At 40.9% G+C, this 72089-nt stretch overlaps 4 protein-coding genes and 1 long non-coding RNA gene across 7 annotated transcripts in view; 3 read left to right on the top strand and 2 right to left on the bottom strand.

The window, feature by feature from the left end:
* LOC125227632 overlaps positions 1–3051 on the top strand; it is a 3287-nt gene extending 236 nt beyond the window's left edge. Inside the window, exons 2-3 of the mRNA XM_048131989.1 lie at positions 16–1345; positions 2008–3051. Of these exons, the coding sequence (XP_047987946.1) occupies positions 16–1345; positions 2008–2308 (1631 nt within the window). The 3' untranslated portion in view covers positions 2309–3051. The remainder of the gene's footprint in view (positions 1–15; positions 1346–2007) is intronic.
* Positions 3052–11606: 8555 nt separating this feature from the next.
* Positions 11607–29412, bottom strand: LOC125227367 (WD repeat and FYVE domain-containing protein 2). 2 transcript variants are annotated; one of them, XM_048131669.1, is made up of 10 exons: positions 29175–29412; positions 27811–27991; positions 26858–27024; positions 25519–25632; positions 19753–19878; positions 19183–19379; positions 18121–18155; positions 17524–17630; positions 13636–13729; positions 11607–12185 (listed from the first exon to the last, which is right to left on the bottom strand). In XM_048131669.1, exons 1-10 carry the CDS (start codon positions 29333–29335, stop codon positions 12111–12113), a joined length of 1257 nt encoding a protein of 418 aa, XP_047987626.1. In that variant the 5' UTR covers positions 29336–29412; the 3' UTR covers positions 11607–12110. The 2 variants fall into 2 exon arrangements, with proteins under 2 accessions (XP_047987626.1, XP_047987625.1); XM_048131668.1 differs by lacking the exon at positions 17524–17630 and having other exon boundaries at positions 18014–18155.
* Positions 29413–38641: 9229 nt separating this feature from the next.
* LOC125227044 lies at positions 38642–41593 on the top strand. Its single transcript, XM_048131236.1, has one exon. It carries the CDS (start codon positions 38642–38644, stop codon positions 41591–41593), a length of 2952 nt encoding a protein of 983 aa, XP_047987193.1.
* Positions 41594–42684: 1091 nt separating this feature from the next.
* Positions 42685–70690, top strand: LOC125227261 (aspartate aminotransferase, mitochondrial). 2 transcript variants are annotated; one of them, XM_048131522.1, is made up of 10 exons: positions 42685–42896; positions 43713–43869; positions 44558–44701; positions 45978–46181; positions 61572–61667; positions 63738–63888; positions 67016–67190; positions 67631–67679; positions 67849–67950; positions 70289–70690. In XM_048131522.1, exons 1-10 carry the CDS (start codon positions 42811–42813, stop codon positions 70409–70411), a joined length of 1287 nt encoding a protein of 428 aa, XP_047987479.1. In that variant the 5' UTR covers positions 42685–42810; the 3' UTR covers positions 70412–70690. The 2 variants fall into 2 exon arrangements, with proteins under 2 accessions (XP_047987479.1, XP_047987478.1); XM_048131521.1 differs by lacking the exon at positions 67849–67950 and having other exon boundaries at positions 42687–42896; positions 67631–67781; positions 70289–70689.
* Positions 52216–59910, bottom strand: LOC125227263. Its single transcript, XR_007177165.1, has 4 exons — positions 59691–59910; positions 59455–59596; positions 58810–58876; positions 52216–52472 (listed from the first exon to the last, which is right to left on the bottom strand). It is a non-coding gene; the product is annotated as an uncharacterized LOC125227263 (long non-coding RNA).
* Positions 70691–72089: the final 1399 nt, after the last annotated feature.

Raw genomic sequence — 72089 nt, 5'->3', positions numbered from 1 at the left:
ATGATTTTGTTTCAGTCGGTGGAGATATTTCTTGCAACAGGGATGGGCTTTACGCAGATTATGATACGGAATGTCGGGAGTACGTGAGGTGCTCCGGCGGCTCTGCGACCGGCCGGTATTCGTGTGGTCCCGGGCGTGCTTTTAGCGAAGTCGCCGGTGCTTGTGTGCCTCGACGGCAGCAGCCCTGTGTGCGCCGCGTCTGCGCTCCGGGAGATACCCTCGCGTACGCCACCCCCGACACTGCTTGCCGACACTACTACCGCTGCGAAAACGGAACAGCCGTAGAACACGCCTGCCCTTCGGGCGCTTGGTTTGACTTGGAGCGTCAGGCTTGCACTCGCGGTGCTGGAACATGCTATGAGCCGTTATGCGCTGGCTTACCCGACGGTGATTATCCGGACTCGTCGCATGATTGTCGACGCACGTTGCGCTGCCGCGGTGCTGAACTCCGTGCGGTCCATTCGTGCGGGGGTCCATGCGATCCTTCGGCTACTTGTCCACCTCCGCGCTCAGCCGCGATACCTCTGCCAGCTGGTGATGCAGATTTCTGCTCGGATGAGACGTGTTCCTCGCTCTGTCAGCACGCAGAGGACGGAGCTTATGCCGACCGATCGACCGGCTGCCGAGAATACTTCGTGTGCGAAGAAAGGCGCGTTATTCGACGCGGAGTGTGCGAACCGGGGCTGCTGTTCTCAGGTGGTCATGGTACTTCTGGGGGATGTTTACCGGCAGATCGCACCGAGTGTCCTCCTCCCGCTCGCAGCCCATGCTATAACCGCCCCGACGGTCGTCATCGAGACTGGCGCGACTGCTCATCCTGGTACGAGTGTCGACGGGAGCGTGTAGTTTCGCGCGGATCTTGCGGCGGTGGACTCGTCTTCGACGGTACGAACTGCGTGCCACCGGGCGCGTTCGCGTGCGAAGGTCCCACGCCGGCGGGCGAGTGCGAGCTACGACCAAGCGGGACTTACCAGGATTTAGAATCCAACTGCACTCGTTATTTTCACTGCGAGGGACAGCTCCGTACGATGATGTCGTGCGCGCCGGGTCTGGTGTTCGACGGCGCGCGCTGCCGCGGGGGCTCGGCGTGGCGTGACTGCCCGAGCCTGGCGACGGACGGGTGCTACGGGCGCGCGGACGGGCGCTACCGCGCGCGCGGCGCGGGCTGCCGCGGCTACTACGCGTGCGCGGGCGGCGAGAAGGCGGCGTACGCGTGTCCGGCGGGCAGCGCGTTCGACGGCGACACGTGCGTGCCGGCGCCGCGCGCGCGCTGCAGCGACGACGACTACTCCTGCAGCGGGCTGGCTGACGGATACCATGCCGACCTCGAAACTAATTGCAACAGGTATGTGCTAGTACCTACCTACCTAGTCCTAATAATCAAATTACGAATTTCACTCACTGGCGCTGCAAGGAGTTACCAAATCTCTTGAAATTGTGTGAGCGCGTTTGAATATTAGAAAAAAATTCATTTCTGTTTCGTTTTTTAGAAATTAGCTATTCAAAATATCGATTACCTATTCGCAAAAAATATTAAAGTAAGGAACCCCTTCAATGCGAGTACAACTCGCACTTGGCCGGTATTTTTTTTTTTTTTCATTTTATGTTTGTTGGTGTAAGATTGTCATCCAGGCTAAGCCCCTAGGTAACTAAATAGAGTAATCAGGTTTTCAAGTCAACTCACCTCATCACTCACACAATCACCCCAGTTTACGCCTCATTAGAATAAAATGCCTAATAGGTATGTTTCAAATTATAATTTAAACTAATGTACCAACTTAGGTACCTATTTTTACCATTTCTAGTACAGTTTTCTTTCGTTCTCTACAGGTATCTAATTCTTAGCTAGAATAACAGTTGTTTAAAATGTCAAGATTATTTGATAAAAATAATGAGTTAAAACAAAAATACACAACTCACCAGACATTCCCATGACCTTGACCAACTTTGAATAAAGTTAAAAAAAAGTAATTTAACAAAGCTAAACTATTAAAACTATTTTTCCAGCTACTTCTACTGCGAAGGCGGGGACCGCCTGGCAACACTTACCTGCCTCGGCGGCAAGATCTTCGACGGTCGCGCCTGCGTCGACCCCATTCACCACGACTGCGGCGCGCCTCGTCGAGGCACCCTCGAGAACGGAGGCAGCCGCTGCGAGAAAGATGGCTTCTTCGTACAACCGGGCACAGAGTGCAAGAGCTACTACTTCTGTGTGACGGGGGAACGGACGTATCTGACCTGTCCGACGCAGCAAGTGTTTAACGGGCAAGTGTGCGTGCCGAGCAGTCAGTACTCTTGCCCGGGATGAGCGGGCGGTTTCCGACCGGTGGTCCGAACAAGATCTAAAGACCACAATTGGGATGTTATTCTAAACTTATTGAGCCAGAATCATCTTAACGATATGACGGAAATGAAAGAGAGAACATACTCTATTGGTCAGATGATTTAGGCTTTATAAGAGACAACCTAATAATGTTCCAAGGCTGTAATGAGAATCAAATAACTAGGACCTACTGGGTTAGGAAGAGTTATAGCGCTACGAGTGAGGGAGACAAGTACCTGACTGATATTTATATTTTATATAGGAGGCTGTGAATATTTAGTACCATAGTCTTTCACTCATCTAGGTTAGTAAGCATCTACCTCTAGTTCACATGCTTTACTCTGCCTTCACCTTTCAAACGCTACGCAATGTACCAGTCAGCCAGTACTGACTGGCGGGCGATTATGCTTCCAATTTTATTACTTACCAACGTAGAGTAGATAAGACACCTGTCACTTTCACACTGACATACTTGCCAGGACGTGACGGATGCTTTATCCACGTAGATTAGTGATAAAATTGCAAGCATAATAGGCCGGTAGGTTGATTCACGAAAGCTGGCACGAATGAAATGAACGAAACTTTGTGTGAGTGACACATGCAGTCGTATCATAAAGCTAGGAACATACTACGCGGACGTCCGCCGTCGAGCTACTGCGACCGCGACCGATCAGTGTGCACGGTCTTCGGGACGTGGCTTCGGCTGAACAAAACATCCATCGAGCCAGATTTCGATCAGACGTCCATGCTGCGCTCAAGGCCACGTCCACGACCATCGACCGATAGTTTGCACGGTTAAGTGTATATTCATTGTCCAGATCCGCGTCCGCGGTCGCGCGACGACGGACGTCCGCGTAGTACCTATGTTCCTTGCTTAACACTTTCGCTACCAAGAACCCGACTGTCGCACACGAGCGTAGCCGATTACATGGGTTTCCCCGTATGTAGCGAAAATGTCGTAGCGCCGCGTAGAGCCCGGTTTCGAAAGTGTTAATTGTCACGCACATATAGTTTCATTCACTCATTCATTCCATTCGTGACAACTCTTGTGAATAGACCGTACATTTTTATTACGTCAGACAACTCAGACATGACAAATTCCAACAATGTTTTAGTTTTGTTTCCGTATTTAGTTTCCATATTTTAAGGGCAGTAAATCATTTCATAATATATTCAACTAGACATAACTTGTAAATTATAATAATTATATACAATACCTATATCCGTTCTTAACTTAATATCTTATTTGTTTTTTTTTTCGTGTTGCTTTTAAAGATTTAAACGTAGTCAGTACTGCTCTGTATAGACTTATTTAAAATAGGACTTCCTTCAATGAGTTCTCGAGATTTTAACTTGATGGTTTATGAAATTATGAATCATATGTAAAGGTTAATATATAGAAACATTTAGTTTATCTATATTTTTATTGGCATAAAAACTTTAAAGCGACCTAAGTATACATGTTAATTACACAGTGACTATCTTACAGCATGACTTTACAAACAAAATATAAGCTTTGCGAATAAAAAAATAAAATATATTAAAACGACTTAAAATAACGCACCTTTTTTACATGACATATATTTTTCGTGGCCTTGAAAACAAAAGGCAAATATAATATATTAATTTAGTAAACGCTTATAAGAAAAAGCGAAACTAGAATAAAATCAATAATTAATAGACAATAAAAATAGTCCGAGATTAAGAAATATGTATTTATAATACTTTAATCACAATAGTATGATATTGTTTTGCGAACGTCCATTTTACTTAGTTGATAATGTGGACATAAGAACTTTGGCAATAAGCATTATATCATATTAGTGTGATTCTCCTAGTGCTTAACTATTGTTAACATTTGGCAATACACATTAAAAGCATGACATTTCTATACATTTGTATTTTTAATTTACGTATATAACAAGCGACTTCCTTGTTCACAATTGTTTCCTAAAAAAATAAGTATTTATACATTTATATGAAAAACATAGAAAGATTCGCACAAAATTTTAGAATATTGATAATTTTGTACACAAAATTTTAAGTAAGTAATATAAATTATTTATCAATTGGTCCACACCGAAAACGAATGCTTCAGTGCATTATGATGTTCGTATGATCTACAAAAATGGGTTTTTGTAATAAGTAAAGTTTTTTTTACTTTTACAAATGAAACCATATATTATTAGAAATATATTTCTCCTAGACACCTAGTAAAGAATACTGCAAATAACCTCCCATTAAATAATGATTTAATTTTATTCTTTGATGGCGTTGCAATACTATCTAAGTACATAAATGATTATATTTACTATGATATTTCCCTTTAGAACTATTCCTGTCGGGTATTTCGATTCTTTCGGCTCAGAATTAAGAAAGAAACTAAAACAAGTTTTGAGATGCAACTATAGGTAAGAGTGAGTGGCAAATATCTGCACCTCTTTCTGGCTTATAATTCTGTCTCAAAACTTGTAGCATTAAATTGCTGGCCTAAACTCAGCTTAAGAGCAACTATTAGGGTAGACTCAACTTGTTGTCCCTTTGCGTGCACAACCATAAATATGATCTTTGAAAACGCTAAGTAGCCAAAACGAATAGTGCCATACTCTAAAAAAGAACGAAAGGAGGTTTATTTCCTGTATGGTAGCTAGTTATTCTGTGCTTATATAGAAAATGTAATTTAAAGTATCCTGAATAGGGCAAACAGCTTTCCCGAATGGCCAGGCTTCTGATTATTGTTGGCTGCGCAATATCGTGTGTGCCAAAAAAAGATGTAGACAAATAGGAACTGTCACGTAAAACACCCCAACGAGTGGTTGCGAATTTATATAAAGGTAGAGGAGCTATACTGATTCTACGTGTGGATTTATTGGCTACTTGCCTCCTAGTCAAATCAGCTTCTTTTTAATAACTGTCAAAACGAATTTGAACGACTTGCTAATACGGAATTTATATGAAATTGAATTGAGTGACGTCACGGTCAACTCAGTTACTTTATATATTTCTACCTGACTTATTAAATAGAATTGGATTTAAAAATAACTTCTGTCCATGTTTTTCTTATAATTATCAGATGCTTTGTTTCGTGCATGGTATAAAATATTTTATTTTAACTACAGTCAAGTTCCCTATTGTCCAACACATAGTCCCCCATTTACAAACATTTGACCAAGAAATGACAAATTTATAGGAAAATAGACTTGTGGGTATAAATCCATGCAGCCCCTTATCCAGTTGCCTCTATTAATAATTTTAAAATATTTCCCAAAATTAAGTCAACTATATATATTAACGTTAAAGTAAAACTCAAAACATATATTCTTTAGTATAATCAATTTTAATAATACTTAAGATTTAATAACATTTTATTCTTTAACAAGTTTAGTGACTTTTACGAATACGAATTTAGAAAAATTAAATAGACCTAATTCATTTTAAAATCTCACGCTATTTTAACACATAGATCTACTTATCTCAATAGCAATGAAAACGATACATTTTGATGATACTTATCAACATAAAGTAAAACATGTATTAAATTAACGCATTTAAATATTAAAACGGACATTGCCTTTAAGGCTTATATTAAACATACTTTCAATATAACCAATACTATAAAATAATGAATGATAAAATCTCGTTTTATACTATTATATGTTAAATGAGAGGTGTTTCTGTGTCTATAAGTATGATAAATAATATTAAACATATACATTTAGACGTAAACTTACATACAAGACTGCGCATACATTCCATGAACACAACTCTTGATCATGACTACATATGCGGTAGTCACCCATAGTGTAAACTTACTTGCTTTCTCCGACTCAGACTAAAATAATTTATGAAAATATATGTGTTTTTAATAATCGTCCTCCTCCGATGAAGTAATGACAATATTTTAAAACGCAATGGTTTTTTGTATGGAAAGACAACCAACATAAAAAGTTTCTGTTGTCAGCTTGCAGATTTCGATTTGGATGAAATTATAGATGTGTCAGGTCGTCCCGTCACCTTCGTTGTGGATTGCTTCAGTCCCGAAAAAACTAGTTAACATATTTTTAAGGAAGTTATGCTTACATTAGAGACACTGGATAGCCTAAAAAAATCTCTCGCATAAGGAAATACCAGTTTTTTCGCATCTCGAATCTCGGTCGATCAGTAGCTGCGGTCAAACGATGATGACCAAGCGATTTTAAAAGGTACCGGATATTTTGTCTTTAATAATAAGTAGTTAAGGTTCAAGTTAGATTTCATGTAATATGTCTTGTTGTAGTGTTTGTTACCAAAGAGGATCGAGTATTAAAGAGCGTTACTGTCAAAGCAAAATGTGTAATTGCATAGACTGCCATCTCTCCACACAGGCTTAAAACTTTTGAAATAATTTGGCCCATATTCTGAGCTTATATGTTTTAAAATGTCAAATTTTAATATTAGCGCCATTTACCCCAAAGGTGTAACGCCATCTATCACCACTGCTTTATCTTGTTGAGGTAGTTTTTGTTTAGACTTTATCCGTCTAGATGGAGTTATATAGGTCTTTGTTGTTACAAACGTGAATATCTACAAAGATAACGTGAATATCTATAAAGATAGTCAGCGGTTATACACAGAGTCGTTCGCCGCATGAAAACAATGTCGGTTGCCTGGCAACCTCATAATTTCCTTTAGGTGACCGCATTCGGTGAAGTTCGTTTGAGAGGCGGCCTCAAGGAGGAAAGCGAGGCCGCAAACGCTCCATACACACCTGGAGGCGGAGCGTAGAGAACGAGCTACGGGAGTTCGGACTGAGTTGGAACGAGGCCAATACGGTGGCTCAAGATAGAAAGGCGTGGAAGGATCTTGTGGAGGCCCTATGCACCTATGGGGTGCCCTAAGACAATCAACAACAACAACAACATTTAGTGAACGACGCAGTGTGATTGCCGCTTAAGAGTAAAGGCTCCAGTACACAATGGCCTGTGATGAGCCACGCTTTGCAATGCACAGTTGTAGGCCACGATCACTTGGTGTTCACACAGTGGCGCATGTCTCATTGCTGGCTGGCAAACCACTTGCGATGGACATAGAAGTAATTACGGCTGCGGCTATTTATTTATATACTGTTTACAAGTATTACAGGCTCAGATTGATATAAATCAATAAACTTTAAAAGTTTCTTCATTGCTCCACGGTACTGATATTCCGATCAAAAATTCTAGTTCTAGCAACAAAAAAGTGCACTATCCCGGTCAGGCGGTCGGTGACAAACTAAACAATGGCCGATTGTGTGAACACCACAGGCCACGCTACGCCACGATTCCTTTGAAGTGTGCCCATAAAACCGACAACTCCCCGATTGCGCACCACGATTGACAATTGTCCGCCATCATACACCATTACCCCCTGTACACAATGGCGATGGCCTGTAGTGGGCCAGCATGGGCCATTGTGTACTGGAGCCTTAAGACTTAGTAACAAAATTTAGCTTGTAAGTATGACATTAAGTATCAGTCCATTGACAAGACACAATTATTTTTTTATTTTTTATTTATTTATTACATACACATAAACTATCAATAACAGGGCATCCTAATACGATAGTATGGAAATTGTAATATTAAAACGTGCCAAACATTATCCTTGAACTACGGAATGTCTCCGTTAACTTTAACAATTTACACGCCAAGTGTCCGTTCAGCGCATTTGATATTTGTTTACATAAAGTTTGCATGTAAATTATCAAAACGTCGTATATCTTGAGTCATAGGAAATCGCTTAAAAATTGTAGGAGAGAGTGGTAATGATATACCCAGGAATCAAAACTTGTAAGCTAAGGCAATTTTTATAATAATCAAAGACATATTATAACTCCATCTAGACAGATAAAGTCTAAGAAAAAAAGTACCTCAGTACCATACAGGAAAAGGTACGGTGGCCTAGATGGCGTTACACCTTTGGGGGACGCTCGGCTAGATGGCGCTAATATTAATATTTGGCATTTTAATACATATCAAGCTAAGAATATGGGCCAAATTGTCAAAACGGGGGTTAAAAAGTTTTAAGCTTGTGTCAAGAGATGGCAGTCTATGCACTGTGATTACACATTTTACTTCGACAGTAACTCTCTATAATACTTGATCCTGTTTGTAATAAATTAATAATATTGGCGGTTGGGGGACACATTTACACAGATCGACCTAAACCCAACCTAAGCAAAGCTAAACTATCATTTTGCGTCCTCCGTGACTACAGAATATAGGTACGGCACAGCAGAAAAATCGGATATCAGGTAAAATAAAACTTTTTGTATCAGCTGAGAGAGAATCTGATGAATGAAGTAGGACATTAATTCATAATCGTATCGAGATATTTAAAAAAAGTTTCAGTAGAGATCCATCACTTCATCCTAGCCCTATTTAATAATAACTTATCCAAAACCTGCTTATTTATTTAAGTCAATTGAAAGTGAACATTACTAAAAGAAATAAGTTCCAATTTAGAAGAAAAAAAAAGTTGTAAAGGCAAAATTATCTTTGAAAGGGAAAGGATCAGTCTTAGTTTAGTAGGCTGGAGAAAACTCATTGAAACGTTCGTTGGACCATTAATAAGATATATTTTAAAACAATTATTCCAATAAACAATTCCATAAATATTTAATTTATAATATCTAGAAGGTAAATATTTAATATCCCTTCTAACGATATACTTGCCGCAATACCAAGTGGCGATTGATGTTATAGTACCTATCCCTCTCTACCTCACTGGGTTTCATTAGCATGAAAGAGCAATATGCCTTCAGTCGCCAGTTATTGCGACGAGTACAGTAGCGTTTATCGTTTCGTCTCTTTCTCACTTGACTGGTTGGAAAGAGAACGATAGACTGAGAACTAGCTTTGGGTTGATTAGTGATCACACCCGATATACATGCGCTATCTATGGGCCATATTTATTTAAAGTTTAACACTAATCTTTTTTTATCACTTGGATTTTTTTTCATTTCTTCCACAGATTAAATATAAGAAGATCATACGGGCTGGTACATTATACATTTAAATGCGACCGCCTAAGAACGCGTTTACACTACACCACTCATAGATGGCGCCACAAAAAAAATGTCTTGTAGCTTTCGATTATACTTGTAGAAGGCGTTAAGTGTCACTTTTGACATAGGTTAAAGTGACACTTAATCCCATTCTACAAATTATCGATGGCAAAAAGGCATTTTTTTGTGGCGCTATCTATGTGTGGTGTAGTGTATGCGCGTTCTTAGGCGGTCGCATTTTAATGTATGGGATGGTACGATCTTCTTATATTTAATCTATGTTTCTACTCAGAAACATGAGTTCTTTCGAATCTAGTAGAAGAAAAAGTAATTTTAAAAAGTTTCAATTTTCATAAACGTTTTATGACGGTAACAGAATGGAGGATCAAATATGAATATTTTAAGACAGTTTTTCTTCTATGAGACTCGAAAGAGTTCGTGACTATGTAAAAATAAGTTTAGTGTACAACTTTGAGATAATACTGGCCCTTATATTCATAAACTACACTAAATCGATTTTTACAATCGAAGTAACCACCTGCCTATGAACACTTAATATAAATTACACAGGCCAAATTCATGAAAGTTTGTATTAAAGTAATTACGCTATACAAGAAGAATTTAGTACGTTGACCCGCCATTTATTATATCTATCTCACGCGTATAACTATTGCTATTTCATTTTATAGCAATCGAGGCCAATGACCTACGCAAGTGAGATAGTAATATGATTGCTTATGTGTCCGATAGAGACAGGATACACCGGGTCAGTGCGAAATTATTACTCCCATACTCCCTTATTTATAAACGTTCACTAAAGTTATCAAGCCGATAAAGTTCCTTTGTCCCTTTCTATCACACAAATACGTCGGAAAGGGACAAACGAACTTTATCGGCGTGATAACTTTAGTGAACGTTTATGAATAAGGGGGTTAGTGTTTATCATCCTTACTTTAGGAGCCACAAACTTTCATGAAATTGGCCCCAATTCTTAAGCACTAGATGAAAATGTGGTGGGTAGTGTGAAAAATATACATATATTAAGTATTACGACAACTTCATATCTAGACACGACTCTATTGTCAGACGCATAAGAGTTATTTTAGATTAACAAGAAGGCTATACCGCCACCATTATTTTCATTGGCTGCTTATAGAGGGCCCTATTTTACAAAGTTACAATATTTACAAATAAACCTAAACATACTACTTGCAAAATTGTAACCTTGAGAGAGTGAAATAGGGCCCAATTGTTTTTACTTCTCTCATATTCGAATGTGAAATTCGAAATAAAGAATTTATTATTTTTATACTATTATAATAAGAGCGAGCGAGACGAAAGACAGACTATCTCGCTCACACAATTGTAACAACTTCTCAGCAACATGTTTTTACTATCCAGTTTAGCGAATTTAATCTTTAAACAATTCACAATAGGGTTCTTATTGAGTGAACAAGTGGTCAGTTCACACTTCGCTAGCTAGACTATGTGCAATGGAATTACGTTCTTACATTCTAGGTGTTAAAGTTCATAATTACAATGGACTGTTTCATCTATCAGTCGATTTACGTCAAGATGTAACGATTCAATATTTTTTATGAATGAAGGTTATTTCATCGCTCAGTTCGTATCCGTATCGATAAATTGATAGTCACGCCATCTATGTGGCGTTGAGGAAAACCTTCATCGATTATGTCACAAATCGATAATTATTGATAGAGGACGCTTTATGTTGCGATTGTTCGACCGATCCATAGTTATCAGTTGTTATTGATATTGTATTTATCCTGTATACGTACATACTTGGTGATACTGCGAAATTGTAAGTTACTTGCATACTATTAATAATATTTTATAGTGGCGCAAGCAGTCTTTAGAATGTTTTCACATTATCCGATCCGATATCGGATGTAGAAAGGATATCAAAAGCAAATGTTTTTTTTTTTTAATTATAAATGCGCTTACTCTTAGCCACAGACTTGGCCAAAGGCGAAGACGTGGCCTACGATGAAGTGAGTTCGCCCAAAAGATGCCTGTGCACCCTAGACTTGAAGGTTGCCGGGTTATAACTCGGAAATTTAGCCGACGGCTATATTTCTTACTAAACTCCTTGGCAATAAGAAAAGAAGCAAAGCGCTTCGTGTGAAGCAGAATATCTACCAAGTAAGGATGGAAACCGGCCGTGCGTCTAAGGGCCAGTTGCATCAACCACTTTTGACAGACACATCATCGTCACGCAGCAGACGTCTATGGAAATTATAAATTGAAATAGATATCATACACGAAAGAAAAAACGACAAGGCCCACTGGTGGCCGGGCCGAGAGGTGTGACTACTTGAAAAAGAACAAATCAAAAAATATTTAATAAAATAATTTGGTTTGTTTCCTAGTTGTCTATGGAAACTCCCATACAATAAAATTTATACAATAATTGGTTGACTGGTAGAGAATGCCTTGAGGCATTAAGTCCGCCATTTGTACCTTATTTTGTTGTGCAATAAAGATTAAATAAATAAAATTTAAGAAACGCTTTAACGATGACAGATGGTTGGATACAACCGGCCCTATGAGTCCGATGGTAGAATCATAGAATGGGTCAAAGATGGCGTCTTTTAAATCATAGGATATCGGATATCAAGTACAAACTATGGATCGGGTGCGTAATATATCACTTTACCAAGAAAATCAGTACAAAGTTTTCCCCAGACAAACGGTGTTCATCTTTCAGTGTATAGGTGTAGAGTAGAGAGTTGCGACTCACGGCTACTGGTCACTGGTGCCGGCGCGCGGCGCGGGCGCTAGCAACGCTGACACGTCCCACACTTTGATGACGCGGTCCTGTAATGTTTTAATGAATTAATATCTGGACGACCTGGGGCCCGTTTCTCGATAAAAAAAAGGTACAAGCCTTGTATTACAAGTGTGTATACATGACAACCCAGCTGATGCGCGACCATGTTTTGCGTTTACTAACGCGAAAGAAAAACGCACGAAAACTCGAAAATTCGCGTTTTCCGGGATCTAAGGCTAAGTTAGATCGATTTTTCACCCCCGAAAACCCTCACATAACAAATTTGTAGGGATCATCAGTGTAGTTATGATAGTATTTAATAGGTGGCGCTAAAAAATCGAGGTACGATTCTTAGTATGAAGTATGTAAATCCTATACAGTGTGTGGATTCCATACGGGCGAATAATGTATCCAGTTATAGTATCTAACCATACAAATCATATAATATAATCATTTTATTAAAAAGTGTTGTTAATTAAGAGTAATTATACTTTTTTAAATTCTGAGTTCTAAGCAGCAATGTACGCCGTCCATATTAACTTGAGATGACATAAACGTCATGTCGTAATTACGTTTAGGTAGGTACGCTAATTGATGTGGACGTAATACATTGCGGGCTGAATTATTATGTATGACAAAAAATATCTCATCTATTCAATAAAAAAAAAATGTAGTTAGGCTCCTTAGGTCTAATACTAATCGTTATCCAAATATTCGCCCGTATGGAATACACACACTGTATAGATAATCCTTGGTTCCTTGCTATTAGTTACCTTGAATGAAATGCGAATGTTGCGATGGATGTGTGGTGTGACAAGACTGGATAGAATTCGGAATGAGTATATAAGAGGAAGCCTGAGAGTAGCGCCAGTGACAGAGAAGTTGAGAGGAAGTAGATTAGCATGGTATGGGCATGTAATGCGGAGGGATGAAAGCGATGTTATAAAACGAGTAGTAAATATGAAGGTGGATGGATACAATGGTAGTGGAAGACCTAAGAAAAATGGATGGAATGTGTGAACAATGATATGAGAGTGAAAGGTATTAGTATGGAAATGACGGCTGATAGAGAGGAATGGAGGAAGATGATCTGCTGCGCCGACCCCAAATAATGGGAAAAGGGCAAGGGAATGATGATGATGAAAATTAGTTGCCTTAAGCGCCTAGAAGCGCTGGTAGCCTAGCGGTAAGTACGTGCGACTTTCGTTCCGGAGGTCGCGGGTTCGAACCCCGGCTCGCACCAATGAGTTTTTCGGAATTTATGTGCGAAATGTCATTTGATATTTGCTTTTCGGTGAAGGAAAACATCGTGAGGAAACCGGACTAATTCCAATAAGGGATGTTTACCCTTCGGGTTGGAAGGTCGGATGGCAGTCGCTCTCGTAAAAACTAGTGCCTACGCCAAATCTTGGGATTAGTTGTCAAAGTGGACCCCAGGCTCCCATGAGCCGAGGCAAATGCCGGGATAACGCAAGGAGGATGATGATGATTAGTTACCTTGCCCGCCGTCACCATTCGGCCTGTTGCTTCATCCACGAACAGCGATGCTACGGCGTGCTTCATATCGTGGAATGATGCTAGAGACTCGCGACTGAAACAGAAAATTAAAGTTACTTTTCTTTTACAAAAACTTAGGAGACTTAAGACAGATGTAGACAGGACGATCTCGTGTAGGGACAATGCTAATGTGTGCACATTGAACACAAGATTGAAGTGAATAATTTATTTTTCATCACACTTGCTGTTTAAAGGTCTCATTGCGTCTACGTGTACTGAAGCATAATGTACTATTTTATTCTCAAGGGAATAATGGATTTAGTTTTAAGGCGATATATTTCCGTAGACGCTGCACGCACTCGTTTTTTGAAGCCGTTAAAAACATAGGAAAACGCAATGGAAAAATCTGAAAACGATATATGTTAAATTTCAGGATCTGGTGAGTATGTTATGGAGTTGAACAACATGAATGTTACAACTTCGCTCGATAGAAAATGACTCCAAAGTTACCTCTTCTTTTAACAATAAATCGTTCCCATAGCTAGGATAAAAACTTTTTTGACTTGTTTTTTACTTCAATATATAGCTAATAAGATTATCTAGACGAATCTGATGAGTTTGTACCGGTAGCGTCATTAAAATAATATAATATTTACCAAATACTACCAAATCCGCAACGGAAAGATGGAACAACTATGAACCCAATTTTAAGACCTGTTACTAATCCTGTTTTTGCAAAAAAAAAAAAAAAATTGAAAAAAATTTTGAAATCGAAAACATTTTCGATGGCACTTATGGCCTCTTCAGTCGCGCGGCGGCGCTTTCAGAGGATGGACCTGTGTCAGTTTTTTCCGCGTGGTCACGTGTCATTGAAACAATGGGGAACAAAGCTTTGAGGAGGCAGAAAAAATAATTGCGTGCTAGAAAACAAATAAATAAAGAAAATTCTAATCAAAGACTGTGAAAAGGGAGGAAAATGATAATTTATATATACTCGTAAGTATTTCATTTTCATATGATGTTATCAATTGACATTTACGATATCTAAACATCATAGATTTTAGAAACCCCTAGACGACGCGTCTGTGACGTCATTACAGCACAACTTTTCCACTTGGAAAATATATGACTGATGTCCAGTTAGTGAAGAAACTTACGTATAATTTTCATAAAAATATTGAGTTGTTAGAAAGAAAAGGCGGCGGTAGGTACAGTACTGATTGAAGATCAGGTAGGTCTGTCTTTCAAAATTTGGTATAAGGTTAATTAGATCGTGCTACCCTCCGTCTATATTTTTTCTGTGTCTATGCCAAACATGTGGCCAGCCTGATAGAAATTTTGTTTGACAACTATCGCCATTTTTCCACAATAGTTAAAAGATTTCAGTATTTTAACTTCTCAATAAATTTTGATGAAAGTCCATAATCATACATTGATAAAGCTGGACATTTTTTATTTTATTTGGTGGGTATGATTACGGTACTTTATATTTACAGATATTTGACTAATTTGCAAGATTAATATGAATCCGTCAACAAGCTGTCTGACTCCTTTGACAACAGATGATACTTGATATGAATATACTTGAGAATTCAAGGTAGGCATAGAATGGTATTGATACTTTATCTTGTGCTAGGTTGTATTTTATTTGGAGGTACGGTAGTGGCGGTAGTGCCCCCGCCAACACGAGTCAAGCGAAGAGAAAAGCTGTTTTCTTGAAGCATTTTGTCGTTCTTCTGAATCCTCGAATTTTGGGTCTGGTTTAAACCAGATTAATATAATTGTCAGGATATGATATCAATAGCAACTTTATTAAATAGACAAAGTTTTAATTGCATAGTTTTCATACTTTTGATTTTATTCATATATTAAAATATAAATAGCATATATTTCATCAGTAACTGGATGTGATTTCATCATGTTTGAATGACGATCATCAAAATTTACAAGTAAGTAACCTGCTATTAGTAGGTTCATAAACAACAAGAATAAAATTCGAATCTTTGGCATGTATACAGCTTAAAAGCTTTCAATATGAAAATGAAAAAACGTTATTTATTCACGACTGACAAAAATGTGTATTTTTAAACAACAGTGACATGACATAATAAACTTTTTACATAAAGTCTATTGTCAAAGAAGCTGAATGACGGTTACTGTGTTCTGTTAACTATGCTGTTAACAATATGTTTATAAGAAAAAACTTCTACATGAAGTAGAAAACTCGCCGAGATGTTAATCTTTCCCCTCCTCCCTTCAGTTTTTCATATATTAATTTTCAGTTTTTTTTATATATTCAGGAAAACCGTAAAAGCTACAGTTATGATGTTTAGGAGATCTTTGCAGGTAAATAGTTGTAACTCGTAATTTTCAAATTGTGCTCCTATTTATTACGGGACTAATGCTGAAAACGCAAAAAAAATATCTTTTTTATACATTTCGACTGTCATTATACAGCTCATTTCTATGGAATATCCAATTTTTTTTTCGTGGTTTCAGCATTGCACCCTTAATAAAAGTTGTTCATAATGACCTCAAAAGTCACTATGAAAAGTTTGAATGGTCCTTTTTATTTCACCCTGTCGAACTGTAGCTAAGTGCGATTACTAAGAAGTTTCGACGATGGCAGTTGGAGAACCCGAAAAAATCGATAAAATTAATTGTAGTTTAGGAACGTCCTTAAAAGCTCCGACAACGCTGACCAAACACACTGTAACTATAAATCATTAGTATTACTTACACAAATGATGAAACCTAATAAAGAAAATAAAGGCGGTGATCGTTTACCATCAGGCGATACAGCTGCTCATTTGCCTCCTATTTCATGAAAAAACTAAGAAAGCCCAGTTAAAATACGGCGATCATTGTACTGCGATCCGTCTGTGTCATGCTGCCGCGCGAATTTGAGTTCCCGTGTGCGACAAGCGAACAGAGCCGCGCGGGCGGGGCTGCCCGGACGCCGCGCACCTCACCCCCTTGGATTGGTTAGTTTGACAGATCATCTCGCCTTAAAAATTAATACAATCCGTACAATACTTCAGGCAAAGGATGTTTCAATCAGCCAAGGATTTTTGTTGCACAACCAAAATTTGACTATTAAGCTACAAAAGATATTGTACGTACGGTATGAAAAATGCAATTTATTTATGTTTTAGAATTATTTCAGTGTGTTTTGCATTTATTTCGTAAATTTAACTCAGATAAATCGTTATAATTTACAATCTGACAATATGTTCTCGACTCGCGCTTAACCGCGTGCCAGCGCGAGGCGCCCACCGTTGCCTAGCAAAGGAGAGTACAACAGACCAAATTAATGAATGAAATAAATAAGTAAAAATTTAGTTCAATTATATGATTTATATGCTTTATATTCAGGATTTTCGTGTTTGTTTTCGTTCAAAAAGTGTTTGTTATCAAAAACAATGGAATTTAATGTGAATAATCTGATATAGATGAAGATACACTACTGGTCTTTGCGCCGTCGTTGCGTTGAAGGTTTTGCCTTATGACTTTTTTTTGTATTTTTCTCTCAAATGTGATGAAAAACATTGTGTGTAACTCAGGAGGTAAGGATATTAAATACTCGTGTCTATAGACTGCGGCTGTCGTGAATATATCAGGTCACTCGTATTTAATGACCCCCTTACCTCCCTTGTTTCACAATGTACTATTAATGTGACTAGAGATCACAGAGGAATAAGTAAGGGAAGACTAATTTTAACTTCATACATCAGTAAATGCGAGTTATTTGTATAGGCATAGTTAAGTGACATCTAGCGACAATCACGCGTCAACTAGCGTAAATTATGAATGAGCAAGTCGCGCATACTGCTGCGCCGCACCAACTACAATGCTATCTCTGTCCTGTAATATATCTGTCTCACTCACGGTTCGTGTCGCAGTGTCTCGTAGCAAGCAGTGCAGACGCGCTGTGGGAACTCGAAGCCCATAACTGGTAGGGGTAAGCGATGCGGGGAGCAAGTGGCGCAAACCGGCTGCGCCGCACCAACGACAATGCTATCTCTGTCCTGTAATATATCTGTCTCACTCACGGTTCGTGTCGCAGTGTCTCGTAGCAGGCAGTGCAGACGCGCTGTGGGAATTAGAAACCCATAACTGGTAGGGGTAAGCGGTGAGGGGAGCAAGTGGCGCAAACCGCTGCGCCGCACCAACTACAATGCTATCTCTGTCCTGTAATATATCTGTCTCACTCGCGGTTCGAGTCGCAGTGTCTCGTAGCAGGCAGTACAGACGCGCTGTGGGAACTCGAAGCCCATAACTGGTAGGGGTAAGCGGTGAGGGGAGCAAGTCGCACATACGGCTGCGCCGCACCAACTACAATGCTATCTCTGTCCTGTAATATATCTGTCTCACTCACGGTTCGTGTCGCAGTGTCTCGTAGCAAGCAGTGCAGACGCGCTGTGGGAACTCGAAGCCCATAACTGGTAGGGGTAAGCGATGCGGGGAGCAAGTGGCGCAAACTGCTGCGCCGCACCAACGACAATGATGTTGCCGAAGTCCTGTAAACAAACAGAACGATCAATAAACCCCAGTTTACTTCCAGCTTTTGCGGTGTCAGGGATCGGATATCCGTATTTATACCATAAAAACGGGATCCGGGATTTTACGGCACCACATACCTGTCCTAACTCTAAGACCGTTTTCACATTATCCGATCCGATGTCGGAAGGATTTCAATGGCAAAAATCCAAGATGGCGCCTGTAATGTATGGGATATCGGTCCGACATCCGATATCGGATCGGATAATGTGAAACCGCGCTAACTCTTAATACTACCTACGTAACAGTCTACACTAGCTACTGTATATTTACACAAAAGTAGGAAGTGTCTAATGACTATTGCCCTCATGTACTCAATAATATTGAGATATGGCATTATATTATGGGGTAAAATCTACTAACCTAACTGCTTCTTCTCCATCATAGCGTGCACATTCCGTATAAACGGCGCCCTACACAGTTGACATAGATCTCCCTCCCGCCACGCCGGGGTCTCACGGAGATGGACATCTCCCAGGGCATCAAAAACTCTGTCAACTACTATGCTCATGCACATACTAGATTGCTGTAAGGAAGTACATCATGGGGTACTGTCATGTCATCAAGCTGCTTCTCCATCATAGCACGGACGTTCTTAAATGTCTCGTGGCTACTATGCCCAAGTATGTAGGTAACATTGAGGTATGGGATCATATTGTGGGGTAATATTAACACCTAGTTGCTTGTTCTTCATCATAGCACGGACGTACTTAAATATCTCGTATGGTCAGATCCGTAGGTAACATTGAGATATGGGATCATATTGTGGGGTAAAATCAACTCACCTAGTTGCTTCTTTTCCATCATAGCACGGACATTCCATATGAACGGCGCCTACACAGTCAGCAAAGTCTGCCTCCCACCCATACCCATCCTCCACCGTCATTGAAATTTTACTATACTAAACCACTTTAAGTGCTACAATACAACATTTATGCAAGAGCAAGACGCTATAATTAAGTGTGCAACGGGGCATAGGTAACTAACCTAGTTGTTTCTTCTCCATCATAGCGCGGACATTCCATATGAACGGCGCCCTACACAGTTGGCATAAGTCTGCCTCCCGCCACGCCGGAGTCTCACGGCGCCGGACGCCCATCTCCCAGACGCCGAGGGCGCCGTCTTCGCCCCCGGAGACAAGGCGGGTGCAGCTACCGACGTACCAGAGGCCCGTTACTTTGTTGCTGTGAAGAAAAACATCGATTAAAGAATGTAGAGAGCGACATAATCTACCTACATTCTAGATCAATGCCTCCAGGTCTTTTGATATTGTTTTCTTTTGTTGCAGTACATTTTATAAATAAATAAAAAATAAATACTTTTTAAGTCTGAGCAAATGGAAACTTCATTGCGTTATTGAGTAAGTAACATAAAATGAGACCCTACAGTGTGTGTTTCAACATTGGTGCGGACTGTTAGGATTAGCAAGCAAGCTTAGCATTCTACTAAGACTGTCCTGGCTGAAATTCGGGGTCGTATGATTGTCTATGACTTAGTATGAAAAAAACAAGACATCCTTAAAAATGGGAGTGATTTCCATTATATTGGACAACTTACCTGTGCCCCTGTAATTCATAAGCCGTGCCCTTCTGTCCGCCGATATCCCACACTATGATGGTCTGGTCGAACGAACCGCTGAAGAGTAGTTGAGGCTGCGGCGCCCAATTCAAAACGCGCACAGACCTGTTGAACACCGACACGAAAAGTCAGTTTAAGTTTAGTATGTAACTGGAAAAGTATGTGTAATTATTTATTAATAGAAGTCTACCTAAGTTTACATATAAGATATCTATTTTATAGCCTAACCTCCTTAGACCTCATTTCTAAATAGAGTCAATCTAAGGTTACGTTAATAAGCTAACTAACTATATATCGCGATAACTAGGGTTTGAGATCCGGATATCCGGATATCCGAATTATCCGGATATCCGTTGAATTTGAGATCCGGATCCGAGGTCTCATAGGATCCGGATAAAACGGATAATACGGATCCGTTAAATATGGGTATCTATCCACGCCAGAATGAATTTTCGAATAAAATTTATGATGTATTTCCTGTATTTTGTCGCCTAAAATGTTAATTTACATTAAATGTAATGAAATAAATTTTATTTCATTCAAATACTCCAGAATATCAAGATAGGTTAGGTTTGAAGGTTTGGTACATTACGCCATGCGATGAATCCATAAAACTATATGTTAACAAAATAAATAAAATGAACAGTAAACCATTGTTTTTAAAACTGCTTTCGTTTCTAACTGGATGCGTCCCGCAGGAATAACGATAAATTATTGATTTTCTATAAAGCAGAAACGATTGCCATGGATATTTTTAAGCTTAATGATGAATTCTGAGATCATGGAAGTAATTAATATAATTATATACGTAATTATTTTATAAGCTGAATCCAGATCCATTTTCTTTGTATTTAATAAGATGGGAGGAAATCTAGCAGACAGGTCGCCTGATGGTAAGCGATCACTCCTGCCTATGGTCACCCAAAACACCAGAAGGATTGGAGGTGCGCTGCCAGCCTTCGAGCTTCACTGAAAAGCGACTGGCAAATATCAAATGACATTTTGCACATAAGTCCAGAAAAACAATTGAAAACGGTACATGATAACTAAATATGTGTAACATATTTTAGGGTCAAACAGATTTTAATCAAAATCAAAAAATCAAAATCAAAATAATTTATTCAGCAAATAGGCCACAGGGGCACTTTTACACGTCACATGTACATAGGTATTTAAAAAAATATTTAAAATTGAGTTGAAATTACAATTGATACTATTATATACTAATTCTAAGTTCTAACTAAAGTTAACTCTATACAATTAATTAGAGATGTAGAAGGTCTCTAAATGTCGAATTACAACCAAGAACTACACTAAATTTTAATATAAAAAGTACAAATACAAAAAAAAAAAGTCTAAAATTACTTTAGAGGTGCAAATGACTCTAAATGTCACAACTAAAAATAAAATGTATATCTACTTAATCTAATTCTCCTTAGAGATGTATATGGTCTCCATGAGTCAAAATCATATATTTAAAATATTCACTAAAAGAAAGGAAACAAACGACAACCGAACAAAGTGTCCTAATTTAATAAAAATTAGAATTAAAGTTACTAAGTTATAACAGCCCCAGTAAGCTTAAACAGACCGGTCTTCACAGACGGCACCCGTTCACGAGTATGACGCGTATCTCAGCCATCGCCTCCCTCAACCTTTATTCGGGAAGGTGGCGACCCGATCAACGACGCCACCGCAGCAAAGACTTTTAAGTGTGCATGACATGTTCAAGCTGCCAGGCTAAATTAAATATTCAAATAATAAAACATAGCTGTAAGACACTATATTCTGTGCTCGTATGTTACAAAGGAAGGAAATATAGATTTATACAATAAAATTAAAGTAAGATAAACATTAAACACATAATCTTGGAGATGTATAAGGTCTCCAAGTGTCCACAACTAAACTTAAATAAAAACAATATAATCAGACGAGAATATGTTCTCATACGTCAATTGAACACTAGTATGCTTAATTACACAATGCAGAGAAAATGAAAAAATATATACGACTTCATTCATCTATTGACAAGCAACCACCTTAAAGGCATCCCTATCATCTATAAAATCTTTCACAGTGTAGCACGCCTTACATAACAACAAACGCTTAATGCGTGCCTTAAATTTGTCAAATGGCAAATCCACTATATCGGTTGGTACTTTGTTATAAAAACGTGTACAGTTCCCGACGAAAGACGTACCAACCTTACGGAGACGGTGGGCGGTCACAGCAAGTTTATGTTTGTTCCTTGTGTTATAGTTATGGATGTCACTGTTAAGCTTGAATTCGTGGATATTTTTCCGAACATACATAATATTTTCGTATATGTATTGAGAGGCAACGGTAAGAATGTTCACCTCTTTGAATTTTTCTCTTAAAGATGCTCGACCGCCCAATCCGTAGATTGAACGGACTGCTCGTTTTTGCAGCACAAAAATAGCCTGAATGTCTGCAGCTTTTCCCCATAACAGGATCCCATATGACATAACACTGTGGAAGTAGCTAAAGTATACCAGCCTGGCCGTCTCTACGTTTGTTAGTTGTCTGATTCGCCTTACTGCGTAAGCTGCAGAACTAAGTTTGCCAGCTAAAGTGGCTATATGTGCATGCCATTGCAGTTTTGAATCCAAAGTGACTCCAAGGAAAACCGTTCGATCTTCAAATTCCAGCGTTTCACCTTTCATTTGGATCTTACTGTTATTTACCTGCTTAACGTTCGGAAGCGCAAATCTGATGCACTTGGTTTTCTTGGCGTTTAGAAGTAAGTTATTCGCCGTAAACCAGTCTGTTATGCTAGACAGTGCATCGTTGATGTTATCGAAGCTGCTTTCCTTTCTGTCAACTTTGAATATAAGAGAAGTGTCGTCAGCAAATAACACTATATCATGTTTATCTTGCACTAGTTTCGGTAGATCATTAATGTATACTAAGAACAGGAAGGGACCGAGAATTGAACCTTGAGGCACTCCAAGTGCTACCGGTGAACCTGCTGATTGAGTCCCATTGATAACAACTCGCTGAGTTCTGTCGGAAAGGTACGATGAAACAAAGTCAAGGGCAGCAGCTTTAACCCCATAGTGGCTCAATTTTCTCTTTAAATTCTCGTGATCAACGCAATCAAAGGCCTTTGATAGATCACAGAAAATTCCAACAGCATCTTGAGCTCTTTCCCAGGCGTCAAAGATGTGTTTTAGAAGTACCACACCGGCATCAGTAGTTGAACGACCTCTGGTAAAACCAAATTGATTATTGTCAAGCAATTTATTTCTGTTAAAGTGAGACAACAGTTGATTAAGAATAAGCTTCTCAAAGACCTTACTTAGCGCTGGTAATATTGAAATAGGTCTAAAGTTGGTCGGGTCTGATTTCGTTCCTGATTTAAACAGCGGGATAATTTTGCTGTGTTTCATAATATCAGGAAAAATGCCAGTTTCAATACATCTGTTGAAAATCTCAGCTAAATAGGGTGCGATTGATTCTACTATTGAGTGTAATACTTTAACTGACAAGCCCCATAGATCTTCAGTTTTCTTTAAATTTAAAGATCTGAACGTTTTAATAACTATGGTCGGAGTAACATAAGAAAATGTGAATATTTCTGAACATTCTTCTACATTAGCTTGCAGCATTTCTTCAGCGACAATTGGCGATGAGTTAAGAGACTTTGTTGTCTCTGCCGGTATATTCGAGAAAAATCGCTCGAAGTGATCTGCCACTTCACGGTCGGAACTTACTAAAGTATCAGCAACTCGTAGGTTGTAGTGCCGTTCTTTTATTTTACGCTTTCCTGTTTCACTGCTGATCACTTGCCATGTAGTTTTAACTTTATCGCTGGAATTTAAGATCTTTTTGGATAAATAATCAGCTTTAGCGGCGACACACATCCTTTTAAAAGATTTCGAGAAATTCTTTACGTACTCTATAAATTCCGGCCTTTTATCAGTTGTTCGCAGATCATACAAATCATAGAGCCGGCGTCTCTTATCGTGAATATCCGGCGTAGCCCAGTCGCTAAATTTAACCTTGACCTTGCCCTGCATCTTCTTGGGGATGAAGCAGGCATCAAATTCCTTTTTTATACAGTTAAACAACTCAGAACTCAGACAGTCAGGGTTCTCTCGGTTACATGAAAGAAAAGGTAAGTTGTTCCTAATATTACGATTGAATGACTGTAAGCGCCTTTCGGAAATCAGTCTGCACACAGTGTCTTGTGGAATATCCTCTATCTTCCCGCCAAAAGAGGCTTTTAGTCCACAGTGGTCAGAACTCAAGGTGTTTATTACAGATTTACTAATCGCAATATCGTTACTGAAGATGTTGTCTATACATGTTGCACTGGTTGCCGTGATTCTAGTTGGTTCACAAAATAAATTTACTAAATTAAAAGATTTAAAGGTATTTAGTAACCTTCCACACAAAGGCGAATTTTCTAGCAAATTAATATTAAAATCGCCACATACAACTATAGTTTTCTGACTTCTAAAAACACGACTAAGGACTTCATCTATAACCGATTCAAATACATTATAGTCCGCCGATGGGGGCCTATACACGCATACAACAATAAATCGTTCCAACTCGACACAAGAAAGTTCTATAACGCGTTCTACAGACAAGTCAACAATGTCTCTCTCTAATGTATGGGTAATTGGTTATATCTCTCCTGTGGACATTACAAAAGTTAAGAAAATCTAGTGCTAATTTTTAGACGACATTCTAATGACGGGAAACATTTTTTTAGTTCTTGACACTCAAATAGGAAAAACGGGATACGAATGTACCAGAGTCGTTAACTTTTATAATATTGTCCACAGAAGTTTTACTAAATATTTTTGACCCTTTACACGTCTAATACGTGTAACACAATGAAATTATATTATTTTATCTTTTTTCCTACGCCTGAAATTTTGCATGGATGTATTTATTGGCTTTGGTTATGGATAGACGCCTCAGTAAAACGGAGGTATTAGTGAACAACACTAAATTACCCTGCATTAGCTTATGTATGTTAAACAAACATATTGGCCTACTGTTTAATGTTATATGGTGTACTGTACAATGGGAGTGACATTAATTGTGTCTCTTAACTTCAAACTCGGATAAATCCATTCTGCTTTTTTTTGTATAATTATCCTTAAAACCCGAATCGATTTACGCGAGTTTGAAGTTAAACGACACAATTGTATGTTAAAAGTTCGTCTAAAAAGTTAATGAAGCAAAAATAGACCATATTTATGTCATTTTGTGAGTTAAAATTATTTTATTTCGGTAACAGCAGCTTTGATTTGACGAAACCCCTATAAAAAGTGACCTTTTCAACACGGATCCGTTTTATCCGAAATATCCGGATATCCGGATCCGGCAAATCTTAAGATCCGAAATATCCGGATCCGAAAAATCGGCGGATCTTGCAAACCCTAGCGATAACTCAAGACAATATTAATAAGCTAGCAGTGGCGGGGCGTGAAAATTTTCGTTGGTAAAGCCGGAGGGGTTTTGGCATCTGTTTTGAATGGACTTATACAGATACTAAAGAATTTTAGGGAACCCGTTGGGAATCGAGTTGTATCGACGCTCCGCCACTGTAAGCTAGTTAAAATGGTATGTTGTTTTTTTTATATTTTATTTTATTATATGGACCTATTGTTTATTTATTATTTTTTAGTTTCACTGTACCTTGTTTTTACTGTTATAATATGTAACTTCTTTGAATAATAAATAAATAGATGACGCCATGTATCTTACCCGGTGTGTCCTTTAAGCGTTGTGACGAGCGTAGCGCCATTGTTATCAAGCTTCAACATCGTTATCTGCCCGCTGTAGTCGCCCACGAAGGCGTACTTCGACTGGGAGTCGAACCTGCATACTGCTCAGGAATTTATTACTATATAGCTATTACTGTAACTATATACGTGTATTTTCGCAAATAAAAATTTTGAAGTTTGAAGTTGAAGTATTTGTAATGTAACGAAAATGATGTAATGAAATAATCTTCTGTGGTTTTTCCGATGCAGACAACATGACGAATCTATATGGTCTCGTGTTAGCCATTTTGGCTTTGGAACTAATTTCATAATGCCATGTGTCATATCACATGCTTCTTTTTAAAATGTCAAAAGAGCTTACAGATCTCGTTTACCTGCACGGATAGCATGGTTGCACTATTTGTGAGTGCGATAGGGACGGCCTGATGTTATATCATTTATCGCGCGACCATGTTTGCCTGCCTGGTGCAGCTCAAGAACCAATGTTAGAAAGTTTAGCATCATCATCTTTTTTGCGTTATCCGGTATGTGCCACAGCACATGGGATCCTGGGCTCCACTTTAACAACTAATCCCAAGATTTTCATGAAAACGACTGCCATCTGACCTTCCAACTCGATGGACAATATGGCCTTATTGGAATTAGTACAGTTTCCTTCCCCGAAAAGCGACTGGCTAATATCAAATGACATTTCGCACATAAGTTCCGAAAGACATTGGTACAAGCCGGGGTTTGAACCGGCAACCTCCAGATTGAAAGTCGCAAGCTCTTGCCACTAGGCCACCAGCACTTCGCATCATCATCATCCTCCTTGTGTTATCCCGGCATTTGCCACGGCTCATGGGAGCCTGGGGTCCGCTTTGACAACTAATCCCAAGATTTGGCGTAGGCACTAGTTTTACGAAAGCGACTGCCATCTGACCTTCCAACCCGAATGGTAACTAGACCTTATTGGAATTAGTCCGGTTTCCTCACGATGTTTTCCTTCACCGAAAAGCGACTGGCAAATATCAAATGTCGTTTCGCACATAAGTGAAAAACTCATTGGTGCGGGCCGGAGTTCGAACCAGCATCCTCCAGATTGAAAGTAACAAGCTCTTACCGCTAGGCCACCATCGCTTCGCGTCAACACTCATCATTTTCTGTAGTTAGAATTTCTTTTTTTTTTCCTATCATGGCTTTTACTCCTTGCTATTTTGAGCCAGGTGGATTCTGCTATGTCGTGGTGACTTTTGACTTTTTTTTTTTTAACGAGTGTTCGGTGATTTTGATTTAATTTTTGGGTGGGTAGTTAGAATTATTGTTAAAGTAAAGGATACTGTAACGCCGTGCACCACGCCTCGAACGAGTACCCGCCGATCCTGCGCCCCGTCTCGCTGCAGTGGTACGAGAACAGCTTGTCGCGGCTCACCGACAGCACCCACTCGCAGCTCAGAGAGAACTGCACGCCCGTCACGCGGGCCGTGTGCGCTAGGTATTCGCGAGTCTGCAAATCAAATTAAATTTGTTAGCTAGGTCCACAGAGCGAGCAGCATTGCGACAAAGTTTCCTCGTTCGGAAAACTGATGACGTAGACGTGCCGAGGAGCTTGCTCCGGCCGAGTAAACCGCGCGTCCTACATCGTTTGTTTTTTCGCGTGAGGAAAATGCCTCGCGACAGTCACGACGCTGCTAGCTCTGTGTGAATCAGCAGCGGCTGGTCCATACAAGCCGATTCCCAGCTTGCCTAAAATTTATTACTAGTAAAGTACATAATGTTATGGTAGGTTTTCTTTTTGCTCATTTTTGGTTCACTCAGGTTTTGACATTTAACTTTTGTTAGAAAAAGTTTATTCACTTTTATCAGAAGTTTCTAACCTGAAGGTTGATGCTATTATTAACACTAACCAATATATACACATACTATACATACATAACAACATGTTTGAACCTCACATTGCTTTAATCCATACTCATATTATAAATGGGAAAGTGTGTGTGTCTGTTTGTTTGTCCGTCTTTCACGGCAAAACGGAGCGACGAATTGGCGTGATGTTTTAAGTGGAGATAGTTGAAAGGATGGAGAGTGACATAGGCTACTTTTTGTCTCTTTCTAACGCGAGCGAAGCCGTGAGCAAAAGCTAGTTTTAAATTAAACATGTTTCTCAAATTTACGCATATAGGGTTTTTTATACTTCTTATAAGAATGTTTTTATCAGAATTTCAGCTGGACCTTGTAATGAAAAGGCACATCTTATCTACTTTAAAGGATTATCAAACTGAACTACACTTACAGGATTAATTCTATTACAATCTGTGGCTAGTGTGAACTCCGACACAGTGCCATTCTCCTGCCCAATGAAGAGCTGGCGGGTCTCTGGGGTGTAGAACATGGACGTACAGCCGGACGGCATGTACTGGCAGATACTCGGCCAGTACTGCCCTGAGTCTCTTTTTAGCCATACTCGGACTGTCCTGAAATTGGAAAAAAAGTTGGCCCTTGTTCTCATAAATCAGTGCATTAGACTAGTTTATTCATAACAGCAGGTGTAGATTTTAAATGAGAATTTTAACAGTTCAGTATGAAGCTTAACATCAGCTTTTATAACCTTGTGCTATACAAAATTTTTGCCAAGGAATTTTGTTCCAAGTTGTGTTCAAAATTAGATTAAATAGCGACAACAGAAATTCTATTTTATTCATTTCTAAGAAAGTTGAAAATCCATTGAAACAGTATGTACATTGAAATGTACATTGGGCAGCATAAGTATTACTTCACATATAGGTGACAAGTTATGTATAGGGTACAATCTGCAATTATTTTTTTCAGAAAATTGCACCTTACCCGTAACATACAAGGTGCTATCTGCTACAAAAAGAAATTGCAGATTTTGCCTTGTACGTTGTTGTCATCGAATATACCAGTTGTCCCAAAGTCAAACTATAAATTAATGTATAAACTCTATAGTTAACTAAAGCAATGTCTCATATACAACTTAAGTACCTATATGGTCTAAATACCTACCCGACTGGCTGTTAAACTGCCATGTTTACATTACACAAGTTATAAACATATCCTATTACAGCTAACAGCACCTAAGTTAACATTAGCATACTTGGTTCAAACACATCCAAGTCTTCTACAAAACTACAACTAAAGTGACACCACTCATAACATGAATAACAAGCCATATTAGGAGTCAATTAACATAATCATAAGAAATGTATCATATCTGAGCTATCAAGATTCCATGGATGAATGGGCTTTGTTCAGGGTCAAGGCATATGGCATCTGTTATCTCAAAGATTAAATGAATACCGATTACAAACAGCGATTAAATTGTGGCGTAGGCGAGAGGCTGGCAACCTATCACTGCAATGTCACAGTTTCGTTTTCTTTTCAGCCCCTTATTTGCCAAGAGTGGCACTGAAACTTGAGAAGTTTCATGTGCTCTGCTTACCCCTTCATGGGATACAGGCGTGATAGTATGTATGTATGTACAAACAGATGGTTTCGACATAAAACAAAATAGTTGACAACTTTGGGGGTACATCTAACATGATATTACAGCAACGTAGGCGAATAGTATCAATCCGAAAATCAGGGAGCCTTATCTAAGAGGGATGTAAGCTAATTAAAATAAGCCAAAACTCTCACTTATCGTCGCAAACGCTAATTACTCCATCCTCGCCAGGAATAACAACTGCTGCGTTGACATCGTCTGTACATCCTTCCAATTTACTCAGTAAAGCTGGTTTCTTCGTTGTCGAAAACCTGTCGTTAGGAGTCCTGGGTGCGGGCTTGATTTCAGCAGCCATTCTAAATTATATTAAAACAACAAATAAATACGAATTTCTATCCACCTCTTTACACAGAAAGAATAACGTCATTATATTTTGACATTCCGGTTTAGGGGTGTTATTCTGGGAGCGAATGATTATCGCTCTCTGCTGTGTGTAAATTACAAAATGGAGCTGCCTTTTACTAAGTTGTACCTGAATATAAAATAGTGTTGTTAATGAATAGAAGTATGATTGAATTACATTTTGTTCTCTTTTTTGTCAGCATTTTTAAAAATATGCTTTTATTCATTAGCAAGTGCGACAGTTTTAAGAATAACTCCCTTGACATAGTCGTTTCTTTATACGCATAATTTGGTTATTAAGTGTTTTTGAAATATTATTTTTTCCTAATGGGACCTTTACTGAAATACATTTTCTATTGCTGTCTTGTTAAAACAATTTAAATCCTTTGCTAATAATCGGTCACATAAAATAAATATTTACTATGGAACCTTGAAAAAATACTTGAAAATTGACCTCTCGATGACATTGACGCAGTGACGCATTTGCTAAAACCACAGAATTACAGTTAAACCAGAATGAGTAGTTAAGTCAAAAAGTGTGTCCACATGAGAGGTCATTGTTTGGGCTGGTGTCCCTCTCGCACTTACTGACAATGTCAACATTATTCAGTGACGTCATCACTGTCATACATTGGGGATACCAGTCAATTTTCAAAGTTACTACCAAATCTACTAATACCCATTTGAACATATTTGTCGCATATAGGTTAAGTTATGTCTCTATTTTATTCTTTGTCGTGTTTTATTTGCTTTTGTGTTGTATTTTTGTGCCTGTTGTATTGTCTTTTGTGTGTCTTAGCATGTACTAATAAAACTACCCTTGCATGCTACTAATTTTAATAATATAGAATAAGTTAATCATAAAAACTAACACTGTATCATGATTGGTTATTTGGATTAATAAATACATTCGCGATGTGTAGCGCGCGAAGTGAAAGGGGCGGAGCTACACGGCATGGAGGGGCGCGCTGTTACATAAGCACCCACGCCGCCTCCGCTCCCTCAGACAAAATTCACGATCGCGACGCCGAAGGGAACGCACGCGCTTGAGCTCCGCTCTCGAGATACGCACCCTGTCCGATCTGTGAATATACGCGAGTGCAGTCAGTGTTTGTGCAAAGTCAGTGTAGTGAGGTAGTATAGTGGCCCCCAGTGAAAGACCACCTTCCGTGGCCGTTTGTACGAGGGAAAACCTAACGGTGCCAACCGAACTCTGCAAGCGGGGCGCTATTGCCCAATCTCACTAATCGCCCACTGTATTTTTCTTCCTACCTTTTGTATCCACTGTCTACTCTGCATTTTATTCTCCCTGTGTGTACCCCTGTGTATATACTGCACTTTGTGTTTGTTTCCAGGTCCACAGACGAAACAGCAGACTCGACGACACCATGCCGCTCTTAAGAACGCCCACCAAGGCGGGAAGAGCGCGACCAGCACCAGCAGAGGAAGCCACAGCCACGGCCGGGACCTCAACGCAAGTGGATGACGCCCCGGACGGGGGGCTGCTCTTGCTTGCCGACTCCGCGGTCGCCTCGGATAGCAAGGGACCGAAACGCCTGCCACCGCGGGGGAGCTACACGGGGTCGACGGCGTCTGACTATTCCGATGAGGAAGAGCTAGACGTCGTCGGGTCCGTGGAGGGCCCCAGCGAGGGCTCAGGCGCGGAGGATCATCCCAGCGAATCCGAGGAGCCCACGGAGAACGGGGAGCCGGAGCAGTCACCCGACAAACGGGTCCCGACACGTTGTGACCTGTCGAGCGATGACGCATCGGCACCGCTCGATTTGTCACCGCGTGGCGGGAAGTCACCACGTGCCGCGAGCCCGCCGCGGCCAGCCGCCGACTACGTCACGCCCACCAACTCGCCGAAACACCGCAGCAAGTCGCCGGCCGGCCTACAGCTCGGTCTCGGAAGGACCGGGGTCGCGTGGCCTGCGATCTATGAGAAACTCGACAGAGCAGCTCAGGGATCGCAGGACAGTTGCGTCCTCGATCCGCTCGAGGCAGCAGCCCTCCTATCAACCCTGTTGTCGTACCACGCAGGGACACGACAACAGAAGAGACGGCGGGACGAGGATTCGCCCCCGGCACAGGAGGAGAAACGGGAGTGTAACCGCATCACTCCTGTGTCGAGGGCGGGCACTCAACCCACCGTCTACACACAGGTCTCCACGCAGCAGCCCATGGACACAGCGGACCCAGCCACACCCGCCGCCGGAGCCTCGCACCAGCCGCCTAAGCGTAAGGTGCTACCACCTGCCTTGGTGACTAGCGCCGACACTTACGCGGCTGTCACGAAATCTCCAGCTAAACTCTCACCTCTGTCCACAGATGCAGCAGATGCGACCAAGCAGAAGGAGAAGACGGCGCCGACGACGAAGAAGATACAGCCGCTACCGGCCGTAAAGGCCAAACCGCCCCAGATCCTGGTCGAGTCCCTCCCGGACGCGACCCGGCACCTGGCGGCGATCAACTCCGCACTCGGTTTTGAGGCCAAAACCGAGAACCTGGAACCAGCCGGCATCCGATTCTGTCCCAAAACTGGGATGGAATTCCGGGTCATATACGCCTACCTCGACGCGCAACAGGCAATGGATCCTAGGATCCTCTTTGTCAAGCACGCGGAGAAGTCCACCCTGCCGATGAAGGCCGCTATCCGCGGCCTGCCCTCGGCTATGACGGCCCAGGACATCAAAGACGCCTGCGAAGCTGAGGGATATACCATTTCTCACTCAAGGCTTATCTCCACAGGTCGAGGACGAGGTGGCACCCTACACTTCGTTCAACTCGTCGGGACGGAGCGCGACAACCCCGGATTCCTGGACCTGACCAGCATCGCCAACATCAACACCAGGGTTCGTGTCGAACCCTGGCGAGGTAAACCTGGGCCCCCGCAATGTTATAGGTGCCAGGGGTTCAGGCATTCTTCACAGGGATGCCACCGCCGGCAGGCTTGCGTGAAGTGCTCCCTGCCGCACGCCTCCAACAGATGCACGCGCCCAAGGGAAGAGCCAGCGACGTGCGCCAACTGCTTCAAGGACCACCCAGCGAGCGACAAGCAGTGTGAGGTGAGCACCGCGGTAGCTGCGGCAATGCAGCCGGCGATGGACCGAATCGTGGAGGCGATCTCCCAGTCCAGGTCTGGCTAGCAACCAAACCTAGACTTCTCTCTCAGCAATAACGTTTGTTATTCGCCTGCTACACGATATATTACGGCTTAAAAGAGAAAGAGTTAAGAGTAGTATATTGGAACGCGGAATCAGTTAAGGGTAAAACTAATGATATCCGCACTTTTCTCCACAGCCAGGACATCGACATCATGCTCATCTGCGAGACGAAGCTGACGGCCACGATGCAGCTCCAAATCAGCGGATACATGACGTACCGCCTCGACCAGAAGAACGAAGAAGGAAAGGCCTGGAGGGGGCTCGCAATCCTCATTAAGAGGACAATCATCCACCAACTGGTGGAAGACGCCGACCAGCCCGACACGCTATCCGCCCTGGGGGTAGACGTCAAACTACAAAGACATAATCTGCGTTTGTTTGCCATCTACAGGCCCGGCGGAGGCGCACTACGGCCAGAGCGACTACGCCGCGACATCAAGCGACTTCTGGTGGACTCCCCGTGCCGACCATCTTGGCCGGGGACTTCAACGCCGAGCACCCCGCTTGGAACTCCTCCGAACACTCGCCATCAGGGAACGCCCTCTACCGTATCATAGAGGAGCTCGATCTCGTAGTGGGTGGCCCATACGAGCCCACCCACTACCACAACGCCGAAATACACCGCAGGGGGACCACCATCGACTTTGCGATCTCTCGCGGAGTGGATGTCCCTATGCGAGCCATGGTAAACTCTCCCCGTACAGGTCCCATCTCGACCCTCATCACCCTAAGCCACGCATGCAACCGGCGCAAGCTCTTTGGAGAAAAAGCGCTGGTACAGGAAACAGTGGCAACGTACTAGGGCTCAGTCGGTCAAGACCGAGCTCAATAGCCTCGAGCGACTGTTAAGGACCAAACTCAGCGAGCACAGGGCTGCCAGCTGGGAAGAACACATAGACAGTATAACTGATCATGTTCCCTCCATCCACAGGTTATGCAAACAGCTCAGCACAACCCCCGAGCCGATCCGGCCCCTAGAGGACGACACCGACGGGGAACTGAAATACGCAGCCAAGGACAGAGCGGAAATACTCGCTCGCAGCCTTGAACGGCAGTTCAAGCCCTTCCCCGACACCGAGCCACAGCACACAGCGAGTATCGTACAACACGTTCGAGAATATCTCAACGTGCCCATAGAGTCACACGATGATCCAATTTACTTCTCTCCTTCACAGGTCCGAGCGACGATCAAGCGCCACTGCAACCCGAAGAAGGCACCGGGCTCCGACGACATCCCGAACATGGCGCTCCGACACCTGCCGCTAAACTCATTAGCGGCAGTGGCGCGTCTGTTCAACGGGATCATGCGCTCGGGGCACTACCCCACCATCTGGAAGACAGGACGAGTCATCGTCATCCCCAAGCCTGGGAAGGACAGAAGAAAGCCGGAAAACTACCGGCCCATCACCCTACTAAGTAACCTCTCAAAGGTGTTCGAGAGGTTGCTGCTCCGGCACCTCTCGCCTCACCTGGCACCCAGGCCGGAGCAATTTGGTTTCAGATCGCAGCACTCCACTACGTTGCAGCTCACCCGGGTCTTGCACCACATGGGCACGGCCCAAAACAAAGAGGAGTATACAGTTGCGGTTCTCTTAGACATGGAGAAAGCTTTTGACCGAGTTTGGCACGAAGGTCTAATATATAAACTTTCTCTGTCCACAGCCCCCCGCCGCATCGTGAAAGTCATCGCAGCCTTCCTCGCGGATCGACGCTTCCACGTACAAGTGGAAGGCACCACATCACAGGAACGCCCAATCCAGGCGGGCGTTCCCCAGGGAAGCTGCCTATCACCTGCCTGCTACGTACGCTACACCAACGACATCCCGCTCGTTGGCAAAGCACACTTAGCCCTTTTCGCAGACGACGCCGCTTACTACACTTCTTCTTTGCAGAAGCAGCATGCGGTCACCAAGATCCAGCCGACGCTTGACGCCCTTCCTGACTGGCTCTCCAAGTGGAGACTATCAGTCAACGTAGGCAAGACGCAAGCCATCATGACTGGAGAAACACACGGAGTGCTCCCCACGCCGCCCACCCTAGCGGGTCAACGCCTCGCGTGGTCACCCACAGTGAAATACCTGGGGGTGACCATCGACAAGGGCCTCACCATGACCAAACACACCGCAGACACAGTCATGCGGGCCAAAACCGCACGAATGTGTCTGCGGCCCGTGTTTGCCAGTAAGCTTCCTGTGCGGACCAAGCTCGGTCTGTACAAAGCTTATGTTCGGTCAAGATTGACTTATGCTTCACCAGCCTGGTATTCTTTCTGTTGCAGGAGCAACAAGGAGAAGATGAGGCGACAGGAGTCCTCTCGCTGAGGACCATCATCGCAGCCCCCCGGTACGTGAGGAACGCAGCCATCGAGAAGCACCTGAAGTGGAGGAGCCTGGAGCAGTTCATCGTGCGTCTCGCGCGGGTCATGTTTGACCGCGCGGACAACTCCAACTTCGAGCACCTCCGAGGGATCGCGCCCCACTACACACGGCCGCCGAACAAGCGCAAAGCTCGGGACCTGCCCCGAGCTCTACTACACATCGACACGGAAGAAGAAGAAGAGGACAACACCCCCACACCACACTGAACACCAAAATCACCACCACCACCACGCCCACGCTAGCCCGAGCTGCCGGTCGCCTTCACTGCGGCCCCGAACCTGGCCCCGCTCAAACGGTATCACCAGGCTAGGGGTCGCGGGGTTGGATAACGGCCGGTAGCGGTAGGGCTAGCAAACACCGGATCGCCGAGCCGTCCACAAAAAGACGGCGTCAGACCGCCCCACAAGGATGGGGCGCGCCCCGACACAGCCCCCACAGCGCCCAGCGCGGAAGGGGCCACTCACACCCCAGCAGGGGTGTCGAACGACAACTCACCACCACCACCGCTCCCTCATTCCGCTCACTACGCTCACGAGCATAACATCTTAACATGTCTTTACCTTACTAACCCTGGTAGCCCTGGTAACCCTGGTAGCCTTGGTATTGGTAGCATGGTAATTGGTACGAGGTTCCTGTCAGCGCGTCTACAAGCTTCTACGCCGGTCAACGAGCGCAGTCCTGCACTCCACATCGTGGTCCTTCGAGAGCCGGATCAGAAAAAAGAAACAAGTACGCGCTGACGCCTTGAGGTTGTCCCACCTCGGCTCAGTAGCCTCACCTTACCTTTACCAGCTTGCTGGTCGGATCGTGCTGCGTTGTAGGCTCGTCCTCCGCTCACGTATCCTGGCAACTTTAGTTGCATGCGTCACATGGTGACGTCATCACGCCGCTTTCGAACGTAATAGGCATTGCACCTCGCCATTACGGGAGATTCGGCGCATCGTGGGATCTACGCTTAGGGGTGTCGACGCTGCGTTCTGTAGCGTCCGCACATAGGCGATAGGTAGGTCAGTGATAGTTAGGGACCCCCGCGTGTGCTAAAAAGAAGACAGCAAGAGTACGAGAAGAAAAAGATGTCCGAAGCAGGAAGAAACCTTCGTCCCCGCAATAAACCGGGCACGGTTGCCCCCGCGTCGTCAAATCCGACTCCGTCGTCGGGTCTCACCACCTCGGCGGAGACAAATACGTGGAGCAAAGGCACCGGCGGCAACCCAGACGAAGAGCGTGTAGTCAGTGATAGCGAATCCGTAGAATTCGACCACACGGTTAGGAGTCGTGAAGGCACATTGGTCGGGCAACCAATCGCGAGTAAAAGCCGCGCCGCGCCCGCGAAAGGTAGTCGCGCCGCGTCCGCGAAAGGTAGTCGCGCCGCGTCCGCGAAAGGTAGTTGCGCCGCGTCGCAAAGGGATAGTAAGTTAGCAGTTCTAATGGCCGAGCTCGAAGTTCGTAAAGCCGCCTTGGTTGTTGCTCAGAGGCAGAACGAAACCGCACAGATTAAGTTGCAGATTGCGCAATGTGAAGCGCAATCTGACTGTGCGAGCGTTTCGTCGGCTGCTCACGAGCGCACCAAGAGTTGGGTAGAACGACAGGCTAGGCATACGGAGCTCGCGAAAACCGAGAATGTCATTCCCGCGCCGACTAGCAAAATTGAAGTTAAGCCCGAGCGTCCTAAACCGTACGGTAGTCATTTCGCGCCGATAGTCCACAAACCTCCTGAGTTGCCTAGCTTCGACGGCAACGTAACAGAATGGATAGCTTTCCGCGCGGAATTCAACGACACTTCGCCTATGTTCAGTGACGTAAACAACGTGAGTAGGATTAGGCGTGCTCTCAAAGGAGACGCACGAACGGCAGTGAAATCGATTATGTATACTGTTCAAGACCCGCGAGTGATAATGGACGCGTTAGAGCGTCAGTTCGGCGATCCGGACGAAATAGTGTTAACCGAATTGCATAGTGTTAAACGTATGCCACGTTTGGCAGAAGACAATAGTAACATTGCGTCGTTCGCCGCGCACGTAGCAAACGCCGTGGCTACAATAAAATCACTCGGGCAGGACAAGTATCTACACGCGCCGGAATTGGTCAATAAAATAGTTGACAAATTAAGTTTAATAGTGCGATATGAGTGGTCGAAATACAGACGTGCTAATCCCAGTTCCCCAGACCTCGTCGCGGTCTCTGAGTTTTTAAACGAGATTAGCATAGCCGCGAAGCGCATTATCCGTAAACCGACGCATAAACTGAGAACCGCCGTGCATACGGTTTTATATGAGCACGAGCCTAGGGCATCTGGGCGTCGAGCCCCCGAATACACGCGCGATATCAGTACCGGTTCGGAAGAATCTCGCGACGCACGTCCGCGTACGTACGATAGAAAAAGTCATGCTAAAGTAAATCCGCCTATAGTAGCTCAAGTGAAGCACCGCGAACATAAAAAAAAACCCGTGGTCGCTTCATCGAAGCCTAAGACGTACAACTCCACCTCCGTCGCGCAAAGTCACGCTTGCGCCATATGCGCTAGTAATGAGCACAAAAACGTGTCGTGCCCTAAGCTTATCGCGGCCTCGGTGGCAGAACGTTGGGAATTAGTTAGGAGCTCGAAGCTCTGCTTTAGGTGTTTAGACTTGACTCACCGTCGACCTGTTAAATGCAAATACGTCGCGTGTGGTGTAAACCAATGCGAAGCGGGTCATCATAAGTTACTACACGGACTGAGCGCGGTCGCCCCCGCGAACGGTAGTAATAGGACGGGAGCAATAAATACTATCTCGTGCGCGCACACGTATTTAAAAGTCATTCCTGTAGAGGTATCTGGGCCGTTAGGCACAGTGCAAACCCTCGCGCTACTAGACGAAGGCGCGGAAATGACGTTAATTTTACACGAAACCGCTGATAAAATCGCACCACGGGTCAGAGGTCAACCTCTCGACATCACGGGCGTAGGCGGTGTAGTGAGCGATCAAGATTCGTATACTATGCAGGTCGCTATTCGAGGCTTTTGTAGTCGTCATATGGAAATCATGGAGGCCGTTACGATTAGTACGTTCGGAGTAGGCGTGCAATGCGTTCCGCGTAGTACGGTCGACAAGTGCGATCACTTGAAGGAAATCGCAGACGAGCTGTGGTATCCGCCCGCGAAGCCTACTATTTTGATAGGACAGGATAATTGGCATCTAATTATCACGCGGCAGATTATTAGCGGACCGCCACATCTTCCCGTAGCTAGTCTCACGCGATTAGGCTGGGTTTGCACGGACCAGATAAGACGACCCGCGCCGCGGTACATTTCGTAGGGCACGCTAGGCCTAAGACCGCGGACGACGAAGCCGTCGAATTAATGAAGCAGCATTTCGATATCGAGGCGTTAGGTGTGTCAAAACAGCTGCCTAGGGCCGACCCGGATCAACGCGCGTTAGATATTTTAAGGGCAACGTGCGAAAAGATACCGGGGGAGAATAGGTATCGAGCGGGACTATTATGGCGGAGCGATGACGAAACTCTCCCAGACAATCGCGCGCAGGCGTTAAAACGGTTATATAGTTTAGAACGAAAATTAGACCGCGACGCGAATCTTAAAGCCGAGTATTCGAAGCACATGAACAATTTGCTAGAGAAAGGCTACGCGGAGAAAATGGACTCGCCCCCGCCCCCGACTCGCCCCGGGCATGGTATCTCGCGCATTTCCCGGTTTTTCATCCGCAACGTGGAAAAATGCGTCTAGTTTGGGACGCAGCGGCTATGGCCTACGGCAGGTCATTAAATAGCGCGTTACTGGCCGGGCCAGACTTGTTAGAGTCGCTATTCGGAGTATTGGTTCGCTTCCGCGAGGGAATAATCGCGGTAATAGCGGACGTTAAAGAAATGTTTCTCCAGATCGAGATTGTGGAACAGGATCGGGACGCTTTACGTTTCGTTTTTAGGGGGGAGGACCGCGACGGACCGCCGCAGGAATATAGAATGAAAAGGCTAATATTCGGCTCAGCGTCGTCACCTACCACCGCGCTGTATGTAAAAAACGAAAACGCGAAAGAACATAGTGCAGAGTTTCCGATCGCTGCGGAGAAAACGATCAAAAATACGTATATGGATGACATGTTGATAGCACTCGACATGAGCGAACAGGAAGCTAGGCGCGTTGTGAACGATGTTTACGAACTGAACATGCGCGCGTCGTTTGAACTTCGAGGTTTCGCGTCGAATCATCCGGAGGTAATCGCGGACGTAGTCAACAGTAAGGAGGAGACTACGGTCATAGGCGCTAGCGATAGCGAACGCACGCTAGGCTTAAAGTGGAATCATAAACGCGATACGTTAGGGTTTAACGTGAATTTTAGGAACACACCCGAAAACGTACTCGACGGCCGCGAATTACCCACAAAAAGGCAGGTCACGAGTAGTGCGATGTCCATATTCGACCCCATAGGTTACATTAGCCCCATATCAGTGCTAGGTAAAGCGTTAATGCAAGAGATATGGCGCACTGGGATCGGTTGGGACACGCCCATTCCCGTTACGCTCGCGCCCGCCTGGCGTTCGTTTATAGAAAACGTACAGCAGTTAAAACAGCTCGAAATTCCTAGACACGTACCCGCGTACAACCGCGAAGCGCACATGCATGTATTTTGCGACGCTAGTGAAAAAATATACGCCGCGGCCGTGTATCTGGTTAGCATAACGCCCGAGGGAGAGCGTACGTCCGCGTTAGTAGCCGCAAAGGCCCGCGTCGCGCCTCTTCGCGTAGTTAGCATTCCACGAATGGAATTACAGAGCTGTGTGCTAGCCACGCGTCTAGCAGATACGATAATAAAAGAGTCGGACTACGTAATTAAGGAAAAATATTTTTGGTCAGACTCGAAGACGGCACTCGCTTGGATTCGCTCAGACCCGCGTAAATATAAGACGTACGTCGCTCATAGGTTAGCTGAGATAGAAAACACTACCACCCCCGCTAACTGGCGATGGGTGCCTAGTGCCGCTAACGTAGCGGACGACGCCACTCGGGGCGTCCCGGCGCATTTTGGGGCCGACCACCGGTGGTTCGTTGGGCCAGAATTCATACGGAAAAGCGAGTCTTATTGGCCGGTAGAAAAAACGCTCGCGCCTGTCGCAGACACGGGCGAAGAGCGCGCAGCGAAAGTAGTTTGCTCGCTAGGCGTTACTAGGAGAACGTTCGACTACCTACCAGATATAAATAGGTTTCCGCGTTTTAAACGTTTAGTTAGAGTCACTGCTCTCGTTCTGGTTGCCGCTGAGGCTTTCAAAGCCTTATTGCTCAAAAAGAAAACGGAAACAGAAATGAACAATGAACATATCAGACTGGCGGAGATATTGCTCATTCGTCGGAGTCAGCACGCGTCATTCCCGGAGGAAATTAAGTTGCTGGAAACTGGGCGCGCGCTACCTAAGAAATCACCGCTGCACAAGGTCGCTGTGAAGCTGGATAAAAACGGGATCATCACTCTGAACGCGAGGATCGACAAAGACGTCCACATCCCAGTGCTGCACGCGAAGGAAGATTTCACGAATTTGCTGATATATCATTTTCACGCTCTGTACAATCACGGCAACCACTCAACCGTCATTAACGAGCTGAAACAGAGATATTATATTATCGGGCTGCGCGGCACAATACGATATATTACAAACAAGTGCCAATGGTGTCGGACCTATAAAGGGACTACCCTCAAAGTTCCCGTAGGCGACTTACCAGCAGAGAGGCTCCAGGCGAATCAACCGCCATTCACTGCCGCCGCCGTCGATTTGTTCGGCCCGATGAATATTACAATAGGCCGCCGCCGCGAAAAGAGATGGGGAGTGTTGTTCACTTGCCTCACAACTCGAGCTGTACATCTAGAGCTTGCCGCCTCCTTATCGGCATCCTCCATGATACTATCACTAAGAAGAATGATAGCTCGACGCGGCGCGCCTACAGTTCTGTACTCGGACAACGCCACTAACTTTTACGGCGCCGAGAGAGAACTAGCGGAAGCTAAGAGAACACTGCCTGACAGCCTGAAGCCCTTCCTGTCCGAACGCGAGATGACCTGGAAGAAGATTCCACCTGGAAACCCCTCAGCAGGCGGCGCGTGGGAGCGCCTGGTGGGCAGTGTTAAGACCGCTTTAAAAGTGACACTGAAAGAAAGAGCTCCTCATGAAGAAGTTCTGCACACGCTGTTGCTAGAAGCCGAACATATAGTCAACTCGAGACCGCTGACGCCAGTGAACCCAGACCTCGACGACGAAGCTCTGACGCCGAACCACTTTCTCATCGGCCGTTCGAGCGCCCTGTCGCCGCTAGGCGTGTTCACCGACTCCGTGTTGACCCTATCGTCATGGAAAGCAGCTCAGAACTTGGCCGATCACTTTTGGAGGCGCTGGATAAAGGAATACCGGCCCAGCTTACTCCCTCGGTCGAGCGCTCATCAGCAGGTGCACAAGCTACACGAAGGAGACATAGTGATAGTGGCCGACGGCTCTATGCCCCGCGGAACTTGGCCTAGAGGTGTAATCACACAACTCTTTCCCGGCCCTGATGGCCACGTAAGAGTAGCCATAGTTCGTACCCGCGCAGGAGAAGTACGTCGCCCAGTTTCCAGGCTTATTCCCATATGCTCTGTCCACTCAGACGGTGTTAGCACACGCGGGGGAGATTGTCGCATATAGGTTAAGTTATGTCTCTATTTTATTCTTTGTCGTGTTTTATTTGCTTTTGTGTTGTATTTTTGTGCCTGTTGTATTGTCTTTTGTGTGTCTTAGCATGTACTAATAAAACTACCCTTGCATGCTACTAATTTTAATAATATAGAATAAGTTAATCATAAAAACTAACACTGTATCATGATTGGTTATTTGGATTAATAAATACATTCGCGATGTGTAGCGCGCGAAGTGAAAGGGGCGGAGCTACACGGCATGGAGGGGCGCGCTGTTACATAAGCACCCACGCCGCCTCCGCTCCCTCATTCCGCTCACTACGCTCACGAGCATAACATCTTAACATGTCTTTACCTTACTAACCCTGGTAGCCCTGGTAACCCTGGTAGCCTTGGTATTGGTAGCATGGTAATTGGTACGAGGTTCCTGTCAGCGCGTCTACAAGCTTCTACGCCGGTCAACGAGCGCAGTCCTGCACTCCACATATTTTTTTAATTATACAAATCTTTGATTTATTGGCATCAAAATAATTACATTATAATTATTTTCCAATTCTTTAAAATATATCGAAACCCAAGTTTGAATATAACACTAAATTAATATAAGAAGTTATAAAGTCAGGTAATATACAGATAAAAATACTACTACTATGGTAACCTCATTAACACTGGCAACACGTGCGAGAGGGACACCAGCCCAAACAATGCCCTCTCATGTGGACCGTTTTCGCTAATCTGATACGATCACCTTTCTGTCTCAGTGATAAGGTTCAATTTAGTATGGCAAAAAATGTGATTCCACAATCTAGTTTAATAATTCTAAATCTATGGCTAAAACTGACATTTAGTTTAAAGTGTTGCCATAAAATGACGTTTTCACGAGTATTTAGGAAATTTCGTTAAAGTATCTGCTTTTACCTGTAGCATGTTTTCATAGATTTTAAAGTAGTGTAAAAGGTTATTTAAATGATTAAATGTAGTAATTAACAACTATTACCAAACGAACAATAATATACTATTTAATAAAATTGTATTTTCTTGCTTATTGTTTTTACTTGCGATTCTCAGAGTTTTAACAAGGTTACCCTATCAAACATATGATATTTCGCAGTTTTTTTGAGACCGTAATCTAATCTTGCTGCGATAAGCGCAGCGCTGGAACCCGGCTTGTAGCACGATCGCCAGTTACTGCAGTGTCGCTCCACGTGCCATACAAACGCCGTAAAAATGGCTCACGCGCTGAAAAATTTGTCCGTTCAAGTGCTTAAAAACAACAATGTTGAAGCCATCGGCGCGGCTGCGGCGAGGGCTAGGTAAAGTGTACCTTGCCGGCACCACCCGGTTATTTACGTAATAGACCAATAGTAAATTAACATCAGCATGTTTACTGAGCTAGGATATCTAGGATGTATTATAGACAGACTATATGACCTTGTGTTAGGTTATTTTTTGCTATTTAAATTTAAACTGTTTTCTTATTAGAAAACAAGAACACCTGGAACTACTCGGTTTCCATTTGTACCTATCATTTAGAGACTAAGTAGCTTTACTATACAATCTGCATTATAAAGACAGCATTGCAGTACCTAAAGGTGTAGGTAACACCTGTATAATGCAGCAAATTCCTATTCCAAAATGTAATTTGCCTATAAGTACATGTTAAAAGTTCCTGTTAAAAAAGCAGTGAAATTACTATGTACTAAGCATATCAAATCACATCTTCATGTACCACAAGTAGAATACATCAAAAAGTGAAAATTATGAATTAACTATTTACAACTATTTAATTATACCTCACAAACAACAGGAATATATTGGTACTTAGAACCTTTAATTTTTTTTGATTGAAATGAAATTATTCATCAATTGTTGCTTTTTAATATACTTATTTAATTTATATACAACATGGTGTATTAATATACCTTACCTTATGGTTGTGTATTTTTTTTTCCTTTTTACAATTCAGGGTCAGCTGTCACCGGAACGGCAGCGGCCGGCAGCAACACGGCGAGCACTTTTAGTGTGAAATAATTTATCTAGCCGCGAGCCGCCTTGCATTCCGGTGTGAGTCGACCCTTAGACAACATTCATTTCCACCATGACTTATACAAACTTCTTGAATTGTACAGCCACTGGTGGAGCCAAGTGCAGATGGGCCCTCCGGACGTGATCCTCGGTATCACGGAGGCCTACAAGCGAGACACTGACAGCAGGAAAGTGAACCTCGGCGTCGGAGCATACCGTGACGACAATGGACAGCCTTTTGTGCTGCCCTCCGTTAAGAAAGTGAGTTGACTTTAGTATCCTTTATGTAATACTCGGTAGAATGTGAAATGTATGAATAATGGAAAGATGCACTCATCATCTTTCTTGCGTTATCCCAGCATTAGCCACGCATCATTGGAGCTTGAGGTCCGCTTTGACAACTAATCCCAAGATTTGGCGTTTTACGAAAGCGACTGCCATTTCACCTTCTAACCCGAAGGGTAACTAGGCCTTATTATGTTTTCCACCGAAAAGCGACTGACAAATATCAAATGATATTTCGCACGTAAGTTCCGAAGAACTCATTGGTACGAGTCGAGGTTCGAACCCGCGACCTCCGGATTTAAAGTCGCACGAACTTACCGCTAGGCCACCAGTGCTTCAATAGAAAGATACACTGAGGTAACAACTTCTTTTTTTTTTATCTTTATTTGATAAAGAAGGGGTTTTGTCACACTTGTCTTATTCTAGTTTATTTAGTGATAATACTTCAAGTAAATGAGTTATTATTGTTTAAAGTTATGTTATCTGGCTCAAAGCTAAGATAATACTTCCGCTTACTTATCACAATCTTACATACATCCATCATACAATTATAAAAATAGACAAAAAATTATCAAAAAGCATAGACAAAAAGAATAAAAAGGTAAAATAATATAAAAAAGGTTGTGCTCCGCTAATATTATGTTCAATGAGTGTTTGTCAACAGGCGGAGGAAGTACTCTACGGCAAAGGCCTGAACCACGAATACGCCCCGATCGGCGGCGAGGCGAGCTACACAGACGCCGTGGCCAAGCTTGCCTTCGGAGACAACAGCCCTGTCTTGGCTGAGAAGTCCAACGCCACTGTACAGGTAGGTCATCTAATTGTTTAATTTTAAACACGAAAGATAGGCCGAAAAACTCTAGCCCTTGATTTTAAATTCACAGATCTGAGCAGACCAATCTGGCACACATACAGAATACAGATTCAAATTCGCGTGAACAAAACAAAAGGCTGGTCCTTCGAAGAGAAAGTTGGACTCCCTGATATACCTTAGTACTATGAAGGACCTACATAGCCGACACTCATAATACCTCCTTAATAGGCGACACGTATTTTTTCTTATTTCTCGTAAGCGAAAAATGACGACGGTACAGTGCGTTGAAGTTTCGCGTGACGTCACGCGTAGGCGGCGTAGGTACAATTGTTACTTAGAAGTGACGTCAGAAGCCCCCACTCCGAAACTTTGATGCTCTATATCTTTGCATTTTTTCATTAATTATTAGATAAAGCGAAAAATATGTGTTCAGTATTTTTGGACGATCTAACTGACGGACTAAACAGAATGCAATTTTTTTTATGTAGTTGTCATCCCTATTCATATTTTTCTGTTTTGATACGGTCACGGACTTTAATTGTTGATCCACTTCTAAAGTCGCCGTCAATAGAATTTGTGAACAATGTAAACAAATATTGTAGTAAAAATGTTTTTAATTTCCATTCTAACTCATCAGATACTGGCTAAATCTATGTGTTATTTAATCAATTCATATCACATTATGATCCTCAACCTTTAAAATAATAAAATGGTGCTAGAATATTGATATTTTATAGAATGGTTTGTTTACGTTGTTGACAATTTCTATTGACGGCGATTTTAGCTCATTTTATACTGGACATATCTTAGTAAAGCATAGTTATCTATGGCGTTCCAGTAAAAAATGAGCTTAAAGTGGATCATTAATTGAAGTCCGTGATTGTACTAAGGTAGAAAATGCCATAAGGGATTACGTCCGCCATCTGCACCCCTTTATTTGCAACATAATTTAAAATAAATAATACTTCATGCTTCAATATCCTATACCCCAGAGCAAGTTCTGTTACACTGTAAGGTATGTTATGTATCCAGTTCAAATCTTGACTTTAGCAGAGTTTTATGTATGAGATATAGCTTTCCGATGCGTAAGCGTTTGCATACAAATGATTGATTTCTCGTAAATAAAATGTGGCTTAATGCTGACAGATGTGACTCCACCCTTAGTCATTCAGCCAGATCAATTTCTTAAAGGAGGAATAGATAGACAGAACTACAAGCTATAACCCTAATTTTCAACAAAACACACTCAAATATGTTTATTTCCTATCAGACCCTCTCCGGAACCGGCGCCCTCCGGCTCGGCTTCGAGTTCCTCGTGAAACACTACGGCGACAAGGAAGTGTGGATGCCCAACCCCACGTGGGGCAACCACCCGCAGATCTGCAACACCCTCAAGATCAACCACAAGAAATACCGCTACTACGACCCTAAGACCTGTGGATTGGACTTCCAGGGTGCCCTTGAAGATATTAACGTAAGTAGACATAGTTTCACAACAAAAAAATAAAAAAGTATAGTGAATGGGGTCTTAGATAGCCAGTGACTAGTAAAGCAATATGGTGGCAAGAATGACAGATGCCCAACCAGCACTCTCTAAATTTGCTATAAGTGGACGATGCGTGATTTAAGAGCGTAGTGGTGAGTGTAGAGGGCCAGCGCATATTTGGCTATGCTGTTCACCACGCATCACGCGGGATAAAAACTAAGCCTTAGGATAGATTGTAACTTAAAAATCAACTATCGACCCTCTCATGGGCTGCTAAAATACCACAGGAACCACAGTTAGACTAGAAAACCACTTCAACCCACAGCGACTTTGATCGACCCTGACCGAGAAATTAAGTTGCGCCGCTTCACTTTAGTAAAATGCTATCTATGCTGTAATGGTATCGGGTAAAAAATTCAAAACTCAATAAAGATTCCCAGGCAGCCTTGACCTTGCATGAAACTATTTCAGTGTAATGTTAAAAATACACAGCAACCAAAAATAATTCCTGCGATATTACAGTTAAATACTTGTCTTGTAGATTGTAGACACCAAATCAAAACATAATAACAGCCTATACTGTTTTATTATAGCAACTGCTCCCAAGCTCCGTGTAACCGATTAAATTCGGTTTCGATAAAGACCACGGCACCCATTCGTGGCCATGGCGTGATAATGATAATAGCGAGACGGTGGGTCTTGCATAATACATTCATTTTGCGATATCCACTTATGTCACTGATAACGGACGCGTCATCAAATTCCAATTTTAAAAGTCAAGGTTTTGTATGTTTTTTTGGAATTAGACAAAATGTCTTCATCTTTTAAATATGATATTGAAATTCAGCAATTTTCTCAGTTCAGAAACGCCTACCACATTTTTACTAAGTTTGTCGCTTCGCTTAACTTCAAACTCGGGTAAATCCATTCTGCTTTAAGGTGGAAGTCCCGGGATCTCCTGCCGACCAAGCACTAAAAGATGGCGTTACTGTGCACAATTTGCAAATTATCACCATTTTTTCTAAAAGTCAAGAAATTTTTCAAGACCTGTTCGATTCGGCGTGGAGAAAAAAAAATATGACACCCAATCCGAGAAATATGAAGCTCAACTGTGTCTCGATTTATCAATAGCATGTAAAAACTGCAATATATTGCAATTTCTTGCATTCACGCACACTAGCGTATCTACTGTCATCCATCAGTGTCAGTCTCGTAGCCGTTGCGGCCAATTTAGACTAGAGGTCACTAGTAAAAACTTGGACTTTTCTTATTAACCTTACTAGCTAACTAGGGACAAAACATTAAACTAGATGGCGTGGTGTACGATGTGAATTCATAGCAAAAATAATTCAGCAGAAAGGCGCATCCAGACGAACTAAATTTTGCAGGAGATTCGGCGGATTGTCTATGGTCACGGACCAGTTCGAAACCGGACCACCTGACAAAAAACTTGTGTAGGTACAGTTTTGTTATAGTACAATTTTGTAAAAAAATTGTCGTCTGTCAAAAACTAGCACGTAAAGCAAATTGAAAGCAGTTATTATTGGTCATATGTTTTATCTCATTTTTATATAAGCTAAAATGAGAGACAAAGTCAAACGATTAATAGTTAGGCTTGTAATCGTTTATGGGAGCCTTTAGCAAAACGTATCATGTTGTCGCGTGTGTGTAGGTATTAACTCGATATAAATTAATAATAATATAAACACACGGGGAAATTTCGTACTTACTTATCCTTCATCATTTAGTCATGTTTGCTCGTAGCGACAAGGAGGTTAGAGGCAGTGATACCTTTACTTGAACATCCCGAATATTACTGGATGTTTTAATATTATCGTCAACTTCCATTTATTTATTCATTAATTATGAATAAATAAATGGCGGTGGCAATTGAGACGGCGGGGACTTGGGGTTCAGAGGCTCGCTCCTTTTTCAAAGAGTTAGGGCGTCGTTTGCGGGAGAGGGGCTGCGATCCTCGTTCTGGGTCGTATCTGGTCCAGCGACGTAATGCAGCGGGAATAATGGGGACTTGGGCCAGGTACGATCCAGGGAGGAATATTTTAGTTTTAGTAACGTTTATGACCTACCTGATTCGTACAAATTATGTATGTTATCGTCTTACACGAGCAATTAATGCTGCGTTACCTGACATACACATTTTAGTTACCTACCTAAAACTTGATATTTTAAATTTCAAACATTTTTTGATCACTTTCTTGATCAAGAGGATCCTTATGCTTGCAGTACAATAAGGTGCTTCATTATCTGGAACTTCTACATAAATTGTGATAAAAAGGTATTTAATGCACATGAAGCATCCGGACCATTCTCTTGATGGAATTCACATTTGAATGGCAATGTAGTTTCCACGAAGCACAGTCGAGTTATATATATGAGCAAATCCAAGGCTTCAAAAATAAATGCGCATAGAAAGGTACATTTTTATCTGAACATATTAATCATTCAAAAATATGTACACAAATCATCTGTCATATTAATCAGAGCAAGTCTCATAAATATATGTAAGCATCTAAAAAGTCATAAATATATTTGATAATATTTTTCAAAATTATTCAAAGCCCGTGAAAGTACACCTGTTTATTCATATAATTATAAGCATGTATTGCCACAAACATATCTGTAATATTTAACGTTTTAAAATTTTATGTAAATACGTAGAAATTCATCGCCTTCAAATTTGACCCTTATAAAAAAAACAAACGTATGCCGCAGATAATAACGTCTAAAGTTAAATAAAAAAAACGTTTATTTTAGGTATGTGACTTGACAACCATCGAAAAGAGTACAGAATTGTCATCACATACATCTATCTCACGTTTTTCTCTTCAACCATTTGACAGATCTCCGTCATCTTGTGAATTTAGGGAGGAATTTAGAATCGTTGAAACATAGCTCGACACATTGACGCAAAAGCTATGCAATTCCTACAGATATTTTTACAGACACTTGTGGCAATACACGCTTATAATAAACAGGTGTGTAGGTATTTGTGTACTTTCACGGGCAAAAATAATTTTGCAAAACATTAGTACATATATTTATGAGTCACACAAGTACTTACACACTAATACATACCGTTTTTGGATAGCTTGCAACAAGTGATATTTTCTTTCCGCAGTCCGTCCTCAATTCGCAACTTATTAAAATGTATCGCCACAATTATATCAGAAAATTCTGTTAGGAATTCATAATCATTATTTCTTAACCATTTTCGCTCAAAAATTAGGGTAAGTTAGAAAGATTTTCAAGCGTCTGGTAAACGATCGGCGGAATAGTCAGAAAATGATGAATATCAATATTTATACACCGAACAGTATTTTCTGACGAATATGGTACATTATCCCATTTGTTTTATACTTGAGAAAATTAGGAAGGTCTGGCGGCTCTGTGCTCGTGCTGACCCTTTTATGACCCTTGGAAGTTTCGAAATGTCAAGTAATGTACTATACGGTCACTTTGCGAACTAGTGCGGAAACAACACTATATGAAATGTAATGATTAGCCATACCTTTTTATCGCATACCGTGGTTCTAAAATCCATGGAGTCGCCATATAAAAATAATTCGAAGTCCAACAGTATGATGTCATATTAAATATAAATAAGTAAACATCGTTACTGAGTTCATTTTATTCGAACTTACTAATAATAATAGTTAATTTTAACGAATAATGTTATTATAATTTTAAATAGATATCATACACGAAAGAAAAAACGACAAGGCCCACTAGTGGCCGAGCCGGGAATACGCGGCTAACGTCTTCACCACTAGACCACCCGCCCGCCGTGGTACCCGACGAAATTTCTCTAGAGTATCTTATCTTTGATAAGGCTAGGCGCCTTTTGACCAACTCTAAGGGCGAGCAATTAGTGCTTGCACCTCCTATACGAATCCTTGCAGCATTACGATATAGCGAGAGAGATGGTGCTGCCATTAAATACAACTAGCCGGCGCCGGCATCTATACAACTAGAGCGGGTGGTCTAGTGGTGAAGACGTTAGCCGCGTAAGCTGAAGACCCGGGTTCGATTTCCGGCTCGGCCACTAGTGGGCCTTGTCGTTTTTTCTTTCGTGTATGATATCTATTTAAATTTATAATTTATATATAGTAGTGTGACTACTTGAAAAAAGAACAAATCGAAAAATATTCAATAAAATAATTTGATTTGTTCCCTAGTTGTAGTTGAATAATGTTATTATTAGTAAATTTTATCATAATATTATATTATAATACAAAAAATACTATTAAAATAAAATTAACTATGCTCGATTTATACCTATAACATACAACATTATTAGTTCAAATTGACTACATACTGTTGGACTTAGACTTCGAAATTTTTTCATATGGCTACTCCACGGATTTTAGAATCACGGTATGAGATAAAAAGTCCTATACCTAGTAATGATTCAGGTATATGCTAGGTTGGTCTAATGACCAACACATGTAATCACAGGTGATGAGCATTTCTTTGTTTTTGCCACTTTTATGAAATACGATATTTTTGAAAAAATTTCTACTCAGAATCACTAGCCTTTTCAATCCTTAATTGTAATTAAAGAAAATTCACGCGATTTTTTCTTATTTTGTTACTATTTCCCGTACATATTGTGTTGGGTAACAAAAGAGGAAAGTAACAAAAATGTATGGAAATTCTGGGACACTTTTTGTCTCCCAGTGATATTGAAAGTACTCGTGATTCTGAGTACAATTGACCTAAATTTCCCTAAAAAAATCAAATAAAAAAAATGGCAAAAAAAGAAATGCTCTGATATTGTGCATGCAAGCAAAACTAGTGCGCATAAGAGAGCTGACGTGTGTAATGGACAATGCACACATATTTCATAAGACATTATTTAACACACTTCTGAGGGAAAAAATAGACTTTCATATTAATCGTATTTTATTAGCTAAAACAGTTTATTTAAAATCCAAATGGTGACATGTTGACCATGTTGTGTCCGCAGCCCTCGCCTCCCGACTGTTCGGGGGCGCCGGAACCATCCCGTATGCGTCTCCTGCTCCACGTTGTTTAATTTGTGCTTGACAAATTTAATGTAGTGAAAATAATTTATTCTTATCTTATTTTATTATTTAAGTATACATGGGTGTAAATGTAATACGGGCAAACTTAACGGTGGTGAGCTGGTGAGTATAGAACATAAGAAATGTAATTAGATAACTTTTACTTAAAAATGATTAGAAATAAATAAATAAATGTTTTCACCCATACAAAATAATTCGGCCCGCAAGTTAAGTAACTATTGGGACGTCTTGCGACAAGAATCCGGGGTCTAGTTATTAGCGACTAGGTAGTTTTAATCGCAAATCTATCGGATTGTCATACATTATGGTCAAAATGCTATACATACATACAATCACTCCAGTATCCCATAAAGGGGTAGGCAGAGTACATAAAACTAGTAATGGGCATTTTCGCGAAGTTTGTGGAAAAGTAATATGCAAATAGAAAAAAAATTGGGACCATTTTTTGTCTCTTGTTTTTTATCCTAAGTAAATCGAAAGTGCTCGTGTACTCAGAATGTAGGAAAAACATAAAAATTACCTATCTTAGAAAAAATATTTTTGGTGATTCTTCTCGCAAAAATGCCCTATAATAGTAGACAGTATTGATATATTTTGAAAATGTCGCTCGAATGATATTAAAGTTATGTACAGTCAGCAGCAGAAGTTCCGTAGCGGGCAAGGTGTTCAAAATGAACTTGACACGATCTTATTTTTAAGACAATAACAGCGTGTTAGGATCATTGTGAACACCTTGCCCGCTACCGAACTTCTGCTGCTCTATATTCATTGATGAATATGTAATCTGGTTTCATATTATGTTATCATAACTTAAAAAAATAGTACATTTCGATACAAGTGCGAAAAAGAAGAAGTTCGAAACGAGTGGCGATAAATTAAAACACGACCGAAGGGAGTGTTTTAAATCGACACGAGTTACGAATTCCCTTTTCGCACGTGTATCGAACGACGTTTTTCAGTACAGATGGACCTCCGGAGTTTCAACCTGCCATATAAATAATGAATAACTTCTCGCACTAGTGCGTAAAAAAAGCACCATCTTTACTGAAGACGAACATACCTACATGGTTTGTAGTATACTTAAAAACATCAATATTATATTTACTGCATTTATATACAAATTATTTTTATTGATTTGTATGCTGCCTCGTGTCCTTTGGGAGTACACGTCCGTTATGGACATCTGACACCGACGTTTGTGCTTGATGATCAGCTAAAAAAAGTCATACACTTGAGTGAAATTGTTTGTGTGATACTATACAGCAGTAGCAGTATACAGTAATTACGACCACGGATTATTTTATTATTTATGTTACGGTACAAATTCACGAAAAAAAATTTATTTTTTGTACTACATGTATGGTAGTGCCAGGGAGAATCTTCCTAGTAGGTACCGGAAGGTTCTCCCTGGCACCACCATACTATATTTATGTTTAATTTGACGGTCAAATGAATGCTAAATAAATATTTTGAAATTCATTATCTACATTAATTCAAAAACCAAAGATGATATCTAGCACGACCACAACTGGTGTCGAAATTTCGAAACTATGCGGGTACTTTTTAGGGTTCACTAGAAAGCTGAAATTTGGTACCAATATGTATATCAATCACGCCAACAAAGTGCAAAAATAAAAAATGGAAAAAAATGTTTTATTAGGGTACCCCCCCTACATGTAAAGTGGGGGCTGATTTTTTTTTTTCATTTCAACCCCAACGTGTGATATATTGTTGGATAGGTATTTAAAAATGAATAAGGGTTTACTAAGATCGTGTTTTGATAATATTAATATCTTCGGATATAATCGCTCCTAAAGGAAAAAAAAGTGCGTCCCCCCCCCTCTAACTTTTGAACCATATGTTTAAAAAATATGAAAAAAATCACAAAAGTAGAACTTTATAAAGACTTTCTAGGAAAATTGTTTTGAACTTGATAGGTTCAGTAGTTTTTGAGAAAAATACGAAAAACTACGGAACCCTACACTGAGCGTGGCCCGACACGCTCTTGGCCGGTTTTTAAAAAGGTAAGCGCAAAAAAATACTTTTAATTTATTACCATAACAGAAATAACAAAATCATCCGTTAAAGAAATAGCGTTATTTTGAGAGTGTCCATTACTGGAATCGAAAAACTGCGTACCTCCTATGATGGACAAGGAACAATTTACAAAACCAAAATTTACAAGAAACAATCTGTTAAAATCTGACGATCGAACGAGAAACAATCTGTTAAAGTCTGATCTAAAGATGACGACCGGTCTGGCTCAGTCGGTAGTGACCCTGCCTGCTAAGCCGCGGTCCTGGGTTCGAATCCCGGTAAGGGCATTTTATTTTGTGTGATGAGCACTGATATTTGTTCCTGAGTCATGGATGTTTTCTATGTATATAAGTATGTATTTATCTATTTAAGTATGTATATCGTCGCTTAGCACCCATAGTACAAGCTTTGCTTAGTTTGGGGCTAAGTTGATCTGTGTAAGGTGTCCCCAATATTTATTTATTTATTAAATAACCCAAACTAATTTTATTATGGTATATAAAATTGAGTCATTGAGTATCAGTTGGCTTTAAAAGTAAAATTATAAACTTATTTCACTGTCCATAATGGGGGATTCATTACTGGAGAACTGCCACTGCCGTCCACAATTGGAGAAAAAACACCTAGTTTTAATTTCTTAACTTTGAAGAAACCAATAAGAGTATCTATTTTGCAATACGCTTGGAATGTAAAAGAAGGATAGGAAATTCAAGATTTAACACGCTTAGCGGTAAAAATTTTTACACTTATCAGTGAAATATCAAAGACAGGCGAAAATTGTTCTTAAACTGTCCATGATTGGGTTCGTTACCTTAGGTTATTGCCACCAGAAGTCTTTGGTTAGGTCGAGCAGGGCAACTAGTAAATTTAAACTACAAGACAATACAATACTCTTTATTGCACACCTTGATAAAATACAACAATACAAAACAAGGAAGCAACACGAACAAAGGTAAACAACAGGCGGTCTTATCGCTAAAGAGCGATTTCTTCCAGACAACCTTAAGGTAGCGGAAATTGATAAATTTACATAATGTCAAACTACAAATTTTTCTGCCGCAAATTACTGTTTTTTGACATTCCACTTGCAATTTAATGATGTATTTAACGATTTTGATATATATGTAGCAAGTAATACAATAAAATTGTACTAAATTGATTAATTTAGAAATTATGCTATAGAGACATAAATATTAGGCAACAAAATATGGACATAATTATAACAATTGTTATCAATAAATATTTTCATTTTCATTTTCAATGTGCACTTCTTGTACCTATAGCCCGTGATTAACTCTTTGATGCATGCATGCAGCATGATCACGGAATACTGGACTTGTTTTTTTTTTTAATACTACGTCGGTGGCAAACAAGTATACGGCCCGCCTGATGTAAAGCGGTCACCGTAACCTATGGACGCCTGCAACTCAAACAGTGTCACATGCGCGTTGCCACCCCATTAGAAATGGTTAGTCTTTGATGTGTGTGTGTACATAATGTAAATCAAATCTGAATGTAAGTTTTATTTCGAGTTCATGCGCTATGCAAGCAGGTACATTGCGCGGCAAACTTTTAGACCATGTGGCCTGACCTGCATGGATGTCATCTACACCTGTCAGCTACATGGGACCAACGTAGCTCCTTTCGAACAAAAATAAAAATACAAATCGAATCAGGGGTTTCGGAGTAACCAGTCAAAATATATTATTCAAAAAATAATTATTATAAAAATAATCATCATCATCAGCGTCATTTAAGCTTAAGAAAACACGGAAATCACAATACACGTGCTTTTAAAGATTGAGGAGTTCCCTTAACTCTTCATGGATTCCATCATCAGAACAGCTCCAGACCACAGAACTTAATTTAGATAGAAGAAACAAATTCATATATTTGTATAGGGGCCGAGCGTGTCAAATTTTGTACTGAAGTTGATTCTTGCCTGTAATTTTAAATATGTCTCAGGCTCTTGATTGTTCATAATTTTTGTGTTGTTGCAATTGAATATCACGTAACGAGGCATTTTTTATGTTTTGGTTGACTTCAACTTACAAAAATTGACGCCCGAAAGCTGCAAGCTGCGAGTAAAGACGGACAACTCAGTGGATTTCACTGAGTTCATTTGACACGCTAAGTAGATACGTTTGCTTGATCTATGGTATATATGACATCTGTGCTCCAGACTAATATGGGACCACCTTTGAGGTTGCTCTTTTCAAACAAAAAAAGAATTATTGAAATAGGATCACTGGTCTCGTAGTAATCGGGTAACATACATAAAATGAACCCGAATGTATAACCTCATTCTTCTTTATTTTCAGTAAAGAAGACGGTTAATTATTTTCAGGAAAGAAGTCGGTTAATTATTTTCAGGAAAGTAGTCGGTTAAAAAGTAAGACCGGACGGGTAAATTGTTTAGCAATCATATAGAAAAGTTTTAAAGCAGCTTATATTCTCATCATCATCATTATCAGTTCCGCCTCATCAAATATTGTTACTGTTCTTAATGTAGGTATTAAATCTTTCATTATTGGACTGAAATGCAATAGTCAATACATGAACGTGCGTTCTTCGTCTCGTTAAGGTTCGAGGGGTTCCCTAAATTTCTCATGAATCCCATTATCAACACGAGCTTGAGAAAAATGTGGCCTGAAACCTCAACGTGCTTAATAAACATAACAAAGAGAACACATTTCCTGATCTGAGCTATGCGTCGTTGTAGAGTTCCGTTTTGATCATCATCAGAAGTTCGGATTCATCAAATGTCACTTTTTTAAATTTCAGTTCTCATTGTATGATAAAAATACAAAAGTCACTGTAAGTATGCTGTTCAGATTTCAGGAGTTCTGTTCTGTTCATCATCAGCAGTTCCACGGCAGCAAATGTTTCGATTTTCGATGTACCTAAGTCTTTGTGATGATCTGATAAAAATACAAAATACAAACTAATTGTGTCTGAGTTCCGTTTTGATCATCATCAGCAGCGCCACTTCATCAAATATCATTCAATATAATATGATCCCGTCACTAAAACTCGAGTCTGACCAAAATTACTATTTGTCACTTAAAACCTCAAAAGTATTTAAAAAACTTAACGAAAAAAAAATCTCCTAACGTCTCATTGCGGAGTATAATGACAAATACCACTACTCTGACTTATTTAATATGACCTTGAACCAATTTGCTACTGCAACAGACGGACAGACGGACAGAATCGCACCATAAGGGTTCCTTTTGTGCGTAATCCTAATAATTTTTAAGAAAAAAAACCGCCACCTTTGGGGTTCTGGTGAAAGCTACTTGCGAATGTTGGAATTGTTGGATCATGTAGAAATATATAGGTTTTTTTTTAAATTGCTTATAATACTTTAATTATTTGATGGCAACACAAATGGAATAGGTATACGTATGCCGTTAAGGTTTGAGGAGTTTCCTCAACAATTGCTCATGAATCCGATTATAAAATTTGACTTGAAAACTCAATATTCTTAATAAACATAACTAAATGTCACTGTTCTGAGGTTAAATGCATGCTATTCTTATAATATAAAAATACCAAAGCCAATATAAGTGTGCTGTTCAGATTTAAGAAGTTCCGATTTGATCTTCATCAGCAGTTCCACTGCACCAAATGTCACTGTTCTAGACGTAAGTGCATGCTATTCTTATAAAAATACCAGTCACTATAAGTGTCCCGTTCATATTTGAGGATTTCGGTTCTGACCGTTATCAGCAGTTCCACTGCACCAAATGTCACTTTTCTGTACGTAAGCGAATGCTGTTCTTATAAAAATACCAAAGTCACTATAAGTGTGCCGTTCAGATTTGAGAAGATCCGCTCTGACCATCATCAGCAGTTCCACTTTACCAAATGTCGCTGTTCTGAATGTAAATGCAAGCTGTTCTTATACAAATACTAGAGCCACTATAAGTGTGCCGTTCAGATTTGAAGAGTTCCGTTCTGATCATCATCAGCAGTTCAACTGCACCAAATGTCAATGTTCTTATAAAAACCCAGAAATCACTATATCTATGCCTTTAAAATTTGAGGAGTTATGATAACCTATCCTGTTGTTTTTATTGATAATTGTCGCGGCGCATTTTGCCACAACTGTTGCCATGAAACACATAAAAATTCATTATTTTGTTATAAAGTCGTTATTTTTGTATGAATAGGTGCAACGTTTTTTTCAGAAGTGCGTCGTCCCTACATTACACGAAAATGATATATGATTTGCCCTAGACTCTAAGAACAAGAAGAAACATTGCATAGATTTCACCGAGGGAACCGGCCCTTTCCCTCTCTCTTTGTGGAGGGTAAGTCACGTGCGATTTCATGACAAATATGCTAAATCGGATCACTTTGACCCAAAGAACAATTTTGCCAAGCAGCATCGCCACAGCAAAGGAGCAAAGTCGCTGGTATTACTTTACATACTTTTCCTACTGGTCACCAAACACAAACATTGCAAAAGGAAAATATGCATAGTTTGATAATAAAATTATATTAGCAATATTCGTACAGGTTGTATTTTGATAGCGGGTCAGTATGGGCAGCTAGGAGATCTCATGATACTACGGCAAAATGGTCTAAGGACACCACTCCCTCAATTTCCAATTGGTGAAAAATGGCATTTACCAATTTTGGAAAAAACATACAGGTTGCGAGAAAAAGGGCATTTTTGACAAACTTTCTTTTTGACGGCAATCGATCCCATTCCTATCCAGGATCAAAAGCTTTGTTTGGGGCCAAAAATAATTTTCCGGCTACAAAAGTCACAAATTGCGAAAAACTTTTCTATACAATTTGAATGACATAGTAATTTGTATCACGTATGATAAATTTGAAGTTAAGCTACACAAAATATTGTTGTGTAAGTAATATGGCCTGTTGAAACACTTACAAAAATCGATCACACAAAATGATTAGGTACCTACTAGCTTTCGCCTGCGGCTTCGCTCGCATCAGTTGGTGCCACAGATGTCATATATACCATAGATCAAGCAAACGTATCTACTTAGCGTGTCAAATGAACTCGGTGAAATCCACTGAGTTGTCCGTCTTTACTCGCAGCTTGCAGCTTTCGGGCGTCAATTTTTGTAAGTTGAAGTCAACCAAAACATAAAAAATGCCTCGTTACGTGATATTCAATTGCAACAACACAAAAATTATGAACAATCAAAAGCCTGAGACATATTTAAAATTACAGGCAAGAATCAACTTCAGTACAAAATTTGACACGCTCGGCCCCTATACAAATATATGAATTTGTTTCTTCTATCTAAATTAAGTTCTGTGGTTGGTGCACAAAATGTGAAGACAGTGATGACGTTATTGACGTTTAAATTATGATTAAATAGAGTCTGAAGTATGTCAGACATTATATAAACTTATTCTACGGTTTATTAGGTCTATTAACATACGGTGTTTAGATATTTTTGATTGTGTCAAACGATCAAGGATCATCAATTCGTCTACTAAAACGTCGTACTAAAATGTATCAATTTACTTACTCTGCATTCGTTGAACCGTTTGACGTTTCAGCAGTAATACAAAACATTTCGCCAAGCCAGGTTTTTCCTGAAATCGTCATATTTATTAATGTCATGCAATATGAAAAATACTTATGTATAATGAAATATTTTTGTGACTTACACCGAGAGGCTAAAACATTTTGTCAGCGTAATTGATATGCATAAATTGGTACCAAATTTCAGCATTCTAGTGTTATCGGTTACTGAGTTTATCCGCAGACGGACAGACATAGCGAAACTGTAACGGTCCCTAGTTGACTACAGAACCCTAAGTCGGCATTACAAAATTAACAAAATTTTAAGAAACGCGAGCAACGCCCACAAGTATGAAAATGTAGTCAAATGCGACACTGTTTGAGTTGCAGGCGTCCATAGGTTACGGTGACCGCTTTACATCAGGCGGACCGTATACTTGTTTGCCACGGACGTAGTATAAAAAAAAAATCCGTACATGGAAAATGTACTTATTAAATTTACAATAAGGTATTTGCGAGGTATCATTTACTTGTGTATATATGATTTGGACAGTAAAGACTGCATTAAGTGCGTCAACGTACGTAAGTAGCAGTAAAGGTTTTGTATGATTTGGTATACATAATTAAAGATAGTAAAAAAAGTACATACGATTTGGTGCTATGGTGATAGTGATATTGTAAGGCAGCTTGTACCTACTTTACGTCGTTTACGTATGTTTTTTGTACGCCGCTTTGTGGTTCTGCCCATAGCGGTGTTCGGGGCAAACTAATTGACCAGACAAATCTATAATCTGCGAAGAAAGATCGGATGTTATGAAAGCAAAAATGTAGGTTTTGAAGTTCAGTGACATTTATTTAAACAATAACTTGTCATTCACTACTTACCTATATACAATTATTATACAAAAAATTCCACCCTCCGTTTCTCCGTTATATAACAAAGAACAAATAACACTTCAACTAAATGTCTGAGATTATTTGCAATAAATTTACAATATTTTGAAACTGTTTTGACACTTTTGACATAAACGGAAACAAAATCAAGCGGTAGTAGGAAAAAATAAATGCAGAAAAATGCATAAGTTGTCTATGGCAAATAAAGTGCCCTCCGCACGTTCCCGGACACAATTATTATGTAATGTTGTAATGATAATGCTCCTATAAATATTTTAATCTTTTAGTTCAGTAAATAAATCAATGATAATGCGTTAAAAATATATATAATCTTTAATTTTAATTTTAATCTTGTAAATTTATTACATATAATCTAGGTCTTAAACTGGTTAGTGATTAAAAAAGATTCCGGGAAACTATCAAAGAAGCAAATCTTACCTGACATCCGATTACATAGTTACTTGTACGAATGAATGGTTCCAATTTTACTGGAGTATTTTTGCAATGTAAAATATGTTTCACTATTTTGTAATGAGATAATTTTATCCGTAGCCACCTATTGAGGAAATTTGTTACTAAATAGTTAGGTTACCTGTGTTAAGATGACATCTGTGTTCGCTATGATTAAACTTGACTTCGCCATGTTGCTTTACACGGACAGTGTAAGGTCACGCATGGTCACGCACACAAACAAGCTATCGACTACAATTTTCCCATTTTTTCAAATGAGATATTAATTAATATTAAAGAGTAACTGGTATTTCTGTAGAATTATGCGAGATATATGCATAAGTAACTAACTACACGTCAAGGTTTGAAGTTCATACAAGCTATGTATGACGAGATATCATGTCAATAAAGTTGTATGAAATTCACGTCAGGACAACCACCTAAGGTTCATTCATTCATCCATACTAATATTATAAATGGGAAAGTGTGTCCCCGTTTGTTTGTCCGTCTTTCACGGCAAAACGGAGCGACGAATTGACGTGATTTTTTAAGTGGAGATAGTTAAGGGATGGACAGTGACATAGGCTACTTTTTGTCTCTTTCTAACGCGAGCGAAGCGGCGGGAAAAAGCTGGTTATGTATAAATAATAATCTGTGTATAATGTAAAATATATAATCTGAAAAAGAATCAACCTTATAGCAGAATGAATTTACCTAAGTTTGAAGTTAAGCGACACAAGTTTACCTAATATCTGACGCGATATTAGATAAGACTTTGATAAAAATGGCACAATCGGTTTATCCCCTTGATACCTACATCTACAATGCCTGATGCATGTTGAATTTAACCACACCTTTCTCGTCCACGTTTAAAAAGGGATATGTTTTAAAAACAGTTTTTGTAGTAAAATGTAAAGCATAATATGTTAGTTACATTTAAATTATGCTACTATTATTCACGTAATATTTCACGATCTACATATCAATAGGTTTGTCCCTTTGCAAAACAATTGTGCCTAATAAATTGACCGCACGAGAGTGACCTCGCTGCATAGTTACGAGAGTTAGAAGTATGTCAACCGCAGCGATCTAATTGCACTTGATATGGTCTCATGTTAGATAACAGGTGCACGTGGCAGAATATTAGCATTGCGATAAACAGAATACATAATAATCTTCAGAGAAATAAGCTGGTCGTCTTTGAAAACGTTGCTTACTTCAGAAATCTGACTTTAAAGAAACATAAATCGGATAGGTAACTTCACTTTGGTATTACGAAGAGACATGGCATCCCATCCCATCTTGGAGCCTAGGTTTGCTATACATTGAACACGTGAAAGTACGAATCTGGACCCGCCTTTGAGACGAGTAGGGTAAAAATTGGCATGTCAGACAGGACCTAAGTTTATTTGTGTGTTACAGAAAATCCCCGATGGCTCAGTGATCCTGCTTCACGCGTGCGCGCACAACCCCACCGGTGTCGACCCCAACAAGGAGCAATGGAAGGAGCTTTCTCAGGTGAGTGGGACTAGAACTATACAGAATAATGCTGATAAATGGTTAATGGGTTTGAATCCCGGGAAGGGCATTTATTTTTGTGGTAATTCAGATGTAAGGATATAACTACGTTATCAATGTATTATACATGTATGTATGTATGTGTCGAAGTGCTTTTTTTCGTCTTGCAGTGTGTGCTTATGAAGTATTTCTTACAGTACAACTGATAAATTACATAATTCTTATGGAAGAATGGCAGTGTTCGTATAATAGATAAAAAGTTCATGGGCCTATATCTTGTTTATTTGCCCAACGCTTCTATTCTCTTCTTACATACACTTACAATATTAATATTAGTCATATCACTAAAATCGTGGCTTAGTTTTATCGACAATTATGAGTCGTAAATGGTGCACTTCGATAAATGTGCGAATAGGTATTTAATTCGCTACTGGTGAAAAAGATTTCTCAGATAAGAATGTTTGGTAATGATCACGTCTTATTATATTATCTGTACCTTATTTCGACACAGCGTCTATATTTCATGCATCCAAAATATTATGTAACATGTAGGTAATCTGTTATAAAGAGTGATCGGAACTATGGGAGCAAAACTTTAACAAAACCTTAGAACTCACATAAATTAAAAAGAAAACCAAGATTTTTATTTTCAGATCAGTGTTAAATTTAATTATATACCTGAATCCAAGATGTCCAATTAATTACTAGAACAGCAGTTCTCGAAAAGTTTGTACAAAAATTAAGGAAAAAGTTAAATTTGTTTTTATTAATTCCTATTTTGTTACCAAGATTTTGTTGATGAATTGAGATTTTATTAAGTTTTATTTCGTCATTAAGGTTCTCTAGTATCTATATTTTCTTAATTATAACAATTAACCCGTATATATCTTACGAAAGTCGACTTATATTACTAAATGTTGGTAACAAAATAGGATCAATTAAAATTTGCTGACGTGGCTATGTACAAAGTTGCCGGGAATTGCTCACAAGGATATTAATATTTTCATGGCTATAAGCACTCTATCATAGTTCCAATCACTGGTTATAAACAATGATCCCACCGAGTTTTGGTATCTTCTCGGGTCAGAGGTGTAGGTTAAGAACCGGTTCGACTATAGTGCTCTGATAATTTGCTGGCTGATGAATTAGATGATGTTATTAAGTAATAATTCGAAGATGCTTGTTGCCAGGTCTACTTGAATAATGAATTTTTATATTGACAGTCCCTTTTTGACCCTTTTGACAGTCATACGAGTTGAAATAGACCTAAATTTAAATAATTAACGATCTTTATAAAAAAAAACAGTTTTCCGAACCTATATAACTCAAAGCTCTGCTTAGGATTATCAATGATTCACGAAAATTTCGTATGCCCTCGGGTACGACATAGTGAAACAAGAATATATACCTGTAACCATATCATATACACCTATGTTCGACTAATAAAGAATTTGTATTTGTAGGAGACGCCACTAAAGCATACAGTAAACAAAGCTAGCCTAGCTTAAAAGCTGATTAATACCAAAGACATATATAACTCCGTATAGACAGATAAAGTCTAAGAAAAAAACGTACTTCAGTACCATACAGAAAAAGGTACGGTGGCCTAGATGGCATTACACCTTTGGGGTACGCTCAGCTAGATGGCGCTAATACTAATATTTGACATTTTAACACATATCAAGGTAATAATATGGGCCAAATTGTCAAAACTGAGGTTCAAAAGTTTTAAGCCTGTGCCAAGAGATGGCAGTCTATACACTGTGATTACACATTTTACTTCGACAGTAACTCTCTATAATACTCGATCCTCTTTGTTAATACTATATCCGTTCGTCCGTTACTGCTCTCGGGCGGTAGAACAGTGGTGAGCAAACTTTTTTCATTGGGGGCCAAAAATATGAAGGAATTTTAGAGGCGCGTCAGATTTACATTAAAAATTCATGTTTTACTACAATGCTGGCCATATCACACACTATTTTGAAGGACCGGTGGCGGCCGTGCTTTGCCCACCACTGCATATATTCTCATTAGAAAGTCCTCGTTTCTAATAGTTTTTAAATGTCACAGCTCATCAAGAAGAAACACCTCTTCCCGTTCTTCGACATGGCGTACCAGGGCTTCGCGACTGGTGACGTCAACAACGACGCCTTCGCCATCCGCCAGTTCGTGCAGGACGGACACCAGGTCATGCTAGCCCAGAGTTTCGCTAAGAACATGGGTGAGTACTATCAGCGCCATCTAGCTTAAATACTGTTAGCGCCATCTAGCGATACGTGAAGGACTTAGTATACCAAGGCTTCGCGACTGGTGACGTCAACAACGACGCCTTCGCCGTCCGCCAGTTCGTACAGGACGGACACCAGGTTATGCTAGCCCAGAGCTTCGCTAAGAACATGGGTGAGTACTACCAGTGCCATCTAGCTTTACATACTGCTAGCGCCATCTAGCGATACATGAAGGACTTAGTATACCAAGGCTTCGCGACCGGTGACGTCAACAACTACGCCTTCGCCGAAACCCTACCTATTACGACTTTTGAGGTAAAGCCTGGGTGCGCACAAACGTTCACGAAACGAAACGCTAGTAGATATCTATCTCTATCGCTCGTGCGTATTGGTGCGACAGAGCCAGACTAACTGGCGCGGCGTTTCGTTTTCGTTTGGCGTCGGAGAAATGCCATTCGGCTACGAACGCTGATCAGAAATATATGACCATGTTGCGGAATTTAATTAGATCTATTTTCTTCATACTACACCGAACTGTCAGCCCATACATTAGAATAACAGCGCCCTCCTGACAATAGTCATTTCTGGTCAGGCTTATATTGTTATAGTCCTCAACAATACTCTTCTCCTTACGTAACTTACATTACAGTTTATACTCTTGCTAGGTAGGTGTAGTAGCGCTAGTTATCAAGCTAGCAATGTATTATTATTTACTAGCTTTTGCCCTAGGCTTTTCTCGCGTTATAAAGAGACAAAAAGTAGCCTATGTCATTCTCCATCCCTTCAACTATTTCCACTTAAAAAATCACGTCAATTCGTCGCTCCGTTTTGCCGTGAAAGATGGCCAAACAAACAGACACACACTTTCCCATTTATAATATTAGTAGTATGGATTATTAGTTACATCTTAAGCAATAGTTGTAACAAACATTATATAACCCATGGTTGTTTGTCAGTCGTTTTATGGAGTCTTATTTAAGGTTATCGTTATTCCATAGAAAAATCACCATACAATTTGATTTGACCCATTGATAAATTAAATTGTGCTAAGAATGCTGTGACGCACTACGTTTGTATGATAACCAGGTCAAAAATGTAAACAGATAAGCAACATTACAATAACATATAACTGTTATGAAACTAATAATATATTGTAAAGGAAAATACCACCCGTTGAAAATATGAAGTGGCGTAGATATTTTAGATAAGTCTGCTAGGCAACAGAGACTGAAGATGCGAATTGCGATCATGACCTACGCTTGCAATTATCGATTAAATTCATAATTAAAATAACTGAATAGAAAGATACTCAGAAGAAAATATCTGATGCAAATGCAGGTGCGTTCTGTTCACACCTGGGCATTTTCTCGAGAACAATCACCAAAAACATTTTTTTCTAAAGTAGGTAAATTTTATGTTTTTCCTACTCAGAATCACGAGCCCTTTCGAAAAATGGTTCCAAAATTTTCTATTATTTTGCATCCTTTCCACTTTGTAACAGAATACCAGCGCTGTTGGCAACGCTTAGTCGTGCCAACTGCATTGCTGAGTGGAGACCATTTCAGCTTCACATTTTCTTTCATCTGTTTGTATTGTATTCTTCTTTTAGATTTTATAATTGTTTCTTTGTACTTGTTCTTGTAATGTAACGATGTGTGTTGCCTGAATAAACATTATTCTATTCTATAACCCCTGTACAAAGTGTTTGTAAAATAGTAACAAAGTGGAAAAATTAAATTTGAGACGCTTTTTTTACCTAGTAGGATCGAAAGGGCTCGTGATTCTGAGTAGTAAATAGTACATTTCGTTATAAGTGCGAGAAGTATGTCATTACTTCACGAGTCCCGAGACATTTTGCCACGAGCGGCACGCGAGTGGCAAATCTCGGGACGAGTGAAGAATGACATTCTCGCACGTGTGACGAACGACGTTTTTTAATACAGTTGCGAAAAAACACTACTACTTACTTACAACGAAATAAAACAATCCGAACTATCAATTTTCCCATGGACATTGACGGATTATTTGACAATTCAAAGGCGTATTTTTGAAGCTTTTAAACTTGCGTGCATATTTTCGAGTTTGCTATTCATCTAACATAATTGATTTCATTGGGTGCCATAAAAACATAAACATTTACGATTTGGGACGATTGTTTAATGTACAACTACATTTTAATTTAATCGATCCATTTATGCCCCGACGTATTGCAAATAACGTAAAATAATTATGACAAATCGCGTAACATATTGAGGTTTTTTGAACGTGCATTAAGTTAAAACATGGTAGACGCCTCTACTTTGACAGTAGAAGACGCGTTTCGTTCCAATCATGTTCTGTTTACACGACTCATTATGACCGATTTTTCAAAGTATAAAACATTTTATAAATTATGTTTAGTATGACCAAAAGTAAACAATTACATATGAAATATTAACGTTTTAAATATTAATCACTTAATAGTATGTTTATAGTTTTATTCTGTCTTAGTAAACTAGACTAATATGAAAACAGCTCTGTAAGTAGTCGTAAAATGGAACGTATATACTTTTTACGCACTAGTTCGTAAAATACAACTTCTCGCACGCTAAACAGCCAAAAAACGGGCACTTTTTGAGCAACTGTATTAAAAAACAATTTTCAGTACAGATGGTGTTTTTTTTACGCACTAGTGCGAGAAGTGGTTCATTATATGCCAGGTCGAAACTTCGGAGGGCCATCTGTACTGAAAAACGTCGTACGATACACGTGCGAAAAGGAAATTCGTATCTCGTGTCGATTTAAAACACTCCCTTCGGTCGTGTTTTAATTTATCGCCACTCGTTTCGAACTTCCTCTTTTACGCACTTGTATCGTAATAAAAAAAAAGGGCAGACCAAAAAGGAAATGGCGGGACGACCTGGACGCATTCTACCCAAAATGGTGGGAAAATGCTGACAACAGGGTCGAGTGGAGAAAGCGAGGCCTTTGCCCAGCAGTGGGACGCAAAAGAGGCTAATTAAAAAAAATATCTTCTTAAACCTAGCGTTTTCCCGGCCTAGCGCCAGGGTCTGCTTTCCTGCTCAGTCTTCTCCACTTATTAATTTTAAAATAATTTATAGAAACTTAATCTCATTTCAGGTCTATACGGCGAGCGTGCCGGCGCCCTGACCATTTGTTGTGGCGACGAAAAAACCGCCAGCATCATCATGTCGCAGCTGAAAATCATGATCCGCGTCATGTACTCCAATCCTCCTCTGTACGGCGCTCGCATCGTGCAGACCATCCTTAACGACCAGCAGCTCAAGGAACACTGGTGAGTGTGTATACCAGCATCATGTCGCAGCACAAGACCATGATCCGCGTCATGTACTCCAACCCTCTGTATGCGTATCCGAATGCACAAACGCTCACGAAACGAACTAAATGGTACACCATTATTGGGCTTGTGAAGTTCAATACAGTGCACTATGTACGGACAGGGATTGTGCAACAACTATCCCATTGACCGCGATTTGTACTATGTGCCGCTCGCGAATGGGCCTCCACAGTCACTAAACCCTTTGTCGAAGCAGCAATGTGTAAATCGTCTGCAATAGACGCAAAGGCCTGTGATGATGATGTACTATGAACTACTCTGGCAAGGGTATACAACTAAGAAGAAGAAAATGTTTTAGGTTATTTGCCAACTCATTGAATAAACACTCAACATGAATCTTACACACGTTTCTAAAGAGGTCTCTTCCATAATTCCAGGTTGAAGGACGTAAAGCTGATGGCCGACCGCATCATCACGATGCGCAAGGAGCTCCGTAAGGGTGTCGAGGGCGCCGGCTCCAAACTGCCCTGGCAACACATCACCGACCAAATCGGCATGTTCTGCTTCACCGGCCTCAAGCCTGAACAGGTATGACGCCTTCAATACTGTTGGTAGTAGTCTAGAGAGCCCTTAACTGAGGTTGACGGTGTGTAAGGAGCTCCGCAAGGGCGTCGAGGGCGCCGGCTCCAAGCTGCCCTGGCAACACATCACCGACCAGATCGGCATGTTCTGCTTCACCGGCCTCAAGCCTGAACAGGTATGACGCCTTCAATACTGTTGGTAGTAGTCTAGAGAGCCCTTAACTGAGGTTGACGGTGTGTAAGGAGCTCCGCAAGGGCGTCGAGGGCGCCGGCTCCAAGCTGCCCTGGCATCACATCACCGACCAGATCGGCATGTTCTGCTTCACCGGCCTCAAGCCTGAACAGGTATGACGCCTTCAATACTGTTGGTAGTAGTCTAGAGAGCCCTTAACTGAGGTTGACGGTGTGTAAGGAGCTCCGCAAGGGCGTCGAGGGCGCCGGCTCCAAGCTGCCCTGGCATCACATCACCGACCAGATCGGCATGTTCTGCTTCACCGGCCTCAAGCCTGAACAGGTATGACGCCTTCAATACTGTTGGTAGTAGTCTAGAGAGCCCTTAACTGAGGTTGACGGTGTGTAAGGAGCTCCGCAAGGGCGTCGAGGGCGCCGGCTCCAAGCTGCCCTGGCAACACATCACCGACCAGATCGGCATGTTCTGCTTCACCGGCCTAAAGCCTGAACAGGTATGATGTGATCTTCAAGCTTATTGACGCAAGAAAAAGATCTGTCCTTCAGGTCTTCCGCCTTTATCGTAGACTAGATAATGAGACCCTTTTGTCTCTCCTATCCAAGGGGCTATCTTCCATAGGTACTCTGTCCTAGAGTAATGCCCCATCGTGCTCCACAAGGCCGCCGAATGTCAAGCTGCCCTGGCAACACATCACGGGATCGGCATGTTCTGTTTCACCGGTCTCAAACCTGAACAGGTATGATGCCTTCAATTTGACATAGCTAGGCCAGGAGTTCGACTTCTTGAGGATTAATTGACAGGTCTCCCGCGAGTTTAGAGACCACTGTTGTTTGGTTCACTATGTGCCAGGAGCTCCGCAAAGGCGTCAAGGGCGCCGGCTCCAAGCTGCCCTGGCAACACATCACCGATCAAATCGATCGACATGTTTTGCTTCACCTCAAGCCCGAACAGGTATGGTGTAACCATAGATTAAATATACGTAGATCATACCATCCCATACATTAAAATGCGACCGCCTAAGAACGACCATACATTACGCCACACATCGATGGCGCCACAAAAAAAATGTCTTGTAGCGTTCGATTATACTTGTAGATGGCGTTAAGTGTGACTTTTGACATAGATTTATGGCTCGAAAGTGACACTTAACGCCAATCTACAAATAATCGATGGCAGCAAGGCATTTTTTGTGGCGCCATCTATGTCATAATGTCAATTAGACAAAGTATTCACCAAAAAACTAACTAAATATTTATTAGAAAACACCTTTTATAATATGCAAGAGTTTTTTGAAAGTTAAACTACATTAAATTTAAAAGAGATCTCATAAATATTACTGTAATTTGTATAGTTATAAATATAGATCTATCTAGTAATAAGACTAATAAGTTTACTAATTAGAATTTAGATAGTAAGCTAGCAATAAGGATACAAATTTGCAGTGCCCTTACAGGGTTCATAGCTGTCCACAAAATAAATACTGTAATAACTTTATGTACCTATGAATTTGCAATAAATTACTGATTACTGATATGTGTGGCGTAGTGTATGCGCGTTCTCAGGCGGTCGCATTTTAATGTATGGGATGGTATGATCTACTTATATACATATAATCTATGGTGTAACTCAGGTTTTCTACATTTTGGATATGACCATGTCTTCAGCTCTCACTTCTCGTGGATTGAACGACCTTCGGTTCTCCCGCTTCGTTATTGCGGGTCTTAGTTTAGAGACCCCTGTTTTAAGGTTCAGTATGTGTCGAAATAGTGTTCCGCTTTAAGGTTCAGTATGTGTCGAAGTAGTGTCCCAACATGTAAGGAGCTCCGCAAATGTGTCGAAAGCGCCGGCTCTGCGATGAACAGGTATGATGCCTTCAATCTATGTTATTATTGTCTAAGATCCACTAACTTTCTGATATAGCCACGTCTTCAGCTCTTTTACTTCCTGATTCTGCCTTCGGTTCTCCCGCTGGCTATAGTTTGGAAGCCTCCATCTCTGTCCATGCGTAAATTCTTTGCTCAAAGCTCGGATATGATATCCACAACTGCCGCTTTGCATAAAAAATAGAACTATCAAATGTTAACATTCTAATCCTGTGCCAGAAACGTATGAAATGTGAACCCTATATAGGTGTTACAAAATATTTAAAAAAGAAATTCAGCGTCCCTATCGCACTTACAAATTAGGGCGAAAAGGACGGCCTGACGTTATATCGTTTATCACTCGACCATGCTTTCCTGCCAGATCGTGTACAGACAGTAGGTATATAAATACCGTATCATTTCGTGTGTAGAAAATTCTAACTGCTACCCGTCTCCTTTCAGGTGGAGAAGCTAACCAAGGAGCACCACATCTACCTCACGAAGGACGGCCGCATCTCCGTGGCCGGCCTCTGCAACAAGAACGTACACTACGTCGCCGAGGCCATACACAAAGTCACCGCCTAAATCATACATGCCTTTACTTACACCACGCAGATATAAGTTACACGTTATGGTGGATGCTACTCGTATATAAGAGACGCGATGATAGTTCGTCGCTCTCTCTTTTATTTACACGGGAGCGATTATCTTTTGTTCTTTTCTATCGCCGATAGCTTATCGCTTACTCGCTTGTGGTGGGACCAATCAAGCGCGGATCCAGCTTCGTGCCCGGGGGGGGGGGGGGGTCACATGGTAAAGGCCCAGGCCCCAAAGGGGGGTCACGTGGTCTATTTGTATGGCCAACCTAGGCTCCAGGCGTCCCATGCGCGGATCCAGGGGGGGGGGTCATGGGGGTCCCCCCCCCCCTGGATCCGCGCATGGGACCAATGTCTTATAAAGGTTTAAGTCGAGAGTGACTAGAGGTTGGACGCACCAAAGTAGCCTAGTGTAATAGTGCTCTCTCACGCGGAACACTTTTTTAAACGCCAAAGTCAATGCACGACTGCTCTGCACGAGGCGCATTGCTTAGACCAAATGGCATTCGCCCAAAACTGTAAGGACCAAAAGCAGTTCTAAAGTCTGTTTCCCTAGGCAATACACAAAAGGCAAGTCCCCTATGGTCCCCGCACAAATCAATTCTTTCTCTGACCAAAGAATATCGTAAAACCTCTTAACTCTTAAGAGGCTTGAGCTTTTAGGCCAGCACTCGTTTTGTTTTTCACAGATTGCAAATCCACCAACGCGTATTGTCTTGAGATTAGTATAGTCAAAGAGGATCGAGTATTAAAGAGAGTTACTGTCAAAGTAAAATGTGTAATCACAGTGCACAGACTGCCATCTCTCGACACAGGCTTAAAACTTTTGAACCTCAGTTTTGACAATTTGGCCCATATTCTTAGCTTGATATGTTTTAAAATTTCAAATATTAATTTTTATCTAGCCGAGCGTACCCCAAAGGTGTATCGCCATCTAGCTCACCGTACCTTTTTCTGTATGGTTTTGGGGTACGTTTTTTTCTTAGACTTTATCGGTCTATACGAAGTTATATAGGTCTTTGGTATAGTGTACACGTTATAATGTAACTTATATTTGTACAAGTGCTGTATTGAGATCCGAATAGGTAGTGCGATATTATGTACATAGTAAGCGAACAGTGTTGTGGTAGTTTATAAAAGTTATCAACCGGTGTCGAGAAAAAGGTTCTCAACGATTTGAGAACTGATGCTGTAGTTGAGTTTAACGATTTTATCGAAAGATTTTACATGGTGTAATTAAAATCATTATTGCGCTGTATCTCCAAGATTTTTACTCTAGTTTTTTTACGAATGCATAAAATGGCACTAGTTCTTTTCGGAAACCTTTGTTATTTATACTGTATACAGTACCGAAAGAACACAGTATTTATATATTTTCGATTAATTTTTGAGATTTCTAAGACACTCAAGTATAACTTGATGTTACTCTTTTATTTTAATTTGTATGTTTGTTGTTTAAAAATATAAAAACCTAAAATTATAGCTGTTTTTATTTTATTACCAGATTTATATTTGAAATAAGTTAGAAATAGAATCAATGGGATTTGTATAGTATTGATACCTAGTATAAGTAGTTATGATAGTATCATATATGTATGTTTTGGTTAATTTAGATTCGAATATTGTGAGAGTGACCCATTATACACATATAGGTAGGTAGATAAATA

This window comes from Leguminivora glycinivorella, chromosome 6 (genome assembly GCF_023078275.1).
Source record: "Leguminivora glycinivorella isolate SPB_JAAS2020 chromosome 6, LegGlyc_1.1, whole genome shotgun sequence".
Lineage (NCBI taxonomy): Eukaryota > Metazoa > Arthropoda > Insecta > Lepidoptera > Tortricidae > Leguminivora > Leguminivora glycinivorella.
The sequence above is the reverse complement of the archived record's forward strand: the minus strand, read 5'-3'. Positions and strand labels throughout refer to the sequence as shown.

What these genes read in the sequence shown, in the direction of transcription:
- LOC125227261 (XM_048131522.1), top strand. Translation starts at nt 42,811, where the DNA reads ATGGCTCACGCGCTGAAAAATTTGTCCGTTCAAGTGCTTAAAAACAAC. An exon ending in AGTCCAACGCCACTGTACAG is followed by an intron (nt 44,702 to 45,977) that starts GTAGGTCATCTA and finishes ATTTCCTATCAG; the next exon opens with ACCCTCTCCGGAACCGGCGC. An exon ending in AATGGAAGGAGCTTTCTCAG is followed by an intron (nt 61,668 to 63,737) that starts GTGAGTGGGACT and finishes TAAATGTCACAG; the next exon opens with CTCATCAAGAAGAAACACCT.
- LOC125227367 (XM_048131668.1), bottom strand. Translation starts at nt 29,335, where the DNA reads ATGGCTGCTGAAATCAAGCCCGCACCCAGGACTCCTAACGACAGGTTT. An exon ending in ATTAGCGTTTGCGACGATAA is followed by an intron (nt 27,992 to 29,174) that starts GTGAGAGTTTTG and finishes TTCCAATTTCAG; the next exon opens with GACAGTCCGAGTATGGCTAA. An exon ending in GATGGAGAAGAAACAACTAG is followed by an intron (nt 18,156 to 19,182) that starts GTTAGTTACCTA and finishes GTTTGTTTACAG; the next exon opens with GACTTCGGCAACATCATTGT.
- LOC125227044 (XM_048131236.1), top strand. Translation starts at nt 38,642, where the DNA reads ATGCGTCTAGTTTGGGACGCAGCGGCTATGGCCTACGGCAGGTCATTA.